This window comes from Anoplopoma fimbria, chromosome 7 (assembly GCF_027596085.1).
Source record: "Anoplopoma fimbria isolate UVic2021 breed Golden Eagle Sablefish chromosome 7, Afim_UVic_2022, whole genome shotgun sequence".
Lineage (NCBI taxonomy): Eukaryota > Metazoa > Chordata > Actinopteri > Perciformes > Anoplopomatidae > Anoplopoma > Anoplopoma fimbria.
In genome coordinates this window covers 5,991,054-6,061,970 of record NC_072455.1, presented here as the reverse complement: position 1 = coordinate 6,061,970, position 70,917 = coordinate 5,991,054, and the positions used below count along the sequence as shown (strand labels likewise).

Here is a 70,917-nt window from a genome sequence, read left to right as displayed (position 1 = left end):
GGAGAAGAAAAGACGAGGGGGGACGTGGCGTACCTCTTTTAGGGATCTCCTGCAGGGGGATGGTGTCCCCTCCCCCGTCGTAGGGCAAATAGGGGTCGGCCGCTGCGTCCTCCTCCTCCATGTTGACAGCTGAGACGAGGCTAGGCTAAGCTGAGCTAGGCTGCACTACGCACTGCTTGCTGCTCGTGTGTCAGTAGCTGCTGCTGCTGCCATGTTTACCAGAGGAAGACAAGTGGGGCTGTGAGAGTGTGTGTGTGTGTGTGTGTGTGTGTGTGTTTGAGAGGAAGAGAAAGAGTGTGTGTGTGTTTGTGTGTGTGTCCTCTCTCCCTCCCCCTTCCCTTTTTTCTCTCTAGCTCTCTCTCTCCACTGCAGCAGCTGACTGTTAGAGCTGATGATGTCACCACCAACTCAAAAGGGAAAGACGAGCACACCAGTCCGGTCAGCCTTGGTTGCTAGGGGAGATCAGTGAGCCCTGCCTGTATGGGCGAGACCATGACGCCGGGCCAGAGGGGTGTGTGGTGTGTGTGTGTGTGTGTGTGTGTGTGTGTGTGTGTGTGTGTGTGTGTGTGTGTGTGTGTGTGTGTGTGTGATGGGGAAAGCTCTAAAATGGAATATTCTATTCTGAGTAAGTGCAGGGGGGTTAAAGTAAGAAGTAATGGAAGTTCTACTATGGATAATGAAAATAGAGCTGAAAATATATGTAAATCAGTTGACTGGCAATTTTTTTTTTTATATGCAACCATTTTGATTATTAATTCATTATAATTCTTTACGCAAATATCCCAAAAATGAGAATTTTTCCTGCATTCTTTATGTCATATGTCTTTATGTCATATGTTAGGGTTTTTACTTACAGTAAAAAAAAAATGGTGTCTTCAATCTACTTTCCAACCCATGTGAACTGAAGTTAAATAATCAGAAGCGAGCACATAGTTAGTGGCTGTTTCAAGACAGAGGGTGTTTTGTAAACTTGAAGTGATCATGTGTTATTAAATGAAACTATGCGGGTGAAGTCAGGACTTGCAGCTTCCAGGCCTAAAGAATGGGACTCTGACTCTTTCACATGCTGTACCTTTGTTTTCACCATAATAGAAGAAAAAAAACAAAAAGAAAACAGTCCGTCATATGTTAGACCTCAATGCTCCCTTACCTTTCAGCAGGGATCCTGTTGCTAGGCAATGATTCAGGAGACATCAGCCATAGTTTGTTACCTCCCTGCTTGACAAGTCCCATTCAGGACGTCAAACCGGCGGAAAAACAACATGAAGTTTGAAAAAAATAAAAAAAATCTCCAGAGTCTCTATAATCCAGTGAGTTAAAAGGAAACAGAATAAATCCCTCTCAGTTCAAGGACCCAGATTTCCCGAAGCATTGCTCCGTGTATCTCCTTTACTTCCTCCCAGAAAAAGTTTTCACAAAACAATCTCCACGGGGAACTCGGAGTGAGCCAGCCCCCGTGCTCTCACTGCAGTCCTAGACCCGGAGGAGGGCTTTACAAGCTCTCCAGTTAACCCACCCCTCACTAGTACACTAAAATAGCAAAGGGGGAGGCAGAAACAGGCAGCACACCAGCTTCAAGGAAGAAACAGTCAGCCAGAGATTTTCCTGAAACGTTAACTCACACCGGCTGGCAGCCAAACTGGTTCATGGGAATGTCGGTGCACGTAAGGGTGTCACACACAGATAAGGAGTGACGGGAGCGGGAGGTGGAGTACAGTAGTGTGTTACAGTTCAGTACAACATATCAAAGACAGGATAGACTGGAATGTGAAATAGTAGCTATGGAGGATTGTTAGCTTTTGTTACGATATGGTTGACACGACAGAGGTTATCAGATTCCTTCAATAATTAAAAGACACTAATCAGCGATGTGTTGTGCGTCTGATTGTTGCAACATTCACTCTGTTTTCGTAGTGGCAGTAGAAGTGGTGGCAGGTTAGGGTTACCCCATGCTTTCACCTTTCCTAGTTAACTACCCAGAGGTCCAGCTTCAAAAGAATGAGAGGCCGAGACTGGAGACACTGAAATGTAAGACAACCCCTCTTAAACGGACACACATACAGTACATAAAAAACAACCTCTACTGCCTTTCCTGAGTGGGAGATACTAAAGAAAAGAAACAACGCCCCAAATTATCTGCAACAACTCCCAGGATGATAATATCTTTGGTTCTTCCCTCACATTTCACAGAGCACCGTCTATGAGTCGGCCGATAAGTTAATACAAATGTCAGTGCACAAGTGCCAAACTAGGTTTCATGCAATTTAGAAACAGTGTCCCCATTACAAAGTTTATCCATATGTATCTTGATCATAATTTTTTTTAAAAGGACAAATCTAAAGAGATGAGTATAAAGATTGTTTGTTTGTGTTATGATGAAAAACTATCGTCAAGGAAACATCAATATCAGTCTCAACCTGTCGGGCTGTAGTACGTAGGCTAATGAGCTAAGCTAACACGTTCAATATAACATTATGTACTAAACAACATGTTCACATGCTAACACTAGCATGCTAACGTGTAAAAAATACTAAATGTGATGTCTACAAAGCAACGGTAAATTCTTACAGACATTACCAGCTTATGGTTAGTATTCATGTTTATGTGTTCATGTGAATTGTCATTAAAAGTGTGAAAACAGAAGTTTTGTAGAAGATGAAAGGTACTACAGATGCCAGGCGCTGCAATTAAATATGTTATAATTGAAACTTTCTCCATTAGACCATTAGTGCACAGGGTAACCTTTTCATTTAGTTTAATGTGTTTTTCCGTTGAAGGATCACCGCAACCTTCACATGGATATGAGCTTTTAATACAATGAGCAAGTGTTAAGCTTCTGAGCAGTAGATGTCCACTTTAACAGAAATATTACAGTTTGTGCCAAATATACAAGTACCGCATGACTTATAAGGCTTGAGGCAAACTGAAAAAAGTTGCACCACAATAGAGATAAATGGCAGGGAAAAGATCTGTTCTCTACAAGCAACTAGTCCAGTTAACTTCTACTACAGCCTTCCAAACAAATCTTTATTTAAATGTTTTATTGTGTCTTTAAACTTACTCAAATTAAGGCAGTTTATGCTAAATGAACCAATTCAAATTGGCCAGATTTGACCCTCTCTGTACAGCAAACACTCAAAACATTTCACACAAAACCAGACCAGCAAATTTCCAAATCGTTTACATTTGGAGAGCCAAGCTCAGCCGACACCTCTGACCCAACATGTGTGCTTTCTGTCCAATCAGCTGCAAACCAAAACTGAAGAGAGGAATCAGCATTTTTTTCTCAGACAAGGGAAGAACAAACAGGATGCAGCAGATCAGATGTCGAATGGGACACCAGATATACCAGTCAGGAGCACCACTGAGTTTCTGAATGAATGAGAAACAGGTGTCTGAACTGGAATGACTGGTATGATAATACTCATTTAGCCTGGATGGCAGCCAGATAGGCAGAGATTTCTCCGATTAGACGTCTAACTATGAATGAAGTGTTGATCTGAACTTATTATCTGACTCGGCAGAAAACACAAAGGTAAACACTCCTTAAATGCATGATAAATACTGTATCTTTTTAATAAGCTTAAATCGCTGTGTCTCATGTGTACAGCACGCTCCACCTAAGCTCTTCCATATTCAGCCAGCCGATGACGTATTTATGAATACAGACGAAAAAAACGGAGGCTCTGCCACGTGTCTGTATCAATACTAAGACCCATTGCTACCTGACGGGAAATAATAAATCCACGTAAGCCAAGAGACAAGGCGGAGGAGGAACAAAGAGCGAAGCCAAAGCAAACATTTAAAGCGGAGGCAGATCAAAAGACAAACTGCAGGAAACAGGAAGCAAGATCGTTAAAAAAAGGTGACCAGGTCAAGATGGTGAACGGAAACAGGAGCAGGCAAAACCATAAAAGCATGCAAAGGAAAGTTTGGTTCAAGACAAGAAGAGTGAGATGTGCAAACACATGATTATAGGTGGTAGGAAACAACTTCAAATACCAAAAAACAAACTGTCCTAAGAGAGCCTAACAAGTGGTTATAAAGCCATTAGTTAATAGATGTTTAACTGGACAATGCAAAGAGAGATTACAAGGAGTTCACAAATTAATTAATCAATGAATTAGTCAATAGCTCATATTGCAAAATGTATTTTTAAATGACTAAATAAACAACAAATAACTTTAATCACTGGGCTTTTAAATGGGCAAACACACGTCTATTTCGCTGCTCCTTTATTTATTTATCTAGGTAAACAGAATAAATCTTATAAGTTATTTAAAATAAAGGTCAAATATGCCGATAAGACCATGAGATTTGGTTGAAAGGTCTGAAAAAGCAAGTGTGTTTACTTTGTCACAAAGACTCATTCTTATTGGCTATGACCTCACCATACTATCATGTGAGTTAAAGGTCTCACTAAGGTCACCTGAGCCGGTACCATTTTCTGAATGAAGACCATCAGAAGCTCAGATAATGGGTTTTTTTCCAGCAGGTTACAAAGAAGTGTCTTTTGTTGTCTAAAGCCATTATCATTTTTCCATTTAAATATGATTTATAACCATTCGTGAGGCCGGATCATGACGGCGGCGGGTGTCTGCAGGGTGCGACAAGACGGCACGTAGAGCAGCTGATGGGTGTGGATGAAGATGAGGGAGAGGATAGGGGGTGGGGGTGGGGGGGGGGGGGCAGATGGTGGAACGACTGCGCCATAGGACAGCAACACACACGAGCGAACACACACTTGATGCGTCTTGACATCAGCAGTGGGCTGACTCATCACCAGAGCAGCAACGCGTCAGCTTAGTCAGAAGATACAACTTGACTTTTGGACTTTGAAGACGCAGCAACAGGAAGAAGCTCACTGAGAATTCGAGGATAGCTCCTATCTGATTGGAGGGCGAGGTTTGTCGTCAAAGCTCGAAAAGGTCCAGGACCAATCAAACAGCTTGGGAGGAGGGGGTGGGGGAGGAGGTATTTTGGTGGTGTCCTGTTCTCCCTACCTGGGGAGGCAGCGTCCCCATCCAGCAGGTTGTCGTCCTCGGTGGTGTGGAAGTCCATGACGACGCCGGCTCCATCCAGCAGCTCCTCGTCGCTGCTGGCGCTGGCGATGCTGTTGTAGCTGTTCCTGCAGTAGCCTCTGTGGTAGAGCTGCTCCGACTCCATTTAGCAACGCACCGGTGCCCTGGATGATAAGGAGGAAAAGGGAGGGAAGGAGGGAAGGAAGGAAGGAGGGGGGTGGGGTGGTGGAGATATACACACCGTGTTGTGAGGATGCTAGGTTATAGAGTCTACAAGGTGAAGCGGGTCAGTCAGGTACACAGATGGGAAGGGCGGGTTGTTAACGTGCATGTTGACAGAACAACACAGACAAAAACAGCAAAGACAGACGAGCCCTCAGTGAGTGATGGAGAGATTATAGTCATACATACATTTATGGTCCAAAAAAATCTAAACACAAACAGTTTCCAGAGCTTTTTTTCCCCTCAGACAAACAACAAAAAATTCTGAGGTGAAAGACAATCAACTTCGGAGAGTGAGGCAACTGGTGCCTTCACTAGGAAACCAAAAAAATGAGAAACGCCCACAAAGAAATACAAAGTACTTTCCTACATGACACAGAGAGTTTTACACGTCTTTTTTCTTACCAGATAAATTATGCCAAGATCAAAATACGCACTATATTATATTCAATATTGTTTTCGATCACTGACTTCAATCTCTGCAAACCTCTCACAAAGCCAGTCTTTATTATGTACCCTTAAAAGTCCTCAATTTCAGATCTCTATCTTCTTTTTTCTGTGTTGTGGTTCAATAAACATCTCCAGTGTTAGTAGGTACATTTCCTTTCATGACTAAGTGTTCTTGGCAAACAGAAGAAGGGGATTACTGGTAAAAAAAAATAAAAAAATATGTGCAACTATATTTACAAAAAGGAGATAACCTTGAGAGATAAGAGAGACAGTCTGACAGATATAATATAACCCCTACAGAGCACGGTGATGGAAGATTAAGTAAAACAAAAAGGGAATGAGAGGGAAAGAAGATAGGACGTCTATCAGAGTTAAAGATGAACGCAGCCTGTCAGATATCTGGACCTCTCGACCTGTGATTCATCGTTACGTCTAGTGTGTAAGGGAGTCTAGCAGCTGACATGAAAGTCAATATCTCAGATATGAAACCGACACGCTTTCCTTTTTGCAACGCAACACAATATCTGACTAAATACTATGAAATCTGGAACTAATTAAAAACAAAATATAATGTAAAGGAATAAACTAATTCAAGTTATTTTAATGTAACCTTGAGATGGGAAAAAAGCAAGCAAATAATTCAACATATATAATGAATAAATATTTTATCTGGTTTTAAATTGAGATTTTCCTTTTTTAAATCCCTATTATCTCTATAATTCTATTTATAAACGTCTAAGGAATTTATGGACCAATAAAATTAAGCTTTTAGTTGATTAACAATGTCTATGGACAAGACTCGTCTTCTTTGAGTTAATCTTCAAATTAGTGTTGTTTTTGAAGAAAAGTGAAAATGAGAGAAACACTTATTGACTGACAACATGAGATGATATTAATTTAAATAATCTAAACCACTCGGTGCTGAAAACTGGCAACCGTTTAGTGACCGGAGTTTGCAATTTTGCATATGCTATAAATTTACATTTCGTCATCTAACACAATAAAATCTGAACATATTTGAATTCCTGTGACAACTTCCTCCTCCACTTTGGTAGTAATGCATCTAGCCAGGACTGAGCTTTAAACCTTTTTTTTTTTTTTACATCTTTGTTTCTTAATTTGTTTTTGATAATACTTAAAGTTTGAAGTTGTTTTTTTTAAGCAGTTATGTTGTAATGTTTTTGCTGCACATACAAGTGGTGTATTTATAGAATGAGGGATTAAAATGACACATGTACATCCTCCCTAATCAGAGAGGATGATTCTGATAATGAAAGCAGTGGACCAAACAGAGCAGAGCGGTGTGGACACACAGCACCTCACCTGTGCTCAAACAGAGACCCCCTGTGGCAGAAGTGCAAACTACACCAGAATCATATATGTGACGGACGTGACCCAAAACGATCCCCACCAGCCCTAACACAATGACAGTCCAATGACCTGAAGATATTTATAGAATATCCGTCTGCAGGGCATGATGGGTCACACAGTAATAGAGAGGGAGAGAGTTTAGGAGAACGATAGACATTTAATGTGCTCCGGTGCTGCAGCCTGACTGATCTTCACTAATCCTTCACGGTCCGACAGGCGGCTACAATTCCTCCATATCTCTGTGGAGGAAAAGGGCCTGGCTCTAGATTTCTAAGCTCCCTTCATATCGACCTGAACGGATTCGACTTTCTTCTTGTTCTTGTTTTTTTTTTTTCTCCTGCAGTGTGCTGCCACAATGAAAAGGAAGTGAAGAAAAAGAAAAGTTTGAGTCAGCGAGATTGATTTAGGAAGCGGATTTCTTCCAAAAATGTGAAGAGCATACAGAACAGTGAGTTTCAAGGTGAAACAGACATTATTTCACTTTTGAAACGTTTCTGAACTGCCACAAACAGATCTTTGGCTGTTCTTTGCTGCACATTTCCACAAACAATTCATAGTTAACGCTCTAATTTAGATTAATTTAACATTTAAAAAAATGGTCCGCAGCAATGTGGCCATGTCCCTTTAGATGTCGGGTGTTGCAGTGAAAGTCACTCACCTCTAACAAATAAATCCAGACACTTTGTTATGACAGCAACGCCACATCCCGGCAAAAGCGATCATGAACAAAAAAAAAAACTCTGCGAGCGGCAAACGTTGAAACTGAAGACCGCTAATCCACTTTGGCACAAACTCGATAATGTGAGGAAAGGAAAGAAGAGAAACTTTCCCCTCTGCCAACAATCGAAATCCTTTTGAGCTAGATCAAATCAGCCAAGCAAATAAATTCAATTCAGCCTGTTTACGGAGTCAATCTGGAGGCAGGGGTCGCCTAGGTGAGCTCATGTGAGGTCACCTTTTGTTGTTCTTTGACCTCTGGTTGCACAGAGGAATCGTGCAGAGTCATCATGATTTGGTGAAAGATTACCTCTTTTTAAAGCCTCGTCCTTTGTAATCACACCAGAATTTCAATGTCTCCTTCATCAACTTTGTTTGGAAAGAGAGCACACATTTAATCACAGCAGAGGGATGCTAATTTGTGCAGCATTGCTAACTAGTACACATTAAAAGTGAGGGTATAGTGCGCTGCAGGGATGATTTGTTTTTGCAGTCCAACCAGGAAGTTTGCATTGCATTGGTTACCTAAACAAAAAGCCATTTATCAATTGGATTTGGGATTAAACGCTTTGTTCAGCAAGATAATCCTCACAAAAGAACACCACTTTTAGGATTTTTGAAGGATAAGAAGTAAAAAGCTAATGTTATGCTATAAACAAACTGCACCACAGTCACATGACTGTACATCGCCACAACTAAGCTTAGAGCTGACTCATGTTTAGCACTGTGACGTTAAGAGGTCTCATCTTAATACTTAGCAACCAACTTTTTTTTAAGACATGTTAAAGAGTCAAAATTCACAAGAAGGAACGTATTTTATGTTGTAGAACAAAACGTTAAAATCTCTTAAGCTTGTTTTACCCACAGCGCACCTAACCAAAAACACATTCAACAAAAAAACACTGACTTCAAGACGAGGTAACAGAAAATGCTAAATCATTTCCAGGTTTTACGACTCCTTCCTGCAGCAAGACAGACATCTGATATAAAATAAACTGTGCTTCTGAGCCTCTTAAAGATGGTTGCTTTAATTAGACTTGTCATCTTTTGTCCTATTTCTCTCTCCGCTGGTGACATTTGAATAGAAAGCTATAATTATGAAAGCTGCAGTTTACTTCATGTTTCCCTTCAATCTTTGCAACAGTAATCAAAACAGTAATTATGCCAGGGAGACTACAGTTTGTTGATAATTGAGGAGCTACTATCATACGAGTCGGATTTCATTTTGCTGTTTGAGGACGTGGATGAACTAAGGAGGGTGTGTGTGTGTGTGTGTGTGTGTGTGTGTGTGTGTGTGTGTGTGTGTGTGTGTGTGATAACAGCAACATAATCAACAGCGAGGGAACAAAACGTGGCAGGGACTGCTGATGTTACACAACTAGTTGAGCAGCGATGGCCGTTATCTTCCTCCGGCTGGTCACCATGGAGGTGTTGCCCGGGCGACCGTTGCCGGGATGTGACTCAGCAGGTTTTTCTTCCCTCCCTCTAACAGACAGGCTCACACCTCCTCAGATAAGTTGACACGCATCCTTCAAAAGACAACAGGCGATCGATATATTGATCCCTCCGTGGCAAAAACAACAAGCATACACCAGCTCCAACACAAACAGCTTCCAACAACATGCAGCACTGACTGACTGCTGAAGATGAGCAGCCATGTAGTGATGTCAGCTTGAGAAAAGAATACACAGGGAAACATGCAAATACCACGAAGAAAACAAAGAATGCTCTCTTTACAATTAATGTCATATACTGTAAGTAGCTTTAATTGGATTGAACTACTAATAAATACATTATCCCTACCTCTATTTATCTTGTCATTTAATCTATATGATGTAGGTTAAATATAAGATAAGATAAGATAAGATAATCCTTTATTAGTCCCGCAGCGGGGAAATTTGCAGCCAAATATCAGCCAATATATTCTGCTGTCTCAAGGGGGAAAAAGAAAAGAACAAGCAGACAGAAGACATGGGAAGTTCCTACTTTTACAAAATGAATGCTGAAAGATGAATAATGAATAATACATGTCCGGCCTGCAGCCATGCAGTAAAAGAAATGCAGCAATTCAAGAAATCCTTCTGTGTGTGTGTGTGTGTGTGTGTGTGTGTGTGTGTGTGTGTGTGTGTGTGTGTGTGTGTGTGTGTGTATCAACGAGGCTTTGTCAGATATCAATTTCATCCAGCCTACGCCAGTCTGACAATACAATTTTATTCTGAAGACAGCAAGTGGATGAATCCCAGAATTAAAAGAAGGAGTCTGATTTGAATCTAACAGGCTGCAGATAATATACATATTAGAGTGAAAAATCCGGACATGTTAATTAAAGTATCTCATTATGCTGTGATTGTGGGCTACTAATGGTTGAGGAAGAGCATGCCTCACTGCAAAACAGAAATCTTGTCATGGAGATTTAAAGTCCAGGCGGGTGTTTTCATCTGGAACATAAGGAAGTGAAAGTCAAGACAAGTCATTTAGAAAGATCCAAAACCTGTTTTCTATGCCGAGGTGTGTCAGCTGACCGTACAGATGGACAACGTAGGAAGAAAACAGTATGTGATCTGACAGACAAGAAGGAGATAAACACTTAAAATGAGATGTCTCGACTGTCTGTCTGATAATGAGACTCTAAGGTCATGGTCAGCTGAACGAAACACTCCAGACAGACGTAACACAATCAGCAGCGCTGATTAAACCAGCAGTCATAGCAAATCAAATAAGGAGCGGCGAGGGGCCTTCGGTTTGACCCGTCTGTGTACCGCCAGGTGGAAAGAGTGAGGCTAACACGGACGCCTGATTCTGCTGTGAGAGGATGGCACACTAAGGGTTAAAACATTAACTGAATAACTGAACGGAGATGGAGTTAAAAAGGTAAAAGCGGGGAAACATTAACTTAAGTTTAACATTCAACTAGTTTAAGTGTCAAGGGCGTCTGGTCGACATGTACGGTCTTGGTTAGAAAATGGGGCTGTGTGAAATGGAATAAAATGAATATAAATGTGGATATGTCGTGATCAGGGTCATAGCTCCTCTCATTGACAAAAAAGCCTCTGGAATTTTTATTTCAATTTGCATTTTTCAGCACAAATACAATGTGCAGAGGTAACAAATACTCTTTAACATCTGATAGAGTTGTACAGAGACATGTTTGCTTTTAATTATTGTCATTCAATAAGAAAAAATGACAAACACTTGCTGGTTCCAAAAATATGAGTGGTCCTTTCTCTGGTTTATATCATTGTGTATATTTTTAAAGTTTGGACTGTTGGTCAGACTAATCAAGCAATGTGAGGATGTAACCTTGGTTGAGGAACATGCAATGGACACTATTCACTCATTTCTTTACATTTTATCGACCAAACATGTCATCATCTATGTAGTTAACGGAATACGTGACGATGGGAAGTCAACTGTCATTTTCCTATCAGACCTCAGCCAATGCTACTTAATATCTAAATGTGGTTTTATTTAATGCACAACATATCAGGACTATTTTGCAGAGGCTAAACACATGCTACTATATGCTGTGTTAAGTGGCAGTTGTTCATGCTACAGTCTACACTTTTGCCTTTACAAATAAACATAAAAATAAATACATTTTCTCAATTTAACTCTTTAATTGTTTGGCCCCCAAAAATTGTTAAAAAACAGCGAGTACAATTTATATTTTATATTATATTCAAATTGCATCATTAATCCAAAAAAAATATGAGGTTATTCCACTTACTATCATAAAAGATAATGAAAAAATAATTCACTTTTGAGGACACTGTAAACTTTTTACCTATGAAATACCTTAAGATAAATATAAATAAATAAAAATATAAATTGCATTATTAATCAAATCTGCTGCATAGTAAATGCAATTTGACTACATACATATTCGCCATCTTGTCTCATGTTTATCTGGCATTTAAAAAAAAAAAAAAGATCAGCCTAAGGAAATACTCATGTGAAGTGTTATATTAATACAAAAATACCACAATAAATATACAAATGTCATATCCAGCCCAACTTTTTTTTACACTTGTATAGCATTAGTTGCTTTGACAGTCATGTCACACCTCATACATTCGGCTGGGTGTGTTGAGAAAATGAAGAAAAAAGACTCATTTCCGACTAGAGTGATTTTATGATGAAAAAAGAGACACATCCGGGACACAATGAGCATGGCAACAATGTCGCTTCTTTCCAGCACACGCATCCAGTACGGTCACATCTAACGCTACATTTCATGGTGAAACAGGGGGAACTGTTACATTGTGTCGCCTCAGTGTCCCCCCCCTGTAGCAGGCACCCCAAAGGCCTGAGACCTCCAAAACGAGGATGCACTCACACAATAAATGTCCATTAAATTCACACACAAACTGCACAACATCGGCAGTGCAGGAGGATGCACAGACACACACACACACACACATTTTTTTTTTCTCCACCTAAAACACACAGTAACCGATAAAAGAGATACAAAAAAAAAAAAAAAAAAAAAAAAGCACCGCATGTTACCTTCCTGATGCCTCAATTCCAGCTCGGACACAACAATTCATCGTTTTTTTTCTCCTTCTTTGGGTTGGAATGGGGATGTGTGTTTCCTTACACGAGTGGATTTGACATTCTCCTCATCATGATGGTGTTTTCTTATTTTTTTTTTTTCTTCCAGTCCCATTCCTGTGTCAATGACGTTCACTTCCTGTTTCCCATCCTTGCAGCAGCAGCAGCAGCAGCAGAGGCAGCAGAGGCTCCCACCCACAGTCTATGTGATGGTAAAACAGGCAGCAAGGGGAGAAAAAAAAATAAAAAAAAAAATCTGATCAATAATTCATCCAGTCACTGCAAAACAAACGGATGGGATCAAACAGAAAACAGAAAAAGAAACAACAGTGCCACTGCATGGTCCTGTGCAGTGTGCAGTGGTGGAGGAAGTACTGCTTATGCCACACTGTAAAAAATACTACACTCTAAAGAAAAAGCATTCTGCATTCAAAATGTTAAGTATGCAAGTATTATTAGTAAAAAATGTCAACTCAAACGTTTATGCATTGTGCAGTAAAATGTCTCATCAGTGTTTTTCTATTAAATATGATGTTTTGGAATGTTTTTATTGTATGTTGCATTTTGCTGCTGTAGATGATGATAGTTGTGCTCTTTATTAACACTTGAATATATTGTAGGTAGTTTAATCTACAGCAATGCATCATATTCTGTAAGATAATCATATGTTTGTAACGTCGCTGTCCTGTGAGAACCAAGTCTCTCTGAATAATCAACTTTTCATGAGCTCAGAGAGAGATGAATATCCAGCTGATCCATAAGGGCTTCAGAAGGTTTATTTAGCTTGAGCTGTACGATCATTTTTTCTCAACCAACGAAGGAACATTTCATCCTTCAGTTAAAAAAACCCCCCCCCCCATTAAAATTCAACACATCTGCGAACACATGGTTTTTACTGGGCAGGAAGTGTGTTATCAGTAAAATGCAAAATACTCATGGAAAGTACAAGTACCTCAAAATTATACTTAAAAGCACTAACACTGTAAAAATAGACGGAAAGTAACTAAGTACACTCACTCAAGTATTGCACTTAAATGCAATTTGAGGTACTTGTACAATACTTGAGTGTTTCTATTTTACTCTACTTTATTCTTACTTACACTACATCTCACTTTATTACAAAGCACTTTGAAAATCCTACATCTTATGCTAGACTAATGTTCATGCATTTTTGATCAGGATTAATCCCAAACTCCCTCAGATGCCGTTAAACAAGCTGCAACAGATGGACAGAAGACAAACAAATGAAGAGGAGATTTTTTTTTCACGTTTTGAGTTTATAATCTTTCAGCAAAACAGTATTTAATAAAATAAAATAATTTGAACATATTCATTCAGTACAACAGATCAATATATATCTGTAATTTAACCAGAACAAGAACGTTTTACCACCATTTCCTCCTGTTTCTTATATTGTTACTACCCAACAGTACCACCTATCGACCAATACGAGTAATGTTTTCTTACACACTTACTTGGTCTGAGCTAATTTTCTTGATCCTAAGTGAACGTTACTAATAGATATGAGATAATCTACTGCAGTGATGACAAGATGATTTCAAAGTTAAGTAAGCAGTAAAATAAGCTCCAGAAATCTACACTTCACACTACTTCCATCTCATCTAGAGCAGATCAAATTCTCCATCTTTACACTTTATTCATTAACAGCTTCATTTGACAATAATGAATGTTTATTTCCTCACAGTACACTTGTGTTTCCACCGTCCCATCCTGGTGTTTCTTATTAAAACAAGCTGAAAATGATTTCTCTTTTGATCTCTCATTAATTAAATTACTTGAAGTCTTCATGATGCAGCGTGACAGAGACTTAAACAACCCAAAGAGTCAAACTTTGCACTTCTCTCCTGGTCAAGTCTCCTCCAGACTGTGATAGAAACCGGTGTCTCTGCGGTGCTGTTGGACCGGCATGTTCCTCCTGGTGCTGTTGACCTTCTCCAGGTCGATCTCCACCAGCACCACGCCCGGCTTCTCCCCTCCGCAGTCGGCCAGCACCTCGCCCCACGGGTCCACCGCCAACGCGTGGCCGTACGACTGACGCTTCTCGTGGTGCCGGCCGACCTGCGCCGCCGCCAGGACGAAACACTGGTTCTCGATTGCCCGAGCACGGAGCAACACCTGTGAATAAATACATACAATTTGTGTTTACAGTTATCCCTTTAATTGCAAGAGTGAGAAATCAAACAAACTGTTCTCCGTGGTCCTTTAATGACTCATCCCACCTCCCAGTGAGTAGCTCCTGTTGCTACAGTGAAGGCTGATGGGTACGTCAGGATCTCTGCCCCTTGTCTTTGCAGAGCCAGCGATAACTCAGGGAACCTCAGATCATAGCAGATACCAAGGCCGACCTGTGGGGACAAAATAAAACAATAGTCAAGTAAAGACACAGGAAACACTCTGATCTTAACGTTAATATTTACAATTGGGAAGCCAAAGTGGAGCTAAAATATGCCTGAACATTTTCTCCATAAAATTCCAGGATATTAACAAATGATTTGAGCTAAAATAAATGTAAATACTAAAAATCTCCTACTGTATCTTACACAACAAAGACAAACAGTTAAAGGGTCGGGAGTTTTGGTAACTCAAAGCTAAAACTTATAATTCCTGATTAAAAATATTTCCAGTCAACTAAATTTAAACCTGACAGTAAAATAAACACATTACAGTTAAACATAAGAGATATTTAGAATTTTGCATTAAGGTTTCAGAGCTGAAAACTATTCTAGTATCCTCCAACTGCTTTCTGTGACCTAAAAATTAGGAATTCATGTGCATTTACAGCTCTACTTGGGGATAATTATCATTTCATAAAATGACACCTTGCCGATGGGAGTTTGGACCGGAGACACGAGGGAGGGTCCGGGGATGGTGAAGGCACTTTCTTTAAGGGACACGCCTTTTTCTGGCAGTTCCACATCAAACAAATGGGACTTCCTGTATACTGAAACGATGTCACCTGTGGGTGTAACGACAATTTGTCGGTATGTGTTTTATGAGGGTGTTTCTGAGGGTGGGAGATTGTTTAATGAGCTGTACCTTTATCATTAATTATGATGTGACTGTTGTAGATGCGTCTGTCAGACTCCCAGTCGGGTCCTCGTTCATGAAATCCTCCAAGAGACAGCCACACATCCAACTTCCTGAAAGAAGGAGGAGTTAAAAATACCTGAAGAAACCCCAAAACAAGTGACAATAATTCACATCCTCCACATGTGACACATTAAACAGAAGTACAGTAGCTGCCTGCTGATGGATTCAGAGTTTGCTACCGAATACATATTTACACTATGTAACAATAAACGTACTAAGCCCAGACTGGTTCTCCAGCTCTAAATTCTGAGGCACACAAGATCTCATTTTTTTATTTGTTTGTATAGAAAACAGTCCATTTTGCTTAAAGGAAAGGTGAAGAAAAACCTTGTTGGGTCTTTGGAAATGTCTGTCAAAGTGGGAAGTGGAATAAAATACCTAAAACAAGCCTAGGAACAGAAACAACATAACTGTTTGTCTACCTGGCCAGCTGAGTGTACTGTGAGATGGTGTCTCCCTTCAGGCTCTCGGACAGCGACAGCGTCTCCTCTCGACTGGATCCGATGTAGTCGAAGCCCTCTGGGAGGAAGACCATGGCGGCCCCTCGCTCTTTAGCCTCCTCCACCAGCTGCTTACAGGCGGAGAAGTTGGCCTCTTTGTCCGGGGTGGCTGTCACCTGACACACTGCAGCCACTGGGTGGTGTAAAGACGACATCCTGCACAGAGAAGAGGTTGTTGTTATATCCAGAGCACAGAAGCTGCATGCACTGGCATAGATAGAACCATGGTTGACCATTAACTAGACCAGTTATTTTGTATTATATTCATTGTGTAATATTGCACAGCTTTGCACCACTGGCTATCTTACTATGAGATATGGGGACTTTCAAATGCAATATGTGAACTAAAAACTCAATCTATTCATGTTCTGACTTCCAGTTTAGTCATTTATGTTTGCAGATATTAACTTTACTTTACAACACAAATGTAGTTTCTATCATAAGGTCCTTGTTAAGAGGGACAGCTGTTATATAGCAAAACAAAACACTCCCTTGTCAGGATAATAAGCTTACCTGTTTTGTAGCTTGATCCTTTGAAGAGAGGCCAAATTCTTTGCAGAAGTTCCCAAAATGCACCTGACCATGAACATTGGTCCAAGTGACGTTTAGTCCATGATAGAAGCTCATATGTTTGGTTCAGTGTGTTCAGTGCACAGCAGGAGGAACCAGCCGAGCTGCTGTCTTCTTCTGTTGATTATCAGAGGATTAAATCCAACATTAAGGCACACCACCTCCACCTGCTGGAGAGTATTTGCTTTTGACTGACAAAGTGTGAAACACTGGAGTGTTGAGGGAAATTGACTTTTCTTGTTGGTGTAAAAACAATAAACTTAGATGATTAACATGAACAATTTTCATTAAGAGTCTGTTTATAAGGCTTTGGTTGGTTAAAGTGCTGAATTGTTTGGATGAACTTCAATCTATTTTTGAACATTTTTAACAGGTTTACTATAATAAAATGTACTTCTGTAAAATGATAAATGGCATTATAAAAAACGAACAGCACATGTGTTGATAGTAGTGAAAAATAAATCCTGCACTTGAATTGATTAAAATTCAGTTTTTCTATACAACACCAGAGAGAATTGTGTCATCTCAGTTAGTGGCCATTTTAGAGGCTTGTGGTGCTGTTGGATATTTAATTGCATATTGAAAGGTGTTGTCTATAAAAACAGAATATTAATCAATACAAGTGCAGGATTCATTTTTCACTGCTGTTCAGAATGCGGGTTGAAGTTTTTCTTGGAGCAAGGCAGTGGTGGAAGTAACTATGTACATTTACTCGATTACTGTATTTAATGACAATTTTCAGGGTACTTTTAATTCACTTGAGTATCTCCATTTGTTGTTACTTTATACTTCTAGTACACTACATTTCAGATCGGAATATTACTATCTCATAATTATGAGATAGTAAGTGATAATTATGATACTAAGTGATAATTATGAGATACTAAGTGATAATTATGATACTAAGTCATAATTATGAGATAGTAAGTCATAATTATGATACTAAGTGATAATTATGAGATAGTAAGTCATAATTATGATACTAAGTCATAATTATGAGATAGTAAGTCATTATTATGAGATACTAAGTCATTATTATGAGATACTAAGTCATAATTATGAGATAGTAAGTGATAATTATTAGATGGTAAGTCATTATTATGAGATACTAAGTCATTATTATGAGATACTAAGTGATAATTATGAGATAGTAAGTGATAATTATTAGATGGTAAGTCATTATTATGAGATAGTAAGTGATAATTATGAGATAGTAAGTCATTATTATGAGATACTAAGTGATAATTATGATACTAAGTGATAATTATGAGATAGTAAGTGATAATTATGAGATAGTAAGTCATTATTATGATACTAAGTGATAATTATGATACTAAGTGATAATTATGAGATAGTAAGTGATAATTATGAGATAGTAAGTGATAATTATTAGATAGTAAGTCATTATTATGAGATAGTAAGTCATAATTATGAGATAGTAAGTGATAATTATGAGATAGTAAGTCATTATTATGATACTAAGTCATAATTATGATACTAAGTCATAATTATGAGATAGTAAGTGATAATTAGGAGATAGTAAGTGATAATTATTAGATAGTAAGTCATTATTATGAGATAGTAAGTCATAATTATGAGATAGTAAGTCATTATTATGAGATACTAAGTGATAATTATGATACTAAGTGATAATTATTAGATAGTAAGTCATTATTATGAGATACTAAGTGATAATTATGATACTAAGTGATAATTATGAGCTAGTAGGTCGAAAATATGAGATAGTAAGTCATTATTTTGAGAAAGTTTCTCATTTTAATGACTTACGAGATCTTTATTATTTTTCATTACAGTGGCCAAAATGGGTTTCCATACTTTACAGATGGATATTACAAAACATAAATATAAACTATATTATGATGTAGTATGAGAAGTTAAAATAAGACCATATTTAAAAAAGCCACCAGGCAGTATATATAAATATATTTAAAACCAGCTTCATTTCCGGACAGGCGTTCTGGTGAGACAGCTATGATACTAAGTCATAATTATGATACTAAGTGATAATTATGAGATAGTAAGTGATAATTATTAGATGGTAAGTCATTATTATGAGATACTAAGTCATAATTATGAGATAGTAAGTGATAATTATGAGATAGTAAGTCATTATTATGAGATACTAAGTCATAATTATGAGATAGTAAGTGATAATTATTAGATAGTAAGTCATTATTATGAGATAGTAAGTGATAATTATTAGATACTAAGTCATTATTATGAGATACTAAGTGATAATTATGATACTAAGTCATAATTATGATACTAAGTCATAATTATGAGCTAGTAGGTCGAAATTATGAGATAGTAAGTCATTATTTTGAGAAAGTTTCTCATTTTAATGACTTACGAGATCTTTATTATTTTTCATTACAGTGGCCAAAATGGGTTTCCATACTTTACAGATGGATATTACAAAACATAAATATAAACTATATTATGATGTAGTATGAGAAGTTAAAATAAGACCATATTTAAAAAAGCCACCAGGCAGTATATATAAATATATTTAAAACCAGCTTCATTTCCGGACAGGCGTTCTGGTGAGACAGCTCTATACATCCGGCCCGGGGTCCTTCTCAGCAACACCCTTCCAAGATGGCAGCCAACAGTAGCAGCACGGGAAGCAAACCCAGCAACAGCGCCTGGGGAAAACCGTCCGGCCCGTCCGCCGAGCAGGTACTTTCACCTCCACTTTCACCTCCACTGTCCCCTCCTTTAGCCGGTAGACTCGGTGTAGTTGTTGGTTTAGTCGGGAGCTATGAATATAAAGGCGATAATCTGGCTCCTAGCTAGCTGAGGCTAACGTTAGCATCCCCATCGCCATCATTCTGCCTTCTCACCACCACACAGGGAGCCAGCGTGAAGCCTGTGATACTAATGATACTAATGACAATGTCATTGAGTTTGGGCTTCTGGGTTTGTTTATATTTAATAAACATAATGTTAGGCCCTTAATGGGAATGGTGTGCTTTGGTGAAAAGGTTTTTCCCAGTGGAAGACAGTGTGAGAAGCTATTTTTATCACTGGAGACCATTAAACCAACAAACCACTCCAACTATGTAATATAATATAATATTCCGTTACAAAAGCCCTGTATTCAAAATGCTGCCTATGTAACAGTGCATAAACACTGTTGAATTAAATTGACTTTTAAATTAGTCTCCCTTTTATTTGACTAATATATATATATTTTTTCTGACATTTTGGACCAGACTTTATATATATATATATATATATATATATATATATATATATATATATATATATATATATAAAGTCTGGTCCAAAATGTCAGAAAATAAGGATAATCACCCATCACACTTTTCTACATCCTCATATAAGATAAGATAAGATAAGATAATCCTTTATTAGTCCCACAGCGGGGAAAGTTACAGGATTACAGCAGCGTAGAGGATAGTGCAAACAAGAGACATAGTAAAAAAACAAGATCAAAAATAAGTATTATAAATAAGCAAATGAGCAGTAAAAAACAGTAAAGAATCCACAGTAACTGAAATATTATATATACAGACAGAAACTATTATAACTATTGTATTGCACAGTGTATTTGTATTGCAAACTATTTGTTTTCCCAAACCAACAAAGCGAAACACAGAGATATCACATTTATCATAATGGAAGAATTTAGGAAACCCTAAATATTCACTGGGATGCTGGAACTAGTGGATTTGGGGGATTTTGCTTTTGGAATTTTTTCGACAGCTGTCAGTAATCCAAACATTTGACATTTACAGTGACAGAAAGTAGAGACAAGTAGTACTTTATCCTACCAGTTTGTAAATATTTAGTGTTTTTGCTTTAAAATATTGACATAAATCAGAGACACTGCAGAGTTATAGACACAATATTTGCTGCCAAAATGTAGTGGATTAGACATAGAAAGTTGCATTAATTTGTATCATTTGGAAATTCTCAAATAATTTAAATGTACCTCAAAATAGTACAACGACTGTCTGTGTTTATAGTCACTGATAAAGCATAGTCAGTGTATAACCTTATTTAGCAATCAAATCTTAAAGCACAGTGTGGCTGCAACTATATATTTTATTATCTTTTTACTTATCAAATAGTCCATACATTTAAAAAAATCAGTAGGTCTCTACAATATGTTAAGTTCTGAAAATGTTGTTACAACTTTCTAGAGTTTATTAGTAGATCAACTGCCATAAATCCAAAGTACTTGATTTATAAAGATATACATAATGAAGTAAAAATATTTAATTTGTTTAATTGATGATCACAACTGGAATTGTGTCATCACTACAGAACTGACTCAACCTAAAAATGAATAAACATGACACATGTCTGTGCGTCTCTTATGTCGCTGATGGTGTATTTTTGTGTGACAGGTGGTGGCAACATTTCAGAGGATGCGTCAGGAGCAGCGCGGTATGGCGTCTAAATCTGCAGAGTTGGAGATGGAGATCAACGAGCACAGGTTGGTAGCAGATGTTCTCTAATCTTTAGCCTTAACTCCAAACATTAACATAAGAATATGTCCTAAGTCACAAATATATCACATAAACTGATTCGTTGAGTGGATCTGGGAGTTGTCATTTTTGTTTTTTGACTTCACTTATTTTTCCATCCAGCTTAGTAATTGAAACCCTGAAGGAAGTGGACCCTTCAAGGAAATGCTTTCGTCTAGTAGGAGGAGTGTTGGTGGAGCGGACAGTAAAAGAAGTTCTACCAGCCTTGGAAACCAACAAAGAACAGGTGATGGATGAGAAAAGAAAAAACGATGTACCATTACATTATCTATCAAATAGGTTTAAATATGTATTTAAACTCAAGGTATATACTTGCATAGTCAACGAATTCCTTTAAACTTTTTAATCCACTGATAACAATCACCTTCTAATACATTATGAATATGAATAAGTTTAACTTAATTTAAAGCGAGTCAAAAGACAACTTTAGGCATGAAAAAAAATAAAATTAATTCAGAAGAAAACTGTCTCAAATTTCTTTCCCTTTTTTTCCCTCCTCAGATCTCAAAAATTATCGACACCATCAACACACAGATGCAGACGAAAGGACGGGAGCTGACGGAGTACAGGGAGCGCTACAACATCCGGCTGATGGGGGAGGGAGAAGGGGAGACGCAGGGCCAGTCGGCAGCGTCATCCAGGGACAACGAAGGAGGCGGGTCTAAAAGCGGAGCCGGTGTTTTAGTGTCGTAGTTTGTGATAACGGAGGGCGACCGTAGGGCCATATTATTTCTGAAGTACTGGTTAAAAAAAAAAACGGTTGGAGTCATGGAATATAGGTTTCAAATTGAACTTTTCACACAATAACATTGGTTTTGATTAAATTTCTGCTTTACACTTGGTATTGAAGTTCTTTGCAACAGACACAAACTCACTATACATAGCGTTATGTATGTGTGAATGACAGTTAAGGGTGTTGGTCTTACGTCTGCCTTTCAATGAAGCTGACTTCTTTTAATTTCTGAAATATTATGGCATAAATTAAACAATTAAAGTCTGAGTACTTGTTATAGTCTTACTCTCATTTACACATGAGCAAATAAATATTTCCCCCCCATAATAATATAATATAATTCCCAAAGGTGCTAGGTTAAAAATTCACAGCAAAAAAACAATGCCTAAAACATACTCGAGTGCACATGAAATTAAAAACAAATCACAGTGCATTTTTAGGTAAACACACGCATTTTGTAGACTTAGAATTAGCTAGGAAAAAAAACTGATTTCACAAGGCCCTTTAGTAGGTTAAGCTTTATAAAAATGCACCCTTTCCAAGGCAGTTCAGGTCCTAGAAGGCTTTTTGACAACATCTGTTTTGAGCACGAACAAGAGATTATTCTGTAAACATGTCACTATAGATCAAAGAGAATGTGTCACCTTTGTTCACCAGTTTTCTGTGAAATATTTTAGTCACGATTGTTTCCACGTAATTTAAGGTCAGTTATTTGTTCAGTGGTAACTAAAGCACATGTCATGGATTGAAAAGTGAGTGACAAGAAGTCAGAGCTACCAAAACCTCAATATTTAATGAAGCCCTGCCACTGAAATGAAAGTTGTCATATTCTTTCTGGTCTGTAGCTTGATCTTGGTTAAATTAATTTGTTAACTCAGTCTAAACTTTGGAAATGCCGCCCAGGACCTGATGTGAGATGTCTGCACTGTTCATGTAGTCGTCAAGACAAAAATGTTTTTGTTGATGGTCATGAATAAAAAAATATCACAACTGTGCTTTTTGTGTACTGTCTTAAATACTTGCTACTGGATGCCAACAAGCCACTTAGTGTTTAGTATGACTTAACATCACGGCTGTAATGTTTTCCAGGAAGTTAAACCCATTTCCATCCTTCTTACTCACCAAATAGTCTGTTTTACTGATGCATGAAAATATGAATGTAGTCTATAGTTTCATACAACTACAGCCTTTGTTTACATGATATATATACAAATATATATATATATATATACAAATATATATATATATTTTAGGCGTATTTCACATTCCTGGTTTTCTTGGGGATTAAGGCAATGAGATTTTTTTAACCGACTGTCACCTAATTTTATTTGCGTGAGTTTTTAATGACAATTAGATTTCTTTAATTTATATTAAAAATAAAAACTGCAAAAAATTGCCTATTGTATTTTTGTAAGCTATAGGGGGGATATCCCTATGTGCCTGTGATGGACAGATGTTGGTTACATAAGCTTTGCATTAGAAGGGGTGTTGCTCTAAAATAGCAGATAGCGCAATGTTGCCTTTTTGTTGGTTTGTGGATATTTTTACAGAATGTTAGACATTTTTTTGAGACTAGCTGCTTTAGATCATTTCAGGTTGTTTCATTGTTGCAGAGTCTCAAATGTATTTTGGAAATTAATATAAAACTATATGATGATACTGTACGTCATACATATCTATATAGAGTCGAGTATTCCATTATTTAGCAAAATATCATAGTTCTACAAGTTAATGGTGCAAACACACTAGACATAAGATTCTGAATATAATAAAAGCAAAACAACCCGACGAGGATGGGATTCGAACCCACGCGTGCAGAGCACAATGGATTAGCAGTCCATCGCCTTAACCACTCGGCCACCTCGTCCTATGGACTCTTCCGTGATCACGAACATACCCTTATAGAACAAACAAACCACTCTTGTACTTGAAATGACTGTTTCTGCGCTTTCATTCAAATGAACTGAAGCATGTAGTGACCAAAACACTTTATTTCCACCCGTGACAGATAAGCAGCGGTAAAACTGACAACATCATCCTGTGCTACAGGACCAAATCCGGTTGCGCCTTTACGCTCGACATTACGGTCATTACGTATGGACATGCGCAGAATCAGAGCAGAATGGTAACAACCGTGTTGTGTTTTGATGGAGATCACAGAAACTGGATCAGAACCGTCTCTTTATTCGGTACCGTCGAGGCCTGTGTGAACATCTGGGGCAGTTGTGCCACTAACCTGCAGAAAATATGCAAGTGGTCGTTGCATGTGTGCAGAGATAGCATGGGAGTGGTGTTAGCTGCTGCAAGGCTCGGACAGGAATAGCCTCGAACACGCTTTGTGCGCACTAGTTTAGGTCGCTCTGCAGGTTGCTCTGGGATGCATCTCTCCAAGAAATGCTCCGTCTTCAAAGTGGTGCTGAGTGCTCTGCTGCTGGTGGCGCTCCTGCAGCTCATGTACCTCTCCTTCTTGTCCAAGTTTCACGGTAAGCAGCAGCGGTACCGGTACTCCGAGCTGTTCGGGGGCTCCGGGGGGAAGAGGAATGTGCACGCCGAGAAAAACTCGAGGAAGGAGCGTCTGAGGTACTCGCTGTCCACCGGTGGCATCTTCGACAACAGCGGGCAGTACCGGGTCTACAAGAACTTGATTAAAAGTGATTTCACTGCAAACCACAAGCCGGGATCCGACCCAGGGTCAGGGGTTCTGGCTTTGGCCACGCACACAACCATCAACAACCTGCATCAGCTGGAGTCTCTTCTGGAGAGGTGGCACAACCCGCTCTCCGTGGCCATATTTGCGCACGGGCAGGATGTCAAGTTTGCCACGGCTCTGGTTTACGCGCTCAGCTTCTTCTGCCCACAGATCCAATCCCTGGTGGACTTCCATCTGGTCTGCCTCTCCGGAGAGATGGCCAGCTTCCCAGACCAGGACCGGGAGCACTTCGCCGGGCTGGATGACTGCGCGTCCGTGTTCTCCAGACTGGAGAGCCACAGGGACAAACACAAGAACTACGCCATCAGTGGGAACGTCTCCTACCCGAACAACCTGCTGCGTAACGTGGCGCGCAGTGGCACGGACACCTCCTACGTCCTGGTCATCGACATGGACATGGTGCCGAGCGCAGACCTGCACCAGAACTTCTTGGCCCTGATGGCGAAGCGTGAGCCGGTGGGCGATGAGGTCTTCGTGTTGCCCGCTTTCGAGATCCGCCATGCGCGGAAGATGCCCGCCACCAAGGCGGAGCTGGTCCAGCTCTACCAGGTCGGAGAGGTCCGGCCGTTCTACGAGGAGCTGTGTCCCCGCTGCCAGGCCCCCACCAACTACTCACAGTGGGTCAACAGCCACGTGAGGGAGACGGGCACCCTGGAGGTCTCCTACACGCTCACCTGGATGGACCCCTGGGAGCCTTTCTACATCGGGCCCCACACTGTGCCCCTCTATGATGAGATCTTCAAGCAATATGGCTTCAATCGTATCAGCCAGGTTTTGTACAGTTTCAACATACCCCTCCCTTACTTTGGAAACGCTCTTGTTATTATTTTTTAAAAAAGAACATAACTCCAGGTCCACATAGTAGCCGAAGAAGACTATGATATTTAGTTGAAAGCTAGTAAGTGGGTCCTTGAGTTAAGTTAAGTTTTGTCCAATTTGAATAGTCTAATGCAGACCAGGTTTGCAGGTGCATCCAAAGGAAAAAGGAACATTTTCAGTTTGCAGAAATGAGAAAATTATAATAATAGGGATTTTGACAAAAAAGAAAATATTTTCATTTGACCAGCTTTGTTCAAACTAAGCATCATTTAAATATGAGCACATTTAAATTCTGGGGGAGACATTTTACTTAATGGCACTGTTGCACATAAAGTTTGACAAAAGTTTGAATGGATTCACTATTCACTTCTCAGTACACATCTTCCCTACTCAGAAGCTTTTTTTTGTCTTCTTAATAACTTGTTTCTCTCCCACAAAGTGTCCAAAATCCAAAGATATTAAGTTTACTATCAATAAAGACGAAGAAACAAACAAATATTAACAATCGAGAAGCTACAACCAGTGATATTTCTGCTTTAAAAAAATGACTGGATTTAGGCCCTACGCACATTAAACACATGAGTCACTGTGCTTCCTATAAGGAGTAATACTCGGCCTGTAAAAACTCTCTAAAGGGAGGTATCACCAGGGTCATGTTCGGCACATTTATTGACTGAAAGCCTGCGTTACAAAAACAGGGGAGTGGCATTTAAGAGGTCATTAACCAACCAGGGAAGGTCTAATGAAAGACACTATTGAGTTGCATTATGGGAAGTATAAGATCCAGTGATTTGAGAGTTTTACCCACAGGATGTCTGGGCCTCTGCTGCTTCGACTTTGAACTTTCACAGGTTACCTCAACTTTATGGAAGTATGACAGTGACTCAGCGGAATGCCCCTTTAAATGACAATCAACTTTGTTGCCGATTTATTTCATCCTCTGTCCTTCCTGTGGCAACGTCTCTACACTTTGGTTCATCTCCTCTCCCCTCATCGTGCTTTTACCTCTCATCCTTGTGGCTTATTTCATCTCTTCCTCCAGATTTTCTCGCTCTCACCTTTCTTCTCACCTCGTCTCTCCTCTGCTCAATCTGTCTCGCTCACCTCCTTTTCTTTCCCCTTCTCATCACTTCCCACTTCTCACATCTCCTTTTCTCACGGTGTCTCTCCGTCTCCCCCCCCTCTGCAGGCCTGCGAGCTCCACGTGGCCGGCTACAAGTTCTCGGTGCTGAGCTCGGCCTTCGTGGTGCACCGGGGCTTCAAGATCCAAGGGGAGTTCCACGCCAGGAAGGACGAGGAGAACAAACGCAACCGCGTTCTGTTTCGCAGCTTCAAAGAGGGCCTGAAAACCAAATACCCGTCCTCCAAACGCCGGTGCTGAAACAAGAGGAGGACTGCACATCCTGCCTCTATCGGTCTCTAATGAAATCAATGTTCTGCTGAAATATAGGACGTACATCTTTCTTATTTTAACCAGTTTTAGCTTCACGCCAGGCTCTCCGCCCGAAACGTCCTCGTTTTTTCTTTGATTTCTCCCGATGACGGCACAGTAGGAGTTTAATTTAATCCGACGCTTTGGGTTTCATTTCAAGTCCCTCTGAAAGCGAGCAGCAGGGAAAGGTTCTCTGGAGATTTCAGAGAGCGTCCTGCTGGTTGGGACTGAAAGTAAGAAAAGATGGGAAATCTAGATAACGGATGCCATTTGATCGACATTAATGTTAAAGCTTATGATGTATATTTTCTATTTTAAGGCATTTTTGAGCTTGTGCAGATACAAAAATAGACAAAAATCTGACTGCAAGACACAAAGTCTCTACATATTCTCTCCGAGAGACATCCTGTGAGTTCAGCAACACCAAGTTAGAGGCTCAGCATTTAATGACAGCTGATCAAAGATGGCCTTGTTTCTCAAAAGTCCAACTGAAATCACATTTAGTCGTCACTTTTTTGTTTTCAGACGTAACGTCAAATTTATAGTTAAATAAAAAAATCCTTATATCCTAAAGATAGAAAAGTATTGGTATATATGGTTATTGTGCAATATGACTGGCTGTATAAGAACAAGTTTTCCTTATATATAGAGGATTATTCTCCCTTTTTGGTTTTGAGTTCTTTTCTTTTATCACTTTTCTTCCAGTTTGATGTTTCTTTTGAAAGTTGTGCCAATCAATGATGTGGTCCGTCCACCAGGTGGCAACAAGTACTTGAGTTTTAATTGCAGTGTATATTTTTGGCTTGAGGTAAGCATTGGAAACACTACAGCAGAACACAGGGATTACACAACACCAGTGCTGTTTGGCGCTCAAGGGGATGTAAATTCACCGTCGGCACATTTCAGACGTTCTCCTCACCCTGCGAGTGCTCGTTCTCGCCACAAACTGTCTGAAGAGATTAACCACAAGTCCCGAGGACAACAAAGCACTGGGGAACTTTACATAGAACACTTGTACAACACTATGATCACGCCAACACTGTGGTAAACTACTGTATTATATATCTGACGCTGGTAGTCGGTTAGATTATCTTGAGTTAGAGGCTACAGGTAGAAATGTAGCATGAATATAACAAAAAAACTGGACAATCAAAATGTAAACCAAACAAAAGCAGTCTGTGTAGTCAGAAGGATTTCTGTGGAAACGTTAGCTCAACACCACTAGAAAATATCAAATGATTTTATACTCGTATTACTCTGTAACCTACTGGTACATACAGCACATACAGTATTAATCATCAACTACCACTCTTCCTATATACACACCATAAGTACTGCAAAGTGTACAAAATATGTTTAGTTACTTTTAGGTGTTAAGTTGATGTGTAATTGTTGATTTTGGAGCACACTTGTTGTGTTTATGATATATTTATTGTAAAATGATTAAGTTCAACTGGACTGTGTATGATTTTTTTTTTTTAATGACCCTAAGCAGGAAAACTGTAGCACGAGAAATTGTGTTTGGTGCGAAAAAATGATGTTTGGTATGTAATATTTTTGTTTTACAACCACTTAAAAAAAAAAATGTAATTGGTATTTTTTGGAGTGAGATCAACATATGAACATATGACTGCTGTGATGAGGTGATGTGGTACTTTATTTTTCAAAAATCTTTTTTTGTGTGTGTTCACAAAATATAATGCCTGATTTGTATTGTTGGAATTTCTATTAAACCTACTGGATGATTTTTATTTGACCCATAACTGTCAGTCATTATACTTTTTATCATTATTATACAAGCTACACTTAGTTGTTACAACCACTGAACAACATCCTCAGTCATCCGAAAGCTCTTGGAGCACTTGGAAATACGCAAATTCAATCAATTAACTTCACCAGAGGGATTTGTAATGACAAGTATATTAACAGTGTTTCTGAGAATATCCATTAAAGAGGAAGCTGAGGGAAGAACTACAGGGCTTAAAGAGCATAAAGTTATGATGCAATTTGTAGTTTTGTGATTGTCGCGTGTCATTCACGGCAAGAAACAACTACAAGATATCAGTAGGAGTATCGCTCACCAAGCACTTGACACAGTTGACATTTACCTGTGGTGTAACATGGCTTTAGATGGGGGTTTAAAGACATCCCTGCACCAAGAGCATTAGCATGGGGTGGGTGATTACACGGTGACTCAGGCCAGCATCCAATTAAAAGCTCCTTTTTAGTAATTAAGAACTGTTTTAAAGTGGACTTCAGGGAATCCTCAACGAGGCTCCTGTTTAAAATGAATTACTTATCTAACGCCGGCCTACACAGCTAAACGCTTTTTCATTATGTTCTATAATTCTTTGTATGACGAACATTTTAGGAAGTTGACGTAGAAATGCATCTATCTGTTGTCTGTGTAGCTTCAAAGTGTTGATCGGTGAACGGGCCATCTGCCATTGAAGCAGAGCACGTGTGACATTCGCCACTTGACAACTGCCCGAGCCACGGTGGCATTCTGTGGCTAAGCCTGCATTACTGGGCTCGATAATGAGCCAGGCATGCGAGAGCTGGCTGCACGCAACTCCATGCTCTGGCTTTAGACGGGCTTTCTTTGGGAGCACCTAATCACCATCCACCTGATAAAGAAGTGAGTCGCTTGTCTCTTCACTTTTGCTTTCAAGCCTTCCTCTCCAAAGATCTTACTCCAGCGTAAAAGCGTGTATTTTTTAAGGACTTTTATTCATACATCTAAAAATGTCTCGAATTGTAATAGAAGTTTATTTACTTCTGTCCTTTAATACCTTTTCTCACATAATACATAAATGATCAGTTCTTTTTTTTCTGTTTCCTCTTTCTTTTTGTCTTTCCTTTTCCTTGCATAAAAATACTCCATTTTAATTTATGTATGAGGCTTATGTAAGGGCATGTTCGTTGTCTTTTTCATTTATAATGTATGATGAAATGAGTTTTATCATGTGGAACAAAGTACATGCATTGATTAAATGAGTCGGCGAGTAAAAAGTTAAAAAACAAAAATACACAAATTAAAAATACCAAATACTAAAGTAGTATTTTCCCCGCAGCCTACAACTTTTTAATGAAGTTGTTGGTATCAACCCCGTCAAGAAAATGACGGTCTCGTCTACCCATGGTGCTCATTTTTCTCCTCCCCATCTCCCCCTGTCAGGGTGTTAATAATGTGGCAGAAGGTGCAGAAATGTTAGGAGGGGTTAGCAGGTTTGGTGAGGTAAAGTGGGGTTATATCGCCAGCTTTGGGGAGTGGAGGCTTATCCGGGTCAGAGAGCTTTACGACATAAGCAATTAGGGCTGCCCTCTCTTGTGTACGCTAGCAGGAGGGAGGCCTCCCGCCATCTAGATTAGCCGCCCTGCTAAGGCCAGGAAAACTCCCCGGCTTCTGGACGGCGGAGGGAACCAGCTGGAGGGCGAGATGAGGAGGCGGTGGAGGGGTGGAGGAGTGTTGGGCGGGGGGGGGGGGGGGGGGTCCTCGAGAGGGGAGGGAGGAAAAGGGTGCAGGGCCATGAGAGCAAAGGGTCAACGTTGCAGGGTGTTGTAGACATGCAGGCCCGTTCTGGGTCAGCGGATGGGTGCAGAGATGAAGGAGTCAATGACCCATACTGATGAAAGGAATTCACAGGATGGAAATGTGGCCTACAAACGAAGAGGTTGTTTGTCCACTGTAGCATGTTTAACAGCAAGTATGAATAGGAAAAAGAAGGGACTACAAATGATGTTTAACATTAGTGATTTCTTCTATTGAGCCACTTGACTGGAAGGATTTAGCAAGTGATTAGGCCGAAATGGTTGAAGAGATCTTTACACTTATTGAATGAACATGTTAAACTGAAGTGTCTAAAAGGGGATTTAGAATTTATTGTGTCAAGAGTACTGACTTATGAATAGATCACAATGACATCATTGTGTATTTGTCACACAAGAGCTGTGCGTCAGCTCTGCAACAAATGTCTCTCACCCAAAAATAATGAGTGGGTTGTCAAAGAGGAAACCTTAAGTGCCACAAAGTTTACTTTCTTTATAGAGAGGTTAAACACAAACATACGTGCAGGTTGAAACAAATGGAAATTCTGTTAAAGACACTATTTGACTGAGGTCTGGTGGTAAGACAGGTTGGCGTGATTATGAAAAACTTGGAGTTGTAACAAACGATATACATCAGCAGTTATTGTATTGATTGATCAATAAATCGCTCTATTGAATGTCAGAAAACAGTAAAATATGCCTATCACAATTTCCTAGATTCCAAGATTTTTCCTAAGTGATTCTGTTTTCCAACCAACCATCCAAATCCCCTAACATATTAAACTTTACAATGATATTTAATAGAGATAAGCAGGAAACAGTCACATTAGATGGACTAATTGTTTCAGCATTAGAAACGTCGCAAGATAAAAGCTTCATTCTTTTATATTATTTTCATATGAATAAAATCACAAGTGGGAGAACTGAAGCTTCTTATGTTACTGAACATGTGTGTTGAAGTTGTTCCAGTTAAGAGCTGCAAGCTCTATTTTTATTCTCAATCAATAAGTAACTTAAAGATGGCTTTTTACAATTTTAAGAGCCTGGTTTGACATCCTCAAATGTCTTGACCAAAAAAAAGTAAAATAAGACAGATGTTGATTTTTGTAATGATATAAATCAAAGTAAAACAGCTAATCCTCATATTTGAGAAGCTGGAACCACGTGATGTTTGGCTTTTTACTAAAAAACTAAATTTCTCCAGCTCTAATGCCTTTATAATATCTATAAAACAGCTCACCCTCATTATTCTACAATGCCATCTTCTAGAAACACCTTGCTTTCCTTCTTTTGTAACCCCCTTCTACTCTTCCTCGTGCATGTGAAGTGTGCTATGTCACATGTTAATTACATGCAGTTGAACACAGACAGACATCTCAAGAGATTGTAACCACACGCTGGGCGCCACATCTCCCTCTGAGACGCAGCCATCCGTTTCACTTAAACAAATGGAGGCTTAACCGCCGTCAACGGCAGCTTTGGGAGAAGTTTACCTGTCTGCTTACTGAGAAGAGAAAAAAAAAAAAAAAAAAAAAAAAAAAAAAAAAAGAGGGCGCACGTATCACTCTGCCTCTAAACCTGGTGTTCTTGGACGCCCAGGCCGCCCACATCTTAAATGTATACCCGCTAAAGCCAGACTATCCGCGCTGGAGGACAGAAGTAATGAGACGTGACACTGCCCCAGGGGGAAAGAAAAGGAGGGCCTAACAGATATAGGTAATCCTTCTCACCAAGCTCTTAGCCTCCCACCCCTGCTGTCACATGAACCCAGCGGGAAAAGACACAACAGACACACGTACATGAGAACATACACACGCACACACACAGGTGAGTAACCGTTAACAGTCATCATGCTTGCATATGTGCTATGGTGAAGATTCTCACACACACACACACACACACACACACACCATGAAGTGAAGTATTAAAACATATGTTCTCCGCTACAAACACACACACATATTTTCAGTGTGGCCACGGAGCTAATTCTGCCTCGATCGATGAAATGCCGTTTGGTAACAGACGATGGGATATGATACAATTACCCCAGTGTTTACACAACATGCACTGGCTGTGTGCCAACTGTGCTTCATAGATTACCGGAATGATTTCAGTGATATGATGATGAAATCTTCTGCAGCAATAGAGAACAAATCAAATGTGGATTTTTCTTTAATTTAAAAACTATCAAAAATAGAAAGATAATAAAATGAAGTGATTTTACTGCATAGAAGCTGCTGTGATATCAATTAACCAAGTTAATACACTTAATATATCAGTTGTAACACGGGAGATTAAGTGGGATTTATATGACAGATTACATTTTTGTTGAGTCGGTCAGCCCTTGTATCAAAGGATCACTCAACATGACAAAATCAATATAAGCTAGTAGTGAGGGTGACTGTTTCTGTTTTCACTAGTATTGAGTGATTTTTCTTGCCCGTAAGAGTTTGTATAACATCTTTGCAGGTGCTAAAAAACACCTGTTGAACCACGGTTGGTTTTAATAAAGTAGTTAATGGGATAAATGGTGAATAATCACTAAATATTGTGGAGCTATATCCAGCGGAGTAATTTAACTATTAGCGAATACTAACGTCAGGCCTTTGTCTTAGTTTCATACGACAGACTGGAACAGCAACAGGTACTTTAAGGATACTTTGTATACTTTAAGGAGTCAGTATGCAGACTGATACTTGACTTTTTAGTAAATTGTCCCAGAATGTAAGACACAAAGTAAATCGAGGAGCTAGGTTGCAGAGTCTTTTGTCACTTCCAGTTAGTACAAAAATACAAAAAGTTCATTCAAATCCTATCATATAGTAACTGTAAAATAAGATTACTATGAAAAGTAGTGGCAAAAATGCTTCATTTGCATTAGACATATTACTGTAAATTCTAAAAAAAACTGATATGCTGTTCAATCTAGTTTTGGCTAAAAATATTTATCAGCATACTAACCATTGGACTTGGAAAGCTTACACACACACACACACACACACACACACACACACACACACACACACACACACACACACACACACACACACACACACACACACACACACACACACACAAAGTGAAGTATTAAAACATATAATTTCACCACCACTCACACAGTCAAAATCTTAAGTATTATGCATAAAACACTATGAAGGGACTGTCAGGCACTGACAATAAGGAGTACAAATTAAAACTCATTACATGTGTTCTCCAATTTCATGCTGGGCGGAGGAAAAACTTAATTATGGTACTGTTAAATGTTACATTTGTTCCAGATAATACTCGGTAAACAAAAAACAACAACTATTTAGAATTATTCTGCCAAGTGCCGGCAAGTATCGGCCGTGGGACTGTCAGACCACAATGTTTTCTTGTTATGGTCCACGTCAGAGATGATCAGCTCATTAGTTTGTTGGGTGTCGCGTGTTGTCAGTAAGGTTCGGGCCACATCCCCCATGTTTTCAGACATGAGCCTATAGAAAATAAACAAAGTGACCACCATAGGGGTATGTGTCTAAGCCGCCAACCCCTGCCTCCAAACAGAAAGGTCACCAACCAGCACGGTTTACATCTGTGTCCCGGCATGATCCGGTTGTTTTTAAAGATCGTGTACCTCTAAATTATAAAGCAGTTCAATTTATATGAAGTATGGCTCTAATGGTACATAATTATACTTAACTGTAGTCTTCATTTTGTAGTTTGGTATTCCCCTTTAATCATAGTAGTGTTTATTATTATGGATATGTGATTAGATGCAGTCACAGAGAAAATAAAGATTAGAGCTAGGAATAATGTTCCTTCATGTGTCCATAGTTTTAAAGTTAATTTAGACCAATACTAAAATGTTTTACTTTTGTTTACTTTTACGCGCTGACAATAAGACTTTTAATATGTGTTTTTCAAAATAAAAGAAATGTAATCTTTTGTTTTTCCAGCTGTGCTGAAAACACTCTTAAGTCGAGACCCCAAAACCATTGTATGTTTGATTTTTCTACGGAAGAAAGCCCAATTATTAATTCCCTTTTGCGAACAAAATACAGATGTTTTTGTTATTGTAGAAATGTATAAATTATGTTCATTGAAGCACACAGAGTATGGTTTAAATTCAGGACATTGACTCAGTTTACAGAGATATGAGAGTGCTAGCGTAGCCGCAACAAAAAGGAGAAACAGCACAGAGTGCCTCAACAGGATGAACGCTTGTGATCATTTCTTCCACCACCCTATTTAAGAAATCTTTGTTTTGGACAACGTCCAAACTCCCTGCAAACAATGTTTTCACGAAATACCAAAGGGGAAAAGCACTACTCCACGCTTGGTGGGTCATGACAACGTTAGCGTCACTCCCATTCAGACATGTTCCCTTATCTTACAATCCCTTGTTCCCGCCTTTTCCTACAATGTCCCCCTGAAAGACAAATCATCCTCCCAATGATTCTTCCCTCCTGACTGCTGAGCCGTCTTTCTGTCGAGGTTCTGATGGCGGCAAGAGCGCAAAGGGCGAGGACGGGCCGGGCTGCACCGTGCCGACCAGAGAGGATCAGGGAGGGAGACACCAAAGTAGGAATTAATGAGTATTATAGCATTAGGTAAGAATAAGTCCCACCTCAAATCCTTCAGGATTCCTAAACAACTTGAGTAACACCTGTTACATATGATGATGGAATATGAGGAAATATTCAATTTATACTATTTGTCTTTTATAGAATAACAAATAAATCATTTTTAATTGAGCAGTCGCCAAAAAATACCTACTTTTTTTATATCACAATATGCTTTGTTTTTTTAATAATATTGCAAATTTATGAATCGCTCAAATGTATTTAATTTCTGAAATTTAGATGAACTAAAAATAGAGATTAGAACAATAATCAGAGTTTAACACAAAAATGAAATGTACTCATAAGAGCAGCTGAGACGGATAAAAGTGAGAGGGTTTATGAAACACATTTTCATACGCCTGGTAGTACTTTAACAAGTTTTAAACTACGATGCTGTCAAGAAAAATTATTATTAGGTTTTAGTTTTGTTACTCTACAGTTTGCCTGAGGGAATATTTGACTTATTTAACACATAAAAGACACATTAAGTTAGGTTGTGGCTACTGAAGCCAATAAAATACAAGTTAATCATATAACTATTATTTGTTTTATCCAATATAATGTGCAGCTGTTCTTTTAACAGTTTAGGAGGATGGACATTTAGAGTCACTTTGGGGGGACAGCACATTTCTATAATTTGTTTCCAGGCTTTCCGAATCTGAAAATGTACCTCGGCCCGTTACATCACCTACAGAGTCACCCAGACAGCCACCTCTCAGTAATCAAACACCCTCCATGGCCACAATCAGACAGGAAAACAAATAATCCAGCAGGAGCAGTGATTCGCCGGGCTATTTTTTTAAAGGCTTAAATTAGCATTTACCAACTGTGAGCTTGTGGTAAGCTGATCCTCCAACAGCGAGCATGATACAGTCTGGAGGTTGGTTCATTGTAGTGGAGGAAACAACAATACCATCCGACAATTAACGATACCTGGAAAGATCATCTCATTACACAAATAATCTCTGGACAGCTTTTCACCTCACACCTTGAGGTGTAGAGGAGCTTGTTGCTCTGACTCACTTATTAATTCACGCAGAGGGGGATTTCCCCGGAAATTACATTATGTCACGAAAACCAGGCGCAGTGACACAACACCACCTCTGTGTGAAGGGAGTCGAGTCACGTGCAGCAAGATCGGAGACTTTTAAGAATCTCCTTCTCCTGAAGAAGATAAGATAAGATAAGATAAGATAAGATAATCCTTTATTAGTCCCGCAGCGGGGAAATTTGTAGGCTTACAGCAGCATAGAGTAAAGTGCACACAAGAGACATAGTAGAAGAAAGACAAGATAAAAATAAAAAAATGAAAAATAAAAAACTGACCTCTTGAACATGCTTGTCATATTCAGTTACTGTGAGAACTGGTTATGGAAAACCCTCAAGAAACTCCTTCTGCTCAGACTCTAGTGTGGCCTCCAGCAACAACCAGCAACAACCAGCCCTACGCAGACAGACTCAGACCCGGCTTAGCCTCCACCTTCGACCCGAAGCCGGAAGCTCAGGCGGAGGAGGAGAGTTCTGCGCCCGGCAACGGCGTCTCCTTCTCGGGCCACGAGCAGAGCTTCACCTCGCTGCTCGGCTGGGATCCAACATATGACACCAAGGCGATGTAGACCCACGCAGAACTGCTGGGCCCACTGGAGGGAAGGGAGGCACAGTGGGAACCAGAACCAGGACTGAGTGCTTGGTAACACTACCATTTAGGCAACATGGGCCGCAAAAATCAAAACAAAATGAAAGTTCATTGTTGAAACTTTAATAAATGTATTTTTTTTTATCGTGGAGGGACAGCTCTTTGAGTTAGAAGATGTATGAAAAAGGGTCTTTATTGTTATCTGCATATACAAATGATGACATTTTAAGAAGCTGGACCTGACTCATTCGAGGTTAATGCCCTTCAAGTGACTTTTGAAAAATGTATATATAAAAAAAAAGATATTCCTTTGACCAGAACATAACAACTCTATTTCTACATACAGTGGGGGAAATAATTATTTGATCCCTTGCCGATTTTGTAAGTTTGCCCACTGACAAAGAAATGAACGATCTATAATTGTTATGGTAGGTTTATTTTAACATTGAGAGACAGAATATCAAAAAAAAAATCCAGAAAATCACATTATATAAAAGTTATAAATTGATTTGCATTTGATCGAGTGAAATAAGTATTTGATCCCCTAACAAAACATGACTCAGTACTTGGTGGAGAACCGTTGTTGGCAAGCACAGAGGTCAGACGCTTCTTGTAGTTGGTCACCAGGTTTGCGCACATCTCAGGAGGGATTTTGGTCCACTCCTCTTTGCAGATCTTCTCCAAATCCTGAAGGTTTCGAGGCTGTCGCTTGGCAACTCTAAGCTTCAGCTCCCTCCACATGTTTTCTATGGGATTAAGGTCCACTCCATGACCTTAATGTGTTTCTTCTTGAGCCACTCCTTTGTTGCCTTGGCCGTATGTTTTTGGTCATTGTCGTGCTGGAAGACCCATCCACGACCCATTTTCAGTGTCCTGGCTGAGGGAAGGAGGTTGTTGCCCAGGATTTCACGGTACATGGCCCCGTCCATCCTCCCCTGGATGCGGTGAAGTCGTCCTGTCCCCTTAGCAGAGAAACACCCCCAAAGCATAATGTTTCCACCTCCATGCTTGACGGTGGGGATGGTGTTCTTGGGGTTGTAATCAGCATTTCTCTTCCTCCAAACACGGAGTCGAGTTGATGCCAAATAGCTCGATTTTGGTCTCATTTGACCACATTACCTTCTCCCAAGCCTTCTCTGAATAATTCAGGTGTTCTTTGGCAGACTTCAGACGGGCCTGTTCATGTGCCTTCTTGAGCAGGGGGACCTTGCGGACGCTGCAGGATTTTAATCCATTACGGCGTAGTGTGTTACCAATAGTTTTCTTGGTGACTGTGGTCCCAGCTGTCTTGAGATCATTAACAAGTTCCTCCCGTGTAGTTCTGGGCTGATCCCTAACCTTTCTCATGATCATCGATACCCCATGAGGCGAGATCTTGCGTGGAGCCCCAGGCCGAGGGCGATTAATGGTCATTTTGTGTTTCTTCCATTTCCGAATAATCGCACCAACAGTTGTCTCCTTCTCACCAAGCTGCTTGCCGATGGTCTTGTAGCCCATTCCAGCCTTGTGCAGGTCTATAATCTTTTCCCTGACGTCCTTAGACAGCTCTTTGGTCTTGCCCATGGTGGAGAAGTTGGAATCTGATTGATTGATTCTGTGGACAGGTGTCTTTTATACAGGTAATGAATTGAGACAGATGTCTTTCATACAGGTAACAAGTTGAGATTCAGAGTACTTTCTTAAAGTGAAAGGACTAATCTAACCGGTCTGTGGGAGCCAGAATTCTTGCGGGTTGGTAGGGGCTCAAATACTTATTTCACTCAATCAAATGCAAATCAATTTGTAACTTTTATATGATGTGATTTTCTAGATTCTTTTTTTTATATTCTGTCTCCCAATGATAAAATAAACCTACCATAACAATTATAGATCGTTCATTTCTTTGTCAGTGGGCAAACTTACAAAATCGGCAAGGGATCAAATAATTATTTCCCCCACTGTATACATAACATTAACATCATTAACATTATTATGATAAATAAAGACCAGAATTTATTGTGCCATTTCCCTTCTACCGAGGAAAGCCCTTTTTTTTTTTCATTCTTGTTAATGTCCATTACATATTTATCTGGGTTGCTCAAAATTTTAGTAGTTGAATAAATGTACAAATTACATTCATTTAAGCACACAGGGTATGGCCCTAATTTGAACAGTAAGATTTCACATGCCTACAAGCTTGGCATTACCTTTCTCCTAAATGATCACAATGTCTCTGAAAGCATTTATTAGTCAAAAGCTTCAACACAGCTAACAGCACTTTTTAAAATATTCACACTGGTACAATGTGCGTCTACTTCCTTAATTTGTATTCATGCTTTATATATATATATATTCAAATATATGCATCAAATTGAGCTGGAGATCTGATTTAAACCTCTGTTTGGTTTAAAGTTTTAATGAAATCCCCCGTTCCACATGTATTTTATATCACCTGTGTCTATTGGATCAAGAGATTTCCCTCTCTCTCTCCTCCTCTCACCCCACAGTGACGGAGCTGGAAGCAATTTTTGTCGTTTGTTTGGTGTGTGCGTGGGCTGAGAGGTAAAGCTAAACACAGTATGCTGAGGACGAGGGGAGGGGAGGACGCACGGGGAGGGGATAGACCTGTCTGGGAGGATACTGCTATTGAGTTGCAAATGAGCTTGTAATTAGCCCTTACACATTTGCCTGGAGGGAATTAGTGTGTGTGTGCGTGTGTGTGAGAGTGTGTGTGTGTGTGTGTGTGTGTGTGTGTGAGTGTGTGTAATTGTGTGTTTTTTTTAACCCATTTTCCTTAGAATAGGGGTCGACGGTGATAAGCAGATAATACTAATTACTTCTCCTCCCAATTGCTTGTTAATTGTGCTTGGTGTGGATTTATACAGCATGGTAATACCCCCCATTCCACACACACGCACACACACACACACACATTGCATGCACCCCCCGCTTTGCCTGTTGGCAAAATCAACAGGTCATTTTTTTTAAGAAGGAGGCTTCTGCTTAAGCTTCTAATTAATTATGCCAAGTGGGGTTCCACCATCTATAGGTCCGGCCAATGAGGCAGTGTGTGTGCGTGTGTGTGTGTGTGTGTGTGTGTGTGTGTGTGTGTGTGTGTGTGTGTGTGTGTGTGTGTGTGTGTACATTCATTTGTAGTTGCTTAAAAATCTAACATATTCTTCAGTTTGTTGTTGAATTAAAATACAGTTAAACAGTATCCAAAAAACACAAATTCAATGGAACTAAAGTTTTAGATCTTCTGAAAACTATAATTTCTGCACTCTTTATAGTTATTTTTACTTTATGGTGTAACCAGAAGTTTGATTCGATAAAATGTCAATCATTCTTTTGGACAAAGAGCAACATATTCAGCCATTTTCTTCACTTGTTAACCCTGATTAGAAGCTTAAAGCGATGGCAGTATGTATTAGTTGGACTCATGCATTTCATGACCAGGTAAGGTTTCTCCCGTGTCAAATGCTCCTACAAAGCCAACTGAGAATTTCCACATTATTTTGCCTGAATTTGGAGGACAAAAACGCTTCACCCACAGCAGCCCTCAGTGTCTCTTAATCCATTGTGTGCATCAATTGACTCCTGGCAACTCATTAAGTCGGAAAATGTCACATGAGCACGTTGTATTTACCGTGTTTTTTCATCAGGTTGGCTCACTGGTAAACATGGACTACACTATTCATACAATCTGCAGGGTATAAATAACGAAAGCTAGAACTGAACTCTACTGTTGCACGCATATTTACATTCATTTTACCATTTGAGGTCAACTTCCTGGCAATAAACACGAAGAGTCTCTTACCTGATGAGTTGATGAGGAGCACCTGAATGCACCAGTAGTTTTCAGTCTCTTCCATTTGGGGAAAAGGCGTTGGCTCAGTCTGGCCTTCGGATCAGGTGTTCTTTGGGTGATTCACCACCTGAATTAGGACACCGTCACATTAACAAGCAATTTTGGCTTTCCAATTCTAATATCCTGCATACGTTACACTTGAAGGTAAACAAACAGATATCCATCTGCCGGCTGGGTCGGGTTTAAACTTCTTCGAAGTGTAAAAATGAGCATTTTTCATGGCTCATCTTATGCAGTAGTTCAGAGAAACACATGGGATGACTCGCTGTTGCAACATTGGGTTTACCTAAAGACTATTATATGTAGAGATAAAGTGGACATCCAAGTTCTTTCCTTTAAGAATGCCTCTTCAAATTGTTTAAAGCACCATTACTTTGAATAAATCTCTGTTTACGTATTATAATTCTCTTTGGCATTTAAAAGTACAACACTATGTAGATTTTTTGTATCAATTTCAAAATAAAAGTCTGTCCGAAATTGTTGCAGATGAGTATAATAACAGTGGCAGTGAGAGGTGGTGCTATGCTGTCCAAAATACATGGTCAAGGTGATTGGATTTAAATGGCCTTGAAGTTACACCTTTAAGGCACTAATGACAAAAGCATGATCAGTGATGTAAAGACGTATTATTTAACAAAGATATAAAGTATAAGATGTGATACGTACGACGCCCCTCCCTTCTACAAACACATATATAATCGGTTCATCCCATCGACATCTTATCATTCATCCTATTCAAACGGCTTGGCAGCGCTTAAGCAGATTTCGGTTCAGTCTGCTCTCAAAGTGTTAAACAGATTGGGTTTGGGGGGGGGGGGGGGGGGGGGTTGAAGGTGTGTGTGTGTGTGTGTGTGTGTGTAAGTGTGGTGGTGGTCATGGGCGCAAAGTGTCTGAAACTTGGAGGGGTTAGATTAACTGTGAGCATGATCTTCACTGAGCTAATTTCTCCCCTTCTGCGCCAAAAGAGTGTGGCGGACACACACACACACCCACGCACACGCACACACACACACACACACACACACACACACACACACACACACACACACACACACACACACACACACACACACCACACCACACCTAACCCCCTTTGCATTAGCTCACCAATCCCACCTGGTATGTTGATCTAGATTTAGGCTCTAACACGTATCAAATGATTGTCTACTGCGTCTAAAGTAATTCTATACGCCTTCTATACCCCAGACTGATTTGAGGTATAGAAGCGTCCGCCATGACTGCTGCTGGAAGGATTAGTCGACCAGTTGACCGTAAATTAACTTGTGTCAAGTCTAATAATTGATTAATTGCTTAAAGTAACTCATCTAGTACATATTTGCTCATCTCAGCTGCTCAAACATGAGAATTCACTACCTTTCTCTGTCTTATACTATTGTGAATATCTTTGGGTTTTGGAATGTTTTACATTGTTCCAACTTGTGGTAGATTGTAATGTTTTATATATATATATATATATATATATATATATATATATATATATGTCATGAACTAAACAATGAGTATTAATAATTTAACTGTGACACGTAGAATATATGTTAGTTGTATCTCTGACAAAACAAGTTTACAACAAACTTTTCAAGCAACTACTATATAATTCAGTCTTTCTAAAACTGTGGCATTGACAAAATTTCATTAGAGGCAATGAAGCCTCAGTGATAACTGCAATAGTGAGAAAAACTATTTGAGGGTAAAACTGAATTTGTGAACTGAATAAACATTTTTATTGCTTAAATAATAAAAACAATTTGATTTTTTTCATTGCATATACTTTACTACCATTCAGGAAAAAATATAATATGTAGCATCTTCCTGTGTTTCATCAGTAAACATTTAAAAAATATGTATATTTGTTTTCCTGAGAAACACAATTGGTGTATGAGTCTTAAGATGAGGACTTTATGTTTTAATACACTTTTTCAAAAATTAAGAAAGAAAATTGATCAGATTCATTTCATTTTATTTTTAAATTAATTGTTCTCTAATTCTATGTGTGCATTAGTAGATGATCATTTGCTTTTACAATAGATGCATAAAACATTAAAGCACTATGCACTAAAAAAAGTCTGGTATTTAAGATGACACAAACTGTTTTTGTCGAAAGAAATATTTCTATTTTTTGTTTAGTATTGATCTTAACAACAAAACCTAACTATTTGCACAAACAAGTGGGGACTCCTGATGTCCATAGATCAGCCCTTGATGTGTGGCGGGCTCATAGCGGCATTCTAGACAGATTTGTAGTAACTTTTAAGCCACTTCACCTTATTTTAAACCAGATCATCCTTCACCTGACTGCAACCTTTATGCAAAGCCTCATATTCAGTCCAGGGATTAATCTATGTCTGCCTTTAGAGCCGTTTGTTTTAGGCTTTAAATGGAAATGCTAATTTAATATCTGTAACTTAACATTCTCTAGTGACATGTGTATATATTTCCTCTCGGGTATGATGTGCAAATGCAGTGTAACATGTTGTTATTAAAGTTGACAGATGCTGACAGGATCCTTAACCTACTTAATAAGAACATTTTCCTAAGACTGATTAATGAGCTACTGAGATCAGAGGGATTGAACCATGCAGCAGATCATTAATTCCCTGTCCTGGAGTTGCACTGCCATACATCGATGTCTAGGGGCGTGTTCGTTAGGCCTTGTCGTGAGGTCGCTGAGGATGTCTGTTTTAATTACATGGGTATTAGCTGGTCGGGGATCGCAGCTTTGTGTCCCGGCGTGTCCTCTCAGCCAAATGTCCAGCCACATGTGATACAGATTTTCATGACCATGGCCCCAAGATTTAGTGCCTCTACACCACTTTAAAGTTTTCACTCATTTATAAAAGCATTGATAGCCTCGTTTCTTGGCTTCTTGGGTTTGCTTGCTGTCAAAACACCTGAGTGGTGTTCTGCAGCAGTGCAGCCTCTCACTCCACATCTACTCTCCCCTCATCATCATCTCCTCCTCCTCCTCCTCCTCCTCCTCAGGCTGTGCTGCATCTCCACCAGCTCCTGTCATCAAATAACCCTATCCTCTGCTTGTTTGCTCACTGCAGTCATCCCAGCAGTCAATGTATCCTCAGGCTATAAGCCAAACAAGCTGATCAGCCAGTCACCTCTGTACACACTACCCCCCACTAAGAGGCTAATGGCCAGGACGTATAATCCTTCTCAAAACAACTACAGAGATGCTAATTGTATCTAGCTATAAATACAGGTTGACTCCTTGTCCTCTTTCTTTCTTTGGCTCTACTCAGGAAATCTGGAGCCGCAGCAGCAGCCACCGTTGCGCACCAGCTTCCCTGAAACATTCGTCCAGATACCAGGAAAGACTCAGCTACTTAAGAGAGGCAGCAAGTGTCAATAATCTTGCCATCCTCTCCAAAAAAAAAAAAAAAAAAAAAAACCAAAAAAAACGCACGGAGCGTTACGCACGGAGCGTTACGCACGGTTGGATACATCACTTGATGCCCCCTCGCCAACATTTCATAGCTTCTTTGGTGAGCTACTGAGAAGAAGAAAAGAAGAAGAAGAAGAAGAAGAAGAAGAGGAGGAGAAGGAAGAAGCACCTTCCCGAGATGTTCCCGCTGCCGATGTTCACGCCGGACCAGGTCGCTCGGGTGTGTGAGAACCTGGAGGAGACCGGGGACATCGAGCGCCTCGGCAGGTTCCTCTGGTCCCTGCCGGCGGCCGTGCCGGGCTCCGCGGGGGAAGCTCTGAACCGACACGAGTCCGTGATGAGAGCGAGAGCGCTGGTCGCCTTCCACGGTGGGAACTTCGAGGGTCTCTACCAGATCCTCCAGAGCCACCGCTTTACGCGCGAGTCCCACGCCAAGCTCCAGGACCTGTGGCTGGACGCGCACTACCGAGAGGCCGAGAGGCTCCGTGGGCGGCCGCTGGGCCCGGTGGAGAAGTACCGGATCCGCAAGAAGTTCCCCCTGCCCCGCACCATCTGGGACGGGGAGCAGAAGACGCATTGCTTTAAGGTACGCGTTGTTGTGGTGGATCTGGACCCCACATGGCTGCTGCTGCTGACAGGGTGGTGCAGTTTTGACAGTTTTTGGAAACCCCACGTGTTCCCTCAGGCTTTGGGAGAAAATGTGTATTGATCAGGACACTCATAAATAATGGAAATCAATATAAATAATGTTTTTCTCGTGCAAACATTTTCTGAGAACTAGTGGCTCGGTGTAAAAAAAAAAAAAAAAAAAAAAAAAAAAAAAGGTTTGTTGAAAGGCAAACAACAGATATGATGAAGCAAAGTAAGGGAGGAAAAACTCCAATGTATGTATTGAATACTAATATCTGCCTGAAGAGCAGCTCCAGCACATGCACTGTTAGGCCCAAACTAATGCTGCTCATCTTTAAGCTGATCACCATCATATTATAACATGCATTTAGACTATAGGAAAGTGCATCTTAACATTTTAAACTCTCCTCTTAAGGTGCTTTTTAACCTGCTGTATGGAGCAGCCTGCTCTTTGAGCTCTTAAGATGATAATGGTCAGAGCTGAGGTTATCCCTCTGCAAGTGAAGTCTACTAAACTACTTTTAGACATGGTGGACTGTTGCAAGATCAGAAATCTCATATAAATCAGGACATCCATGCTTTGAAACACTTTTAAACTAGTTCAGGCAAAGTGATTGTGGCTCCTAAAGATGACATATTAGTAGTTTAAGCACTGATTCCAGCACAGCTTGTAAAACCATAAGTGGTTACATCATGTTCTTTTTCTTGATTTGTTTTGTCTACCCATATTTGTCTCATATATCTTATACCAACTTTATATGATGTCACACATGTTATTTACCTGTATGTGTTCTTAAACTAAAAGTGTAATTTCAGCATAATTTTCTTCTTGTTTTGTATTCTATGTTCACCGCTGTAACATGCACTGTGTGCACCTGCAAAGGCCAGATTTCTGCAGAGTTCTTTAGAGTTTATTCTTATTTGAATTAGTACATACTTCTTTCAAATATAAAAACACAGTATGAGCGATACTCTATATGAGTAAATGAGCCATCTATCTGCAATCCAGGAGCCAATATAGAAAATCATTGTCATGTTTGACAGCAACATTTTCAGTTACTTGCCTTTAGACTGCCGGTGCAACTGGGGCACCATGTGTATACAGAAATATATGGAAACATTGATTTTTGTGTGTGTGTCTCAGATCATTATTGGCTCTTTTCAAAGCAAATAGATTGTATTTATCATTTGAATTTATGACCATTATGATAATCTGTTACACAAGAAACGAAAGATCTTTAAGGATTCAAAAGTTAAGTTGGGTGTTTGTGTGTGTGACCTCCCTCATGTGGCGGGGTGAAGTATTGTCCATAAGGGTAGTTAATCTTTAATTCCAAACCTCAGGAGGGATAGTCTCCCGACAGCCTAGTAAGCCCCTTAACATGATCCAATTTAGTGGCAATAAATTGTTATCTATACTTCTAATGTAGATTGTAATCATCTACTGTATTCATAAATCCAATTTAATGCAATTATACTGAGCGTCATATGAGAGTGATAAGATTATTGTGGTGTAATAGGATGATATCAAAATACCATATGGTGTCTTTTCAGAGTGTTATTCCCTGCTAATAGAGTGTACTTTGTATTGTCTACTTAACAGGAGATGATATATAACAAAACAAATGAGTGGAAACCTAAATATTCCATGTATTTCTATGTGCTCTCCAGGAAAGAACTCGCAGTTTGTTGAGAGAGTGGTACCTTCAAGACCCGTACCCCAACCCGTCCAGGAAACGCCACTTGGCCCAGGCCACGGGACTCACACCCACACAGGTCGGCAACTGGTTCAAGAACCGCCGCCAGAGAGACCGTGCTGCGTCCGCAAAGAACAGGTATGTCAAGATTAACATATGATGATGTTTCATTAAGACTAAAAATGGGAAAAGAGGAGGATAAATGGGCTCATGGTGACTCGAAAAGTTATAAATAACGTTTTTCTCGTACAAACAATTTCTGAGAACTAGTGGCTCGGTGTAAAAAAAGGTCTGTTAAAAGGCAAACAACAGATATGGTGAGGCAAAGTAAGGGAGAAAAACTCCAATGTATGTATTGAATACTAATATCTGCCTGAAGAGCAGCTCCAGCACATGCACTGTTAGGCCCAAACTAATGCTTCTCATCTCTCCCTCCACCCAGAATGCAGCAGGATTCTTCCCACTTGCCCTCTGGGAGCTCACCTGATGGCTCCCTCCAGGACCGCCGCCATCACCCCCACTTGTTGCCTCCCTCTCCTCGCCACCTGGGCAGCCCGACGGCCAGCGACTGCAGCACGGACGAGCGAAGAGGAACGGGAGCCTCCACCCCAGATATCTCCGTCAGCAGCGACAGCGAGTTCGAGTCTTGAGATGATCAACGCTCTCGTTCCCTGCAGAGGAGGCGAGAGCAGCGTCTATCATCAGACCCCAGATAGAGACACTTGAACTGACTGAGGTGCTCTCGTTGGGAGGAGGATGGGGCCACTGGATGTGGCTGTGAGCGGACATTGTGAGGCAATGATATGCAAAAACAACATGCACTTAAAACAAAAGCACCATGGCACATTACTTGGACTGTTAAATTAACTAGTTTACTGCTGATCATGGTGTTTAGATATTGTAAGTAATAATATTTCAAGTTTTGATACTGGTTTCAGTCAATATTTTTGGATAGATCAACTTCTAATAGTCATTATTTAAGCTAACTCATTTGTATGGAAATTGTGAGGACACAATGAACAATGCCTTGAGTAGGCTTTAATATATGTCACTACATTTACATGCACATTAATAACTTTATTATCTTCAGACTAAAGCAATATGCTAACGATCATGCAAACAATATAATTGGCATATTTTAAACATTAAACTACCTATTAGCAAAGGCATCACCTAGAATTAAGCTCCATCATTAAACTTATGTGAGATGTGGGTGTTAATGAAGTTGAAGCAAATCAACATGAAAAAGAGACAGTTTGAAAAATCTCCAAAGTTGGCCCTATTAAGAAAATTGTCAACTTTAGCCATCTTGTTATTCAGAGTAATCAAGTTATTATGTGCATGTAGTGACGGACTAATTAAACACATTTCACTGCCTTAAAAAGGAACTAAGGGCATCACTTTTTATAATGCAAAAAACAAACCATAGCATAAGTTTGGACAGACTCTATGTAACTAATGATGCAAATGTGCTGCTTAAAATACAAACCATTTTGTTACCAGCTTTGTTTTACCTGTTCACTCCTCTTTTGGTTACTGTTTGAAATATGTAGGGTTTTTTTTGTAAACGCTCCTGAGCTGCTCTGATGAATTCCTGCAGGAGCTGAAACAGAAAAGTCGAGACAGCGAGAATGTAAAGCACTAATAACCGGTCTTAACTCAATGTGCCTATTACATTTGAGAACACTGAGACCTATTGGGTTACGATTGTGTCCTTGTGTCGGAAAGACACACTCAAAGGCCTGTTTGCTGTCTTTCTTACAACCATCATTTCTCATAACACATTACTGCAATGAAAATATGTATTTTGTAAATGTTTTATGTAAATAAATGAACCTATTTTTATCCAAAGTTATACTGACTCACTGTATTTATGACTTCAACACTGTGTTAATACAGTACAGCAATGATGTGTGACAAGACTCAAATTAAGGGGCACATACAGTCCATTCAGTTCACTTTAACCGGAGTGTCCCTTAAATTGGCTTCATGAACACCGATGATAGAAATCAAAAGTCCAACATGAATTAATCCAACAATCCAGTAGAAATGTTTCATATTTTACGAATATAAGCTTATTTGGGAACGCCAAATGCCAACCAAAATTTTGAAAATGTAATTACATTGATTTACATTTTACTTGAAAAGTTATATTTTTAAGATTTTGATATAGGGTGTAAATTCTAACAGTATGAAATTGCAAAGGTTGTTGATCACGTTGTCATCAAGTCCATTTAACGTAAGGGACAACTAAAAGGGAACGCACTCTGTGCTAATTAATTTCTGAATAAAGCCCTGAACTTAAATGTACATTTAATAAGTTAAACAGAGACAAAAGCAGAGCTACATGACAATATACTCTAATTACAGACATGATGCCACCTGTGGTAATGTGCATAACAAGCTCACACATTAACTACATTCACATATTAGCATGCAAGCAAACTACTTTTACATCCAGCAGACACAGAGCAACATTGGTAATTCAGTTTTTAGCCAGCACCAAATGGATATAAGTCCAATATTGACCCTCATTTTGGCTGAATTTAGTTTCCAGGGGGAAATATCATGGTTCTTTAGCTGCTAAATGCTCCACTATGTTCACTAGTTAGCGTTAGCATAACTTGGCTGTTGTTGGGTAAAGTTTGGTAGAACAAAGTGGTTTTATCAGAGCTTTTCACAGACAAGACTTAAGCGCTAGTTTAGTTCTTCTATAATCACGCATTCAATGTTACACTAACTTTCAAGTCACTTTTATCTTTTGTATAATATAAAATTCACACAAAACAAACACTCACCAATCTTTTAAGGACATTCCCAGGTTCCACAAATAGTCTTCTACCCAGTTTAAACAAAAACATATTATTTCTGCTGCACAATTTAGAGTATTTTTACCTTTTCAGGAGTTGCAACTGTTTCCTAAACCAAACAAAGATGGCGGCCGGAAGTAGCCAGAAAGTAGCCTTCAATGATAAAAGTTTCAATTCAATAATTTGAAATAACAATGATAAATTAAATTTTAAAATCATTAATTCATATGAAATATATAAATAAACAAAACAAGATAAAATATAGTGATTAGTTTTATAATTTCATCACATCATAATAAAATAAAATACACATATATATTTCCATACAATTTTGTTGCTGTTCTACTATTTAGCCTATAGGCTACTTTTCTCAAGGAAGAAAAAACTTTTAACCAAAAACAGTGGAAAATTTTTATCTTAAAAAAGACACATACATTTGATAGTATAATAAGATTAATACAAGTATTATCATTTTCAGTGTTATATAATTACAATAAACAGAAGTATATAAATGTGTCAATAGAATTGGACAGAGTATGGACAATTTACATAATTAATGGAGCAAATGTACTTTTTTTGTTGTTGCAAAATGAGCCGGGTAGGGAAATGACAACTTTAAAAAGGATTAGTCTCCTTCAAAAAGTCACCTGTTTCCCTTAAAAAAGTGTAGGTCCTCCCCCTTTTTCCTGATCACAGAAAAATGGGTGTCCACACATTCAGCAATCCCGCCCCCGCTAGAAGGAGTAGCTGGAAGACTGCTTACCTGTCAGTTGTAGCCACTGCTAAATTCATGCATGCATTATAGTCTAGGATTTGTCATTTGTTAGTTAGACCCCCTGTCCTGACAGGAGGGAGTATCTAGAGCTGTATCTGTTTCAGCATGGACAGCGAGGGGAGAAAAGTGGTGGTCTGTGACAATGGGACAGGGGTAAGTCCAGTAGTGTTTGTATTATACCATTCTGTTAACATCACTGGTTATTGTCTTTTTCCTTTTCCAGTAACTTATAGTTTGTATTCAAAGTGTTATCTTCAACCTGTCTCATGCAAACCTACACCAGCTGTGTTAAACATCTGTTTTATTTCAAAGTGGGTTTAAAAAAAGATTACTTCTAGTTGTCATCCAAAGGGTGTGAATCTGTGTGCAAACTGCAGCCTGATTCCACATCTGTCTGGACTTGTCTCTCTGCCTCTAATGTGCACATGCAGCCATACATGGTTGCGATGCTTTGAACTGAGCATCAATTGGATGAAAAGCAGGAAGCGAGATTTGAGATACTAAAACATCCGGAGTGGCTCTTTAATACTGTATTGTGGAATGTAAATACTGATATATGTGTTGACAAACATGAGTAATATACAATACCTGCAGTCAGAAACTGGTTGTGTCGTATTTCTTGCCTCTCTTTGGAATGCATTGCATCCCTTCAGGCTAAGGAATGTGTCCATGGCCGCAGAGACAAGTTGAGACACTGTGGGATGAGGTTTAGTAATAACAGGCAGGAAGCAACAGTGTATTGCAAAAAAGCAATGCAATAATACACTTATTTCCCCATGCTTGCCAAATGAGTTAATATGCATGCTTTTAGAAATGGAATGGAATTGCATTTGCGGTTTCTGCTAAATAATCTGCTAAATGCATCATAATAATACACTCTAGGACAGACAGATTAAGCAAGATTAAACTGAATGGTACTGATTTTTGAATGATGAATGGAAATGATCCATTACAAAAGGATTTAGTGCAGGACTACAATTAATGTGTGGCATCAATTCATGGCTGCACAAAACAAACTTTCAGTTTCAGTTAACGTACAAAAAAACTAGAACTTTATTCACACATAAAAAATAAATCTTCTGGCATGTTTCACTCTCACATCCCTCCCCAGTTTGTCAAGTGTGGCTTTGCTGGATCCAACTTCCCCGACCACATCTTCCCCGCCATGGTGGGTCGACCAATCATACGATCAAACACCAAAGTGGGCAACATTGTGATAAAGGTGGGATTACTTTAATGTCTTGCTTTGCATATTTTCCCCGCTCAATCTTCTGTGTATCTATTTGTCAACAAAACTATCTTTATGTGGTTGTATTATATATTCAAAGCAAAGGGAATGCCTGTCTGGTAAGTCTGAACACACACTGTAAGACTTGCTAAACTCATTAAAAACCTGACCTGCCTCTTGTCCTCTGGCTCCTCTTACCTCTCAGCTCAAACGTATCAACGTGTCTTAGGACTGTACACCTGTTAGTCGCTCATAAGACACAGTTAAGTTCAGCTCACGTAACCTTAGGTTGTGCCAAGCATTCAGACGTTTACTCCCTGTAATCCTCACAGGACTGCACACAGATTATGTGGAGCAGGAGGCTTCGTTATATAATCCACAGCAGAGTGTAGAAAATACATTATAGTTTAGAAGATATTTGTCTGTCTTTTTTTGTAAAATACACTTTCCTTTTCCCCCTAAGTAAGATCTGTTAAAACCACCTTAAATCGTATTTAAACACAGACCGAAATGTGTTTGTGGCATCAAGTATCAAAAGTTGTCATCAGTTGGATTGTTAGTCTGAATATCCATAACCTGATTTAACTACTATATTATGACAAAGTTCTTGTATAAATAAAAATGTATACACTTATATATTCCCCGAAATATGTTCTTGTAAAAAGTATTTTTATTGCATCTGTGCCAAATTAAGATATCATTTTGGCACCAGGAGTGAAATTTTGGAAAAAAATACAAAGTCCTAATCCTTTTGGAACAAAGCATGGGAAACACAGAACAGTTACAGACTAACTATAAACACTTTACAACTTTTCCCCTTTCCATAAGAAAAAAAAATCCTAATTCTGTATTTATAAAAAGATAAATAAACAGACTTTTTACAGAAAGGTCAGCTCTTATCCCGTTGCTGAACCCCTCCTGCTCTCTCCCACCAGGACCTGATGGTGGGCGATGAGGCCAGCGAATGCCGCTCCATGCTGGAGGTGTCCTACCCGATGGAGAACGGGATGGTGCGCAGCTGGGAAGACATGCTCCACCTGTGGGATTACACCTTCGGCCCCGAGCGCCTGGACATCAACCCGTCAGAATGCAAGGTAGAACACAGCTGGGCAGATGTTGTGCTGAATTAACTTATTTAACAAAACAAGTTGTACTTGTTTCATTCCATGCCTGGAAAACCTTTTAAAGAATAAAAGACTCAGTTTGTATTTTTTTTTTGTTTCCTCTTCAAGATCCTCTTGACCGAGCCGCCCATGAACCCCATCAAGAACCGGGAGAAGATCACGGAGGTCATGTTTGAGAAGTACCAGTTCCACGGCATTTATGTGGCAATTCAGGCTGTGCTCACTCTGTATGCTCAGGGTAAGACATCAAATCATAGATAAATATGTAGTAGTTTAAAATAATTTGTTCATATTAACTCTCTGATTTGTTGTTTCTGAGAGCAAACTGTGATAATGTCAGGTTTCAGTGTTAAAAAGACAACAAATCTAATATATAACTTCTCTTTTCTGTTCTGTCAGACCTCCAGGCTTATTGGAAATGTTTCATTAAATAATATTTTGGTAATTGATCCTGTCTACAGGTTTGCTGACCGGTGTGGTCCTCGACTCAGGGGACGGTGTCACCCACATCTGTCCAGTGTACGAGGGCTTTTCTTTACCCCACCTCACACGCAGACTGGACATCGCAGGACGTGACATCACACGGTACCTCATCAAGGTGAGCCACGAGACTCTCAGCTCAATATTGCACATGAAGAAGAAATGAGGGAAAAGATGCATAAAAGATAAAAAGCAAAACCACTCACCGTTTAACTTTCCCGCCATCAGCTCCTGCTTCTCCGCGGCTATGCCTTCAACCACACCGCCGACTTTGAGACTGTGCGTATGCTGAAGGAGGAGCTCTGCTATGTGGGATACAACATCGAGCAGGAGCAGCGTCTGGCCCTAGAGACCACCTACCTGGTGGAGACGTTCACGGTATGTAGAAGAACTAAATCCCAGAAAATTGGCAAGAAAATAAAGTGTATTTTCCCAATTATCAAACTATTCTTTTAGTGTCACTATTAGTAGAATTATACATATTTTTGATGCTCTTTAAGTAAATACATTGTGGCATGCTGCTGCCATGTTGTTGTTTTTTCTACAAAGCTAAAGTTGGTTCCTTTCTGTGGTGCAGCTCCCTGACGGCCGACAGGTAAAGGTGGGCGGAGAGAGGTTTGGGGCCCCTGAAGCTCTCTTCCAGCCTCATCTCATTAACGTGGAAGGAGCAGGAGTGGCGGAGTTGCTCTTTAACACCATCCAGGCTGCAGACATAGACCTCAGGTCTGAGTCTCTTCTCTGCTGTCTGTACTAATACCCTAAAGAAGACACATTGAAATGTAGACAAGTCCTTTTCCCATCTCCCAACTGTTGTTTTTTTTCTGGTGCAGGCCAGACTTCTATAAGCACATAGTTCTGTCAGGAGGGACCACCATGTACCCGGGACTTCCTTCCAGACTAGAGAGAGAGATCAAGCAGCTCTACCTGGAGAGGGTGCTGGATGGAGACACTAAGAAACTATCGGTAAGAACTTTAGTATCCACTGAAAATATTTCTGGAGAATGATGCAGTGGAGATACAGCTTATTAAAACACATGAGCACCACAATGTTAGATTAGGTTATTGTCTACAACTGTTAAAACCTTTGCATAATTATCATAAAAACAATGTTAAAAAACATTTTTCATCAATTTAAGAAATGTTACATAGCATTGACAGTAGAGCTCTTTTACTATTTTTGTAATAATAATTGCATTTGACAAAGCAATCTTAGCCTGAGGTCAACTTTCTTGCTTGTTCTGGAGCTTTTGACCACATCACATGATCATTATGAAGGCTGAAAGTAACTGGACATTGTGATGGGATTGTATTTGGCAAGAATAATCTGTCTATAAACTCAATCAACTTTTGGGTTTCATTATTTTGATAACAAAAATGTTAAAATGAAAGAAAAATCTGCCAATTCAAACCCAATATTATACTGTAATATTTGTTCCAAAAAAAATGTATATTGAGAATATGTTTTGTTAATAGGATTATTTTGATGTTATTTCTAAAGAAGTTTTCCTACTGCGTTTGTAGGAGCAGTTTTATCTGGTTCTCTAACTAACAAACACAGGGTGACATATAAAATCATAGATAGAGCAAAAAGTTTAAATGGCCTCTCCTCTCTTTTCTCCTCACTTGTGTAGAAGTTTCCCATCCGCATCGAGGACCCTCCCCGTCGTAAACACATGGTGTTCCTGGGCGGTGCGGTGCTGGCCAACATCATGAAGGACAAGGACTCCTTCTGGCTGAGCAGGGCGGAGTACGAGGAGAAAGGCCTGGGGGTGCTGCAGAAACTGGGAGGTGGAGTCAGATAAAAATACAACCTGTAAATGAAAAAAACATGATCCAGATATTTCAGCTTTTATATGAACTTCTCACCTCTTAAAGCCTGGCATACTGGATGAAAGAGCTTGTACTTTATGTACGCCACACAAAGTGGCGCTCCTTCATTTCTGCTAGTGCTGAAACATTTTTGAGATTAATCAATTAGTGGACAAAAAGTCTTTTCTTTGTTTATATAATTTTTAAAGTGGAAATGTTTGCGTTTTGGACTGTTTTCTGACATTTCATAGACTTAACCATTACTTCATCTCTTACTAATATACACAGTGACCACTTAATCATCAAATTGAGGACGTTGTTTCTCCCAAGAATGAAAATATTTTGCAACATCCAATGAAAAAGTGAAACCCTTATATTGTGCTTTGTAAAAGGCTACTGGAAGCAATAGGAAAGTTATGTTAATGTATGCTGGGAAATGCCAAAGACTGATGTAGTAAATGTGAAATGTTTAAAATGGTTAATAATAATAAACCAGGGACAAAGACGCTTTCTAGCTGATTGTAATCTACCATAAGATTGTAAAGAAATTCTTTGTCTGGATATTTACTTTGCATTTGGGCAATATGGGTCCTAATATTTTATTAGTCAGATGTATGAGGATTTTTTAAATAACTTTTAAATAAATTTGATCAAACATGCTAATAAAGTGTTGTGTAAAAAGTGAGCAGTTCTTTCTTTGATTTGTGAAAAGCTGGAATAAAAAGCTAAAATATCAATTTTTTGGGGATGTCGACATTATAAACCACAGCTCTTGAATAAACAGCACATTTAAGGGTGCTGGTAGTTTAAAAGAAGCATTAAAGGGTGTCGTTTGCTGCCACCTGGTGGTTGAATTCGTTCAAGACATCCAATCCCACTAGAAAACAAACACTGTGAACAGATATTGCAATTTTTATTGCGATACTGAGTTACCTGACAAAATACAGTCATGTGTTTTCACACTGAAAAAAAGAAAAAGAAATAGTGAGCTCTCACAATGAACACATGCTTCACGCGCACCACATTCGCAGAACCTTCACATTAAATGAAAAAAAAAAAGCATGCAATAATGTTCAAAACACGTCATAGTTCTCAAAATGAACCTCCGCAGCTGATTTAAAAACTCCAGATATGTTGAAAATCCATACTTAGGCTTGATATCTACCCAACAATTTTGAACAATTAAAGGTTAGTTTTTTTAAATACACAACATGATAATTGATAATGACACTGAGTTGAACAGTCAGTTGACAGTGATGACTTGCAGCAGGAGCCACCAGAAGCTGGTGACCTTTTACATTTACATTCTACCAGTCACCGGGAGGTCCTGGTTTTATTGGTCAGACTGTCCTTCCAGTCCGGGGTTATTTTTTTTACAGTACGGCCAAGAGGAACAGAAGAACTCAAAAGCGGTGAGTTGAAACGTGGAATGAATGCAGTCATGAAGGGATTAAAGTCTGACAAGGACAAAAGATTTTAATACATTCGCAAGTCATTCAGTGGAAATCTGTTGCAGGTTGCCTCGTGTGTGTCGATGTGATGTTTTTTTTTTCTCACATGGTTTAAAAACAGAGAGCCAATGCTTTTCTGTCACTTCCCTCCTACTCGCCCATTACTCCACCTGCCAAAAAACACTTAATAGGATACGCGAGCAGGGAGGAGAGTCTGAGCTTTTTTTTTCTTCTTCAAAAAGCCAAAAATAAAATTCTCTCCGTGGGTGACTCTTAAAATAAACAGCTGATTTTAAAGCTTCCTTTGAGCTTGAAATTTCTTTCAAGGTAAAACACCTGTTGTATCACAAAATGGCCTCTTTTTTTATCTGTTTTTCTTTTTTGTCACTTTGGTATTGAGGTTTGGTCTTGGCTAGAACACATCTCACCTTTTTGTCAAACTGTATTCCAGGGGGGCACGACAAAAAAAAACCTTTAACAATGTGGTTCCATCCAACATAAAAAGTAATAAAACATCCAAGTGTCTTTTAGATATTTTGCCCAGATCTATACTCTGAAAGGGTTACATCACCACGGTGGACAATTTGTGTACAGGAAGTGATTTAGTTTCCAGGCAACAGTAGTCTCACAGAATTTGTCTTTGGATTTGAGCCTCCTCACGTTTGCTAATGATGTAATCCCTTCATGGTATAACACTGGGTTCATGTTTCAAATAACAAAACAAATCCATTTATTACACATTTTTTTTCCCATGTCACAACTAGTAGTACACTCCTTTTACACCAGCAGCCACCCTGAGTGGTACATAGTACAACTGTTTGGTTCCTGCTGTGCTCTGTGGCGTTGGTCCTTTGAGGAAAAGAGTTTACTGTTAAAAAGGTCTGCTCCGAGTCTGGAGAACAGCTGTGGGTATTTATTTCAAAGCGAGTCCTGACCGCCGACGAGACACAACACACCGCCGGAGAGAAAAGAGACAGAACAAGAGAGAGAAAGAGAGAGAAAGCGAGAGCAACCATCCATCTCCTCCTCCTCCTTCTCCTGCTCCTTCCTCCTCCTCCCCCCCTTCCTCCATTCCTCCCACTCACTCCTCACACACCGACTCGCTCAGGTCCACGGCGCCACCTCTGGTGAGCCGCCGCATCTTGCTGAAGTCGTGGTCGGTCCTCAGGTAGGAGAGCGAGGGGCCCCCCTCGCTGTGGCCCGCCAGGTCCTGGGGCTGGGCCTGAGGCGGCAGGGCCCGCATCTCGCCGCCGCTGCGCCAGTACAGGGTGTATTGCTGCGGGTCGGACACGCCGAAAGTGTCGGCACACAGCTGCGCCAGGGCCTGGCTCGTCTCCCCGGCTCTCCACTGCAACGTCCGCACGGCGCTCCGCTCCCCGTCCTGGAACAGTATCCGAACGCACCTCTGCAGGGAGGGAGGGAGGGAGGGAGGAGGTGAGATAGAGAGAGAGAGAGAGAGAGAAAAAAAAGAGTGAATATATATACTGTATTCATGCAAAACAGAGGTCAAGAGGCTTATGGAGTGAGGGCAAAGGAGGGGGAGGAGAGCGAGCGGAGCACACAGGCTGATAATCCTCTGTGATAAATGAGACAAAATGAAGCTCATAAAAGACGTTCTCTCTGAAGCAATTGCTTTTTCTTCCCACACACACAACCAGCGGGTCCGAGAGCTTTAAATGAAAAACCATCTTTGTGAAATTGCTCTTTTCTCTGTCGCTCGTTACAGCTTCATTGACAAACTCCAAGATATTAATCCACTACAGCGTGTCCACGTCCAAACTCACCAACTATAATCCGTTAAGCTCGCTTCGCTCTATCTCGGTGTTCTGGTGAAGTTTTCATCCAAACTTTTCTTTCAAAAGCACAGAAAAGCGTTCAAACACACGACTAACGAGTCTGTCCACTCTTCAAACACTTCACCGGCAACCTGACCTGGTCTATTATATAATGTCACATTGAGCCACCTACAGACGCCCTCACAACTCTACTTAAAAAACACACAGAGAAAAACATACTCAACATAATCCTTTCACCAAACAGCAAAGCTTGAGAAACCAGAGAGAATCCTCTCCTCAGCCACACACAAACAAACACATCCTACCTGCACACACAACAACACACAACCCCCCCCCCCCCCCCTGCCCTTCCAAACACACACACACACACACACACACACACACACACATAGATGCACAAGTGGCTAGAAATGCTCTTAAAACGACAAAGAAAAAACACACACGCCGGCTATAACAATCAACAGGTCAGCCATCATGAAAACTTACAGAGTCACTGAGCTCCTCGCTGTCCGTGTGCATATTGTGTTTGCCTGCTTCGATGGGTAGATGCAGCTCAATAAATTTCATGTTATCTGACCGCCCACTTCTTCATAGCACTTGGCTCACTGATCCCGCCTGTGTCAGTGGAAAATCTGGCTGCCTGGGTGAGTTAGATCGGCTATTTGAAGCCAGGAGAGGCACCACGTGACGAGACAGAAACGTTGTGGATGACAATGCCTTTTTTTTTTCTTTTTTTTTTTTTACCCCGTGGCATCTGGTGGACCGTTTCACCAATCTGTGGCCGGGAGATTGATAATAGGAGAGTGTAGGTAAAAGTCGGTGTATTAGTAGTGGATGCCCTGTCGTAAACCGGCGGGCCCCCAGATCAGCGGATTACCTCTAAAAATGTCTAAAGACTAATCCCCTAAAATGAATTTCAAACGTGTTCGCACGCAGAGAAGGGAAATCCAGGTGTGTTTTTCCTTTTGACCTACTGTTCCACTGAAAATCTTCACTCTGTGCACGACCTCTGGGAAATTTGAGTGCTGCCCGTGACTTTCCAAACAGCAGCAGCAGTTAATACCTGAGATCATCTTTGAGTCAAATATGGGCCGTTGTTGCCAGTTCTGCCCCACCTGTCACCGTCACAGCTGTAGGATAATCTGATGTTCCTTCAGCCTGCATCGCCATCAGCGTGATTAATGTAAAGTCTGACCTCGTTGGGTGGATTATCGCCTCGTTTGTGTGTTGCCGTTTGTGCCGTTTCAATAAAACATGAAACAGGTTCGTGTTTGAATCATGAAATGTGGAAACAGATTGTCTGTTTGAAACTTCTTCCAGTTCTAGAAACTGGAGTTTAGAGGCAAGATGTCAGGACAAATCATTAAGTAGGGCTGGGCAATAATTCAATGTGATAATTTATCGTCTTTCAATGGAATCATATTGTGATTAAATAGTTTATCGAGATATCGGGATACCCAAATATGCCGTCTATATTGATATTATAACTCAAATTTCTCGGAAATCTGATTATTCTGCTCTAAAATTCTAAACTTAATAGAAAATACTCAGTGCTTATCATTTGCAAAGCATGTAATATGCACAAGAGTATAAAAAAAACATGTTTTTTATTTCATAAAGACGATTTCGATAATGAATTACCAGAAAACATTAGCTATACATTGATTGTGTTGTAACTCTATTATGTTGTTCATTCTGTACACATGACATCTATTGCACTTCTGTCCATCCTAAGAGAGGGATTCCTCCTCTGTTTTTTTCCCTGAGGTTTCTATTTCTTTTCTCACCGTTAAAGTTTAATTGAATTGAAATGAATAGAGTGATATATATTGTTATTGAGATATGAAATTAATTATACTGTCAGAAGATTTTGCCCATATCGACCAGCCGTATTCTAGACTTTTAATATCCGATCTGTATAGAGACTCATCAAATTGTAAGACTGCTTTAACTTAAAGACAACTTTAAGACCACACAACGATTACAGATTACAATTCTAAGTAGAAACTACAAATTCAGATTACAGTTTTCACCATTACAGCTGCAAAAATCATGTTTCTTATCATTGTGACCTTGATTGGTCCATCAGAAGTTGAGAGATGAGTCATTAGTTTATTAAGTGCCAACCAATATTAACCTGACATTTTATTTTCCTCTCTGCACAGACTTCTAACATTCTTAAATATCAGTCCGATCATGGCTGAGTCACAGATATGATCTGCCTCTACATCATGCAGGGTCTTCCTGGTTGAAGTTGATTTATTTTTTAAGAATAAAGGTGAAGGTAAAGGTTTGTGGTTCCAGTAGTCAGTAACTTAGAGCAGGTATTTGGAAACTCGATTTGGCCCAGCCCTGTCCGAGATATTTTATTACCTTTGCAACATCTGCGAAGAAAATGAGCGTAAGGAGCACCAGCTGTCAATCACTTTTTATTACTGGTTGTTTTGATCCACGCCCCAAAATGGGTTTCAGCCACCTGAAACCCATTTTGGGTTCCAGCCTTTATTTTAGGAAGCTCTGTATCACTCTACTCCTCCAGCATCACTAATCATGTGACTTCTCTCTCTTCTGTAAAAGCTCTCATAAGCATCAACAGTTATAAAAAGCGCTGAGAGCGTTTAGAAAGTAAAGAGTAAATTACAAAAATACATGCATTGTGTTTTAATAACAGCAATTCTATTATAAAAAACATTTTAAATTGATTTCCTTCTCTCCGCACATCAATCAGCTCTTCACACAGGGCAGCTATGTGTGACAGCTATAAAGTAGAATATCCTGCAAACCCACACATGCTGTAACACTACAAGTGTTTCTGTCTTGTGCTACTACAATACAAACCCCCCCCAAAAAAAAACATCTGGCACAGCACCGACCTGACTCTGCTGGTTCTCCTTTTGTCTCTGGGCCTCTCGGCTCCGTCTGCAGCTCCACTCCTTCAGCGCCTCCTGGGCCTCCGGGGTCAGGCAGCCCGAGAGCGGCTGCTCCCTGTCCAGGCTCTGGATCAGACACAGGCTGGCATACACACTGGTCAAGTAGTACCCACCTGGAACCAAAAATAATAATAAAAAAGAGTACACAACTGAGAACTGTAAAAGTGACAAAAATACAGATGTAATGATCAAAATCTCATTAGTCGCAAGTATTTAACATCTAGAGCTGAATTGATTAATTAGTTAATTTACTTGTTGTTGCACAGAATATTAATTGATAACAAATTAAGTAATTATTCTTAGGAAAAATAATAGAATTTGCTGGTTTTCTTAGTTTTCTATTATAGTGAATTATATAATTCAATATATTTGTTTTTTGGGCCAGCAATTTAAATATATGTCAACTTGGGTGTAGTGCAATTTTGTGGGAATTTGTCACTATTTTCTGACACTCAACAAATGATTAATCAGTGAACCGAGAAAATAAATGCCAGATTTACTCATAGTGAAAAAAAATCCTGATTTGCAGCCAAGTTACTGGCAGTGTAGTAGGCTCTGAGTAAAAAATAAATGGGTATTTATCAGTAATTATGATGCATTTTGACCACAACAGCAGCTATAAAAGTCCCAAACCTGCACTTGTCACTAAATTTCACATATATTTAAAATGTAAACACCAATAGAGTAAAAGTGTGTGGTCCAATATATAAAGTACAAACATAAACATCTGTTCTATCTCTAAATGTGCTGCTGGCACCTTCCAGGTTTCTGGAGTCCAAGGGAAGTTGTGAGTCACTGGAGCCAAAACGGAGGAAGTCTTCTTTGACTTTGTTAAGCAAAAACTTAAGTCTTCAAACTCTCAAAACTAAAGTCATACAACTCAAGTCAACACATGTGAATACCTGCACAAGTACAAGGTAAATCACTACTGCATGTAGTGCTTTAGGTCGTACCCTCTCCGCCGAGCCAGGAGGGCTCCAGCAGCTCCATCATGTACTCCACCTCTATCAGGATGTGAGGCCTGTTGCACTCCACAATCACGTAGGACAACGACGGCAGGAAGTCTTCCCAGCTCACTTCCTGCCCTGTAAAAAGTAAATAACAACAGGAGAGTATAAGGTTATTACTTTGTTTGTTTTTTTAAAGTAGGTTTTGATTGAATTATTTATATATTATAGCAATTTGCAGGGACAGAAAACGAGAAAGAAAAAAGTATTTTTGGGCTAGATCTGTGTTTCATTCATCTTCATGTTGCTAAATAGACTTTGCAAATGCCAGCTGAAATATTAAACTTTTTGAACATGATGATGCATTCACTTGCAGCAGGTCGTGCTGAGAAGCAGACGGGTCGTGCTCCAGCTCACAAAGATACAGTATATCTGAAGTGTGGAGCTTTTGCAAAGAATTGTTGACCTTCATTCCTTTTTTCAAGGAAGCTTTTAAGCAGCGAATACAGTATGCTTGAAAAACATAAGAGCAATAATGGAATAATTCCAGTTGAACATCTCAATCTGTAAATGCATGAACTTGAAATCTACGTAGTTTTTGAATAGGGACTATTTAAAGATAAAGTAGATCCTTAAAATCCAATGAAATACCAATGTAAATGTTCTCACCATGTAAGGACCCCATGGCCTTGTGCACACACTTGCACACCTGCAGCAGCAGTAGCACCTTGTCGATGGGGGAGTGCGTCCTCTGCATCAGGAGCAGCTTCTGCTTCACCCTCTCCACCTCGCGGCTGTCGGGGACGCCGGTCCGCACGCCGAGCTGCTCCATGGCGGCGTCCCCCTTCAGACGGATCATGTTCTGGGTGAGGCGCTGGCTGGTGCCGTCCTGATTGTGCCACGCAACCAGAGCCTTTTCCAGGTGGGACCTCAGGGGCCTGAGCACGCAGGAGAACATGGCCCGCTCCAGAGCCAGATCTGAGGACAGAAGGGTTCATTGTTTGAGACTGAGGCCGAGAGAATTTTGTAAAATTGTGAGGCTTTTTTTTTCTGTAGACAGAGTTGTTTGTGCATTTCATTTGTTTTGTCATTTGCAGGTGGAGAAATGTGTCTACATATCCAGAGGCGTTGGCAAGAGGCCAAGAGAGCTATGCTGTTATTGCTTTGAATTATTAGGTTGAATAAAGTGTCAACAATGAAAATTATGTCTCTCTTCCTTTTTTAGAGAATGTTTGAATAAATACAAAGGACATTTTCTTCTGCTGTGGAGGGGAATCCTTTTCTTTTACCAACTAGCCAACCACAGAACAAACAAACACTTGTGTTTGTATGTTTTCTACTTTGTATTTTGACTGTTGGGATATTTATTGATATCTTGATATGAGCTAAATAGCGTCTTATATTTGAGCATAATTGGCATAGTTGTTGTCTTTTCCTGGTTTTAAAGGCTGCATTACAGTAAATTGGTGTAATTTTCTTAACTTACCAGTTTTAGCTCCTCTCTTATTTGCTTTTACTCACTTATGTCAATATATCCACATTACTGATAAATCCCATTGCGTAAATATTTTTTTTTACCAATAGCCAACATTACAGTACCGTCTCAATATCGATATTGTGGTGTTTGGTCAAAAATATATTTTTTTGATTATTTGATTTTCTCCATATTGCTCAGCCATAAATAAATTTAAATGTAAATCCTATCACTTTAAGTCCCCAGAAAACTTACTGAATAACAGTTCTCTTAAATACAAATTACAACCAATAAAGGCAAAAACCCCACAACATTGTATTGTTTTCATAAGGACTTTTCATTTCTGGAGGACACCAACATTCACACAACATGGCTTGCAGAATCAGTAATCTCTTTTAAATCACTTCTTAAAACACATTTTTATAGATTGGCTTTTATGTGATGTCGTCGTTTTATTGGTTCATTTTCATTTGGTCTTGGTATTTTATCTTATATTTGTTTACTATATTTTACCATTATCACTTGATTTTATTTATTTTATTTATTTTATTTATTTTATTTATTTTATTTATTTTATTTGTTTATTTTGATTGTCACTTGTTTATTTGATTGTCACTTGTTATTTCATTTCGTTTCTTATGCACTGTCTTGCTGGCTGGTCTGTCAAAGCACTTTGTAAAACTTGTTTTTAAAAGGTGCTATATAAATAAAGTTATTATTATTATTATTATTATAACATGGAATGTGTCAAATCACAAAAGCTAGTTACAATAAACAGAAAGCTAAATGTGAAATGGTTGTGACTGTTTCTCAAGACAGGAAAGAAAAATAAAGAAAAATAAAACTCCAACAGCTGAATACTTTCTGAGGCAGACTTGACAAATGAAACAATTCTAACTTTCCCAAAAAGGTAGAATTTATTGCTGCGCTGCTGTTTTGGATTGCATCAGATTGTTAAATATTTTTTTTGTCCACCTCATGTAAAGTTCAGGAAGTGTGTTTTTATATCTGGGAATATCACAAAGTATGAAAATCCTACATTACTTTTCATACACGGTGACTCTTCATTATTGAGAGGTCAACAAGTTTACATATTTATCTCCATGCTGGGAGCCTAAAGGCAAACATTTGATTATCCATGATTATGTTTATTCTTCTTAGCACCTGGAGAGCTAACATTCTCGAGATACAGTTTTATTTTTGGCCTGACAACAGTGAGGTGTAATACAAAAAAAAACTACACATGCATGTTCTCAAACACACACACACACACACACACACACACACACACACACACACACACACACACACACACACACACACACACACACACACACACACACACACACACGCACACACTGATTCCCCTGCAGTCTGTGGGCAGTCCTGACTAAGTGGGTAACAATCCTCCAGTGCTCACTGTTTTCCACTCATCATCAATATCCTCCTCTCCATCTCTCATGTTTCCCTCCTGTATAATCCCCCCCCCCCTTCTCCTCCCCATCTACCTTACTACATCATTCCCCCTTGTGATTAATCATTCACGCCCTCCATGCTGTGTTTCTCCACCTCCCTCTCCTCCCCCCTTCCCGGCATCCCTCCATCTCTTTCACCAGCTCTTTAGAGTAACAGATTACATGTAATGCGACTACAGCCTGGTTGGCTACTGGCTAGTTCTGAGAAAAAAAACAGACTTTTTTGCAGTTATTACTCATAGACCTGTAACTGATTACACTTTCAAAGTATCCTTCCTATTTCTATCCCTCCCTCCCACCCTCCCCTGAATCGTGCTGCTCTTCAAGTGAGCGTGGGACTGTGATATCTTTTTATGATAAACGAGGGGGAGAAAAAAAAAAAGAAAAATGCAAATGCCTCCCACCGACGCAATGCGAGATAAATCATAAACGGAGCGCAGGAAGGAAAGGATGGGAGGAAGGCAGGCAGCGGCCGACCGCTCTCCTATCCTTCCCCGAAGCCTCTGCACTGCCAGGCAACCATCCATCATCACATATTTACGCTCAAACACTACCTGCAAACACACACACACTCGGCCGCACACAAAGGAGTAAAGAAAAAAAGACAAAAACCCACGCAGAGGACTGTGTCAAAAGATCTAACTAGAATCCTTCCAGTAGCAGCCTGCGATGTCTTTACAGTAACAAGAAGAATCACACTTTGAGTGCGATGGATGTGAGTGCAGGCGTGTCGGGGACAGGGCTTTCCCTAATGCTGTTGTCTAAATACCAGAGACAATATAGAGCTTTAGTGAGTGAGGCTCTATCCCCCCCCCCCCCCCCACGCAAACTACTTTGTGTTGACAGTGCCTTTCACTGGAGCCTGGGCAGCCCACCATTTATGAGAAAAGGCTGTCTGTTTCCATAGACCTGCGTCCTCTGGCACCGTGCTCTATTGAATCAGTGTTTTCTAATAGTACAGTTTCTTTTTTTTTTTTTTTTTTTTCACAATTCGCTGCCTCCTGCAGTCCCCTGCTGCACTCTCCGTCTCCTCGTTTTGATGTGACAAATGCGAGAAATTTCACGAGGTTGACAAGATGCAGTCAGCTTCATTCGATATGCAGACGATACAACATTTTTTTTAACGACTTTTTTAAATGACTTTTTTATGTGTATAGTTCCACAATTAGTTGTAACTAATTGCTGCACATAATGTGAAAAGCTGGGAAATGCTTCTCTGTCTAGACATGAAAAAGCAAAGGTGTCATTCAGAGATGTTTGTATGGCTGATTTCCAGATTTTGGGTATATTAAAACTGTCCAGTGTTGTTCTGCTGTATCAAGTGGATCATCCATCACGTTGTTCAAGCACTAAGGCTGCAAAACATGTCGTTGATATATGGAAGGCTATCTCTTCTCAACCTACAGTAACTCATTTACTTTAATTAGTGAAGAAAGTGGAAATGCAGTTTACTGCACTGCTTCACAAGGATTATGCACTCATGGGAGACCACATTTAAATATAATGTGTTGACACGTTTACCAGGTTTGTGTTCGGTTACCTTTCTCGTTCTCTGGCACCAGGGTCTCAATGGGAGGCTCCAGCTCTCCGCTGTCCAGCAGGCAGCACTTGGCCTGGGACAGAAAGAGGCGCAGACCCTGCAGGAGCTGCACAGAGGTCACGCGTGATGAGGAAGAGGAGGACGAGGAGGAAGCCAGGGATTTCAGCACCTCTCTCTGTGCCAGGAGGAAGTCCTGAACCATGCCCCCGAAGATGGAGCGCCTGTCTCTGGACAGCTCCTCCACCAGTCGCGTCAGCCGCTTGTCCGGAGCGAAGAAACACACGAACGCTTCGCTCATGCGGTGCAGCCCGCCGCGGCCCCGAGAGCGCACCAGAGGCGGACGCTGGTAGAAGTGAGCCTGGGCCTGGGCCACGCTCTCCGGATCTGAATCGGAGTCGTCGTCCTCGTCCATGCTGCTGAAGGAGCTGCTGCTGTCCAGCTCGGCCAGGGATGGAGCCGGGCGGCGCTCCAGAACCGCCACCTCGATGCCTTGCTCCTCTGCCCGGATAGGCTGCCGGGCCTGTGGAGGCTCCTCCGCATTTGCAGATGTCTTGATCAGGACAGAAAGGAGTCAGTTGATTTAAAAACATTAAGAAAGCATGTTTAATTTAAGACATTTATGGTTGTTAATATCACCCAAAAACATGAATGCTGAGGTACAGTACCAGTCAAAAGTTTGGACAAACCTTCTCATTCAATGTTTTTTCTTTATTTTTATTGTTATTTTTTTTCTACATTGTAGATTAATATTGAAGACATCCAAACTATGAAGGAACACACATGGAATTATGTGGTAAACAATCAAATGCTCAACAAAGTAGTTGAATGAGAAGGTGTGTCCAAACTTTTGACTGGTACTGTAAAGAGGATTTTCTAAATGTCCTAATACTCACAGTCCCACATAGAAGTAAAGGAATGGTCTGAAAGACAAATAAAGACGTAAACAAGTTTTACTTGTGGCACATAGACGGACATCACGTCCTCTTCCTCTGCAGAACCCGGTGACACAGCGGGGGTTCTCCTCAGGACCCCTGCCCCGGGGTGAACTCTTCTCTGTGGGTTACCGCCGGTCTTCTGCAGCCTCTCCGACCCGCCGGGCAGCTCCAGTGAGGAGGGAGGTGAGTAGGAGCCGACCCCCTCCAGGGACAGGTTCATGGAGGACTCGGAGAGCCGGAGACGCATGCTGCGCTTGAAGCGGTGCCGTTTATTGGAGGCACTGTGGTTAATGAGTTGTGGCTGCTGCAGAGAAGAAAAAAGTGGACTCAGTCCTTCACACCTCACAAGATCCAGTGGCGTTTGTTTTTCAAAGGGTATAAAGTGAAATGCAAGGTGAACAGTAGTTATGTTAGCAGTCATATAGGAGGATGGATTCTGAGTCCTTCACTTTAAAACAATGAACTTCTCAGGAACTTAAACTGTGACTGACTTTTCTCTTAATCTGTTTGATTATATAAACCATGTGAAGTTTAAATTCAGCTAAAATACAAAAAAATCACCAACAGTTGAGTCCTTGAATGGTCTCAGAGAGCTCAAATAAACATACAACCGCCAATACTTACCATGCTGACCTCCAGCTGTAGGAAGAGCGGGTTGATGAAGCAGAGTTTGCCTGGTCGACCCTGGTTCAGACGTCGGTCCTGGGCCACAGACGTCTGACCCTGGCTGCCGCTGGTCGATGGAATCGGGTCCACTGGTCCGTTTTGGATCTCTGCAGCTGTCGGTGAGTTCCAGAAGTCTGGTCCAGAGAGAAAAAGAGAGTTTGGATACCAACGTTTTTCAGTTATACATTCATTATCTGTAGAGCAATCTGATCTTTTCATGTTTGTTTGAAGCAGTTTTGCAAATATTTCAAGATCAATGTGGTAATAATTCACTTGTTACACATAGAACCTTTATTTTTCTCTTTCAGGCTACTTTACTTGCTTGTGAACTAGCGTTTAATCATTTTACATAAAACAGTATTTAAACAAATATGTGCCGTATAATATAAGTTTATCTGACTAGAGAACTATGCTTTCATAGAACCACGGAGAGAAAGAGTCTTTTGTCTCTGAGCTGCAGTCAGTGACACACACTGTGTCTTACTTGTGTCATTTCTTGCCATATTGAAGTCACACCTCGTTCTCTGCTGCTTCATAAGTACATTAGCATGTTAAAATAGATGCAAGCTGGCAGTCACTACCTTACTCACTTATTCCTTTACTTCTTTACCATTTTATACACTTTCCTGAGGAGAAGCCATTACGGAGCAACTTCAACTTTAGATTGATAATTATCTACACAAAGAATGTATAAAACTTTGAGCAATATTTGTTGGTATGCTAGCAAACTTGTGAAGCTAGCATTTGACAACTCAGAGCTAAAAGCTAAATATTAACAAGCTGCAATGCCCACAGTGACAATGCTAACATATATTTAACAGTATGTTTACATCACCATCTCTGCTAATCTGCACTAAACACTGAGGCTGATGGGATTGTAATTAGTTTTTCAAGTATTTGATCATAGAAATAAATACATTTTGTCCTGCTGATGATGTTAGATGACAGTTCAGGGGGTCACCAAAGGTATGACAATTCATCCTGAGGGGGACATGGATGTCTGTACTTGGATTAGAGGTCTTCACTGTACCTTGTCCCATGTGTGAGATGGCCTCCAGCTGCCTGTGTGTCGTGGCTCTAGCGATGGCCTCCGGTAGCTGCATTGGGAACGGCAACACATCTCTGCAGACGAGAATAAAAATCCACACCAAAATAAATCAAATTAAACCCTGAGTATGTGTGTGACCAGGTGAATTGCATGGTATGCGGAGCAAAAGTTTACTGTCATCTTTGGGTAAATTGAAGCTTAATAAATGAAATCATTACATTACATTACATTACATTACAGTCATTTAGCCCTTTTATCCAAAGTTTTCCCAAAGTTTTATCAAGTTCTTACCCACCAAAAAACATTTCTTTATTGATCTCGCTTTGTGCAGAGGTTTACTTTAGTATGTAATTGTGTGCTGAAGCATTAGGAATTCCCCTCATTTGAACTAGGGGGGAAACCATGCAAATCAGCCCACAGCTGTCCACATACTTTTTACTTTTCAGTTACAATAATACATCACCTGCTGATACAGTAGAAGGCCACCAGTCGACAAAGGTCAGGGAAGGTCAGCGCTGAGTTCTCCAAGGCAAATGCTGGTTAAAGAAGAGACAGAGCATGACTGACTGCTGTGGAAGCAGTGGGAGACTTGTTCAAATCTAACAGGAAATATATGGCGGCTAGAAAATTATCTGGAGAACCCATCGTCTCTGTCCCACACTACTTCAGTAAGTGTGTGAACTGCACCGCACATAAATGTAGCGTTGTGTATATATCGCCGGTGGATGATAAATGCTAATCTCTCTTGTTTTATACTCACTGGAGTCCTCCTCACAGATGAAGCACTCCTTAACAGAGGAGGCACTTTTGTCCGCAGTCACTCTCAAACACAGCACTTTCCTCTGGCTGGAGCTGCATTTACGCACCAAAAAGGTCTGGAAGCACCGGCAACCACCGCAGAAACAAGGATAGAGCATAGGGATGTTAAAAATATATTTTCTTTTCACAGATTATTCTGGGGGAGGCACAGATGGTGCAAATATTAATGTAATGTACAAATTAATAGCAAGATATATCCCATTAATATTAGCTATCAGTGTGCGGTGGAAGCCTCAGAGGAGCTATAGAGCTGTGTACAAAGTTAAAAACAAAATGATTGTTGTCTTTGTTGAAATACTGAGGTTTTAAAGCAAATATTCATATTTCCAAAATGGTGAAATATTGGGGAATTTAAAGCTTAATAAGGTAAATCCCACAGTTTTATGAAGATTTTTTTTTTCTTCCTGTTTCTCTAAAATATCAATAGGTCCGCAAATTTTGGGGGGTATTCTTTTAACTGATAAGGTCATATGATTGAAATAATTGACCGGTCCGTACCCCGACAGGCTCCCTAAGCAGGATATAGAGGGCGGAGTCTTGTTTGAGTGACAGCTGCAGCCACACTGGATGTGTGAGCAGCAGGCGATCCAGAACACTGAAGACCCGCTGAGAGCCTCGATGGGTGCCGCCCATCTCCTGCATCTGAAACACATGATGTACTTATTGTTATTATTCAAAAACAAGCAGATGAGTAGGCCTAGTAGTTGTTTTTTTGCCTGTTTAAACATCTATTTCAACAACAGAAATCACAAGATTAGCTTTGCAATGAAATCTGTATTTCACACTGAATAAATAGTTGACCACAAGGTGTTTGTGATGCTAACAGATTTTCTTTTTGTATCTTTTCTGTCAATGAGTTAGGTTGCAATAGGTATATATGATATATGATACAGATTTCCCTTTAGAGTTGCGCCCAGACTGTGCCCCCTAAAGCTTAAGTGAAACCTACGCACTACACATTACATTACAGTCATTTAGCAGACGCTTTTATCCAAAGCGACTTACAATCAGTAGTATATTACATATCATTCACCCATTCACACACTGATGACAGGCTACCATGCAAGGTGCCACCATCAGACTCTAACTAACATTCATGCAACATCCAGTCCACACCGATGGCAAGCCTTCGGGAGCAACTTGGGGTTAAGTGTCTTGCCCAAGGACACATCGACTGCCGAAGCCGAGTATCAAACCACCGACCCTCTGATTGGAGAACTACCTTGCTCTCCACTACGCCACAGTCATCCCAAGTGTACACAAGTGTACTTATACAGTTAAGAGTTGTGTGTTTGTTAAGGTGAACATACACACATGTAACTAGCACTGCGAGCATTTATTATTGAGATCAATTTCCAATTTACAGCAAAAAACATATATCAAACAACTTTGATATATGGGTTATTTTATATGTACCCTAAGTTGAAGCATTTTTTCTTATTTTTGCTCAGTGAATGTAAACATTGTTGGAAACAATACATGCATATATCGAC

General features: G+C 39.9%; 7 protein-coding genes and 1 non-coding gene across 14 annotated transcripts in view; 4 read left to right on the top strand and 4 right to left on the bottom strand.

The window, feature by feature from the left end:
* Positions 1-12,457, bottom strand: part of clcn3 (chloride channel 3) — a 35,365-nt gene extending 22,908 nt beyond the window's left edge. For 3 of the 7 annotated variants that reach the window (XM_054602022.1, XM_054602024.1, XM_054602028.1), the window contains exons 1-2: positions 12,288-12,457; positions 5,004-5,185 (exon numbers count right to left, since the gene is read on the bottom strand). In XM_054602022.1, coding sequence (XP_054457997.1) covers positions 5,004-5,166 — 163 coding nt within the window. In that variant the 5' untranslated portion in view covers positions 5,167-5,185; positions 12,288-12,457. Of the gene's footprint in view, positions 1-33; positions 455-1,150; positions 1,283-5,003; positions 5,186-12,287 lie in introns of those variants that run through there. The other 4 variants (XM_054602025.1, XM_054602026.1, XM_054602023.1 and 1 more) reach the window with 4 other exon arrangements.
* Positions 12,458-13,603: 1,146 nt separating this feature from the next.
* nit1 (nitrilase 1) lies at positions 13,604-16,653 on the bottom strand. The gene is made up of 6 exons (XM_054602039.1): positions 16,457-16,653; positions 15,866-16,099; positions 15,390-15,493; positions 15,173-15,309; positions 14,573-14,698; positions 13,604-14,468 (listed from the first exon to the last, which is right to left on the bottom strand). Exons 1-6 carry the CDS (start codon positions 16,531-16,533, stop codon positions 14,202-14,204), a joined length of 945 nt encoding a protein of 314 aa, XP_054458014.1. The 5' UTR covers positions 16,534-16,653; the 3' UTR covers positions 13,604-14,201.
* A 2,439-nt stretch (positions 16,654-19,092) lies between these two features.
* Positions 19,093-22,776, top strand: pfdn2 (prefoldin subunit 2). Its single transcript, XM_054602042.1, has 4 exons — positions 19,093-19,213; positions 20,908-20,996; positions 21,151-21,274; positions 21,550-22,776. Exons 1-4 carry the CDS (start codon positions 19,133-19,135, stop codon positions 21,739-21,741), a joined length of 486 nt encoding a protein of 161 aa, XP_054458017.1. The 5' UTR covers positions 19,093-19,132; the 3' UTR covers positions 21,742-22,776.
* A 790-nt stretch (positions 22,777-23,566) lies between these two features.
* On the bottom strand, positions 23,567-23,648 carry trnas-gcu (transfer RNA serine (anticodon GCU)). The gene has a single exon. It is a non-coding gene; the product is annotated as a tRNA-Ser (tRNA).
* Positions 23,649-23,902: 254 nt separating this feature from the next.
* b4gat1 (beta-1,4-glucuronyltransferase 1) lies at positions 23,903-28,455 on the top strand. The gene is made up of 2 exons (XM_054602031.1): positions 23,903-25,262; positions 26,500-28,455. Exons 1-2 carry the CDS (start codon positions 24,159-24,161, stop codon positions 26,689-26,691), a joined length of 1,296 nt encoding a protein of 431 aa, XP_054458006.1. The 5' UTR covers positions 23,903-24,158; the 3' UTR covers positions 26,692-28,455.
* A 15,513-nt stretch (positions 28,456-43,968) lies between these two features.
* Positions 43,969-46,767, top strand: six7 (SIX homeobox 7). The gene is made up of 3 exons (XM_054602041.1): positions 43,969-44,376; positions 46,092-46,255; positions 46,560-46,767. Exons 1-3 carry the CDS (start codon positions 43,969-43,971, stop codon positions 46,765-46,767), a joined length of 780 nt encoding a protein of 259 aa, XP_054458016.1.
* Positions 46,768-49,807: 3,040 nt separating this feature from the next.
* Positions 49,808-54,336, top strand: zgc:101810 (uncharacterized protein LOC493612 homolog). Its single transcript, XM_054602035.1, has 9 exons — positions 49,808-49,855; positions 50,814-50,924; positions 51,866-52,024; positions 52,163-52,292; positions 52,516-52,652; positions 52,763-52,912; positions 53,112-53,257; positions 53,365-53,497; positions 54,166-54,336. The coding sequence occupies exons 1-9, from the start codon at positions 49,808-49,810 to the stop codon at positions 54,334-54,336; spliced, it is 1,185 nt and encodes a 394-aa protein (XP_054458010.1).
* Positions 54,337-56,875: 2,539 nt separating this feature from the next.
* rin1b (Ras and Rab interactor 1b) lies at positions 56,876-70,066 on the bottom strand. The gene is made up of 11 exons (XM_054602029.1): positions 69,923-70,066; positions 69,366-69,480; positions 69,069-69,141; positions 68,588-68,679; positions 67,516-67,691; positions 66,911-67,195; positions 65,957-66,506; positions 62,137-62,445; positions 61,474-61,605; positions 60,464-60,633; positions 56,876-57,199 (listed from the first exon to the last, which is right to left on the bottom strand). Exons 1-11 carry the CDS (start codon positions 70,064-70,066, stop codon positions 56,876-56,878), a joined length of 2,370 nt encoding a protein of 789 aa, XP_054458004.1.
* Positions 70,067-70,917: the final 851 nt, after the last annotated feature.

Coding starts and splice junctions, on each gene's coding strand:
- nit1 (XM_054602039.1), bottom strand. CDS start 16,533: ATGTTCATGGTCAGGTGCATTTTGGGAACTTCTGCAAAGAATTTGGCC. Junction 15,310..15,389: donor CATCATAATTAATGATAAAG/GTACAGCTCATT, acceptor TTACACCCACAG/GTGACATCGTTTCAGTATAC. Junction 14,469..14,572: donor CAGGAGCTACTCACTGGGAG/GTGGGATGAGTC, acceptor ATTTATTCACAG/GTGTTGCTCCGTGCTCGGGC.
- pfdn2 (XM_054602042.1), top strand. CDS start 19,133: ATGGCAGCCAACAGTAGCAGCACGGGAAGCAAACCCAGCAACAGCGCC. Junction 19,214..20,907: donor CCGGCCCGTCCGCCGAGCAG/GTACTTTCACCT, acceptor TTTGTGTGACAG/GTGGTGGCAACATTTCAGAG. Junction 20,997..21,150: donor ATGGAGATCAACGAGCACAG/GTTGGTAGCAGA, acceptor TTTTCCATCCAG/CTTAGTAATTGAAACCCTGA.
- b4gat1 (XM_054602031.1), top strand. CDS start 24,159: ATGCATCTCTCCAAGAAATGCTCCGTCTTCAAAGTGGTGCTGAGTGCT. Junction 25,263..26,499: donor GCTTCAATCGTATCAGCCAG/GTTTTGTACAGT, acceptor CCCCCTCTGCAG/GCCTGCGAGCTCCACGTGGC.
- six7 (XM_054602041.1), top strand. CDS start 43,969: ATGTTCCCGCTGCCGATGTTCACGCCGGACCAGGTCGCTCGGGTGTGT. Junction 44,377..46,091: donor AGAAGACGCATTGCTTTAAG/GTACGCGTTGTT, acceptor TGTGCTCTCCAG/GAAAGAACTCGCAGTTTGTT. Junction 46,256..46,559: donor GCTGCGTCCGCAAAGAACAG/GTATGTCAAGAT, acceptor CCCTCCACCCAG/AATGCAGCAGGATTCTTCCC.
- zgc:101810 (XM_054602035.1), top strand. CDS start 49,808: ATGGACAGCGAGGGGAGAAAAGTGGTGGTCTGTGACAATGGGACAGGG. Junction 52,025..52,162: donor TCAACCCGTCAGAATGCAAG/GTAGAACACAGC, acceptor TTCCTCTTCAAG/ATCCTCTTGACCGAGCCGCC. Junction 53,258..53,364: donor GCTGCAGACATAGACCTCAG/GTCTGAGTCTCT, acceptor TTTCTGGTGCAG/GCCAGACTTCTATAAGCACA.
- rin1b (XM_054602029.1), bottom strand. CDS start 70,066: ATGCAGGAGATGGGCGGCACCCATCGAGGCTCTCAGCGGGTCTTCAGT. Junction 67,692..68,587: donor CATCTCACACATGGGACAAG/GTACAGTGAAGA, acceptor TCTCTGGACCAG/ACTTCTGGAACTCACCGACA. Junction 62,446..65,956: donor GGTGCCAGAGAACGAGAAAG/GTAACCGAACAC, acceptor TTCTGTCCTCAG/ATCTGGCTCTGGAGCGGGCC.